General features: G+C 39.6%; 9 protein-coding genes across 14 annotated transcripts; 6 read left to right on the top strand and 3 right to left on the bottom strand.

Annotated features, from left to right (window-relative positions):
• Window positions 1–3119: 3119 nt before the first annotated feature.
• smim10l3 (small integral membrane protein 10 like 3) lies at window positions 3120–5739 on the bottom strand. Its single transcript, XM_026325075.2, has 2 exons — window positions 5361–5739; window positions 3120–4051 (listed from the first exon to the last, which is right to left on the bottom strand). Exons 1-2 carry the CDS (start codon window positions 5538–5540, stop codon window positions 4031–4033), a joined length of 201 nt encoding a protein of 66 aa, XP_026180860.1. The 5' UTR covers window positions 5541–5739; the 3' UTR covers window positions 3120–4030.
• A 1601-nt stretch (window positions 5740–7340) lies between these two features.
• LOC113140942 (ras-related C3 botulinum toxin substrate 1-like) lies at window positions 7341–11958 on the top strand. The gene is made up of 6 exons (XM_026325074.2): window positions 7341–7683; window positions 8552–8623; window positions 9166–9283; window positions 9562–9624; window positions 10061–10220; window positions 10318–11958. The coding sequence occupies exons 1-6, from the start codon at window positions 7649–7651 to the stop codon at window positions 10446–10448; spliced, it is 579 nt and encodes a 192-aa protein (XP_026180859.1). The 5' UTR covers window positions 7341–7648; the 3' UTR covers window positions 10449–11958.
• Window positions 11959–12212: 254 nt separating this feature from the next.
• Window positions 12213–14644, bottom strand: whr1 (winged helix repair factor 1). 2 transcript variants are annotated; one of them, XM_026325071.1, is made up of 7 exons: window positions 14522–14644; window positions 13968–14063; window positions 13732–13874; window positions 13408–13643; window positions 13061–13158; window positions 12761–12908; window positions 12213–12480 (listed from the first exon to the last, which is right to left on the bottom strand). In XM_026325071.1, exons 2-7 carry the CDS (start codon window positions 14059–14061, stop codon window positions 12435–12437), a joined length of 765 nt encoding a protein of 254 aa, XP_026180856.1. In that variant the 5' UTR covers window positions 14062–14063; window positions 14522–14644; the 3' UTR covers window positions 12213–12434. The 2 variants fall into 2 exon arrangements, with proteins under 2 accessions (XP_026180856.1, XP_026180857.1); XM_026325072.1 differs by having other exon boundaries at window positions 14558–14633.
• Window positions 14645–14646: 2 nt separating this feature from the next.
• Window positions 14647–21004, top strand: dxo (decapping exoribonuclease). Of its 2 annotated transcripts, XM_033325334.1 has the most exons (8): window positions 14647–14906; window positions 15408–15880; window positions 16023–16249; window positions 16824–17043; window positions 17152–17287; window positions 17574–17668; window positions 17772–17941; window positions 20920–21004. In XM_033325334.1, the coding sequence occupies exons 2-7, from the start codon at window positions 15414–15416 to the stop codon at window positions 17905–17907; spliced, it is 1281 nt and encodes a 426-aa protein (XP_033181225.1). In that variant the 5' UTR covers window positions 14647–14906; window positions 15408–15413; the 3' UTR covers window positions 17908–17941; window positions 20920–21004. The 2 variants fall into 2 exon arrangements, with proteins under 2 accessions (XP_033181225.1, XP_026180855.1); XM_026325070.2 differs by lacking the exon at window positions 20920–21004 and having other exon boundaries at window positions 17772–18118.
• On the bottom strand, window positions 18845–24447 carry slc25a17l (solute carrier family 25 member 17-like). The gene is made up of 9 exons (XM_026325069.1): window positions 24149–24447; window positions 23976–24036; window positions 23501–23567; window positions 22999–23153; window positions 21935–22051; window positions 21702–21847; window positions 21360–21455; window positions 20900–20982; window positions 18845–20795 (listed from the first exon to the last, which is right to left on the bottom strand). The coding sequence occupies exons 1-9, from the start codon at window positions 24221–24223 to the stop codon at window positions 20648–20650; spliced, it is 948 nt and encodes a 315-aa protein (XP_026180854.1). The 5' UTR covers window positions 24224–24447; the 3' UTR covers window positions 18845–20647.
• On the top strand, window positions 23056–27931 carry anks4b (ankyrin repeat and sterile alpha motif domain containing 4B). Of its 2 annotated transcripts, XM_026325068.1 has the most exons (3): window positions 23056–23184; window positions 25205–25367; window positions 26562–27931. In XM_026325068.1, the coding sequence occupies exons 2-3, from the start codon at window positions 25207–25209 to the stop codon at window positions 27694–27696; spliced, it is 1296 nt and encodes a 431-aa protein (XP_026180853.1). In that variant the 5' UTR covers window positions 23056–23184; window positions 25205–25206; the 3' UTR covers window positions 27697–27931. The 2 variants fall into 2 exon arrangements, with proteins under 2 accessions (XP_026180853.1, XP_026180852.1); XM_026325067.1 differs by lacking the exon at window positions 23056–23184 and having other exon boundaries at window positions 25027–25367.
• Window positions 27932–28804: 873 nt separating this feature from the next.
• Window positions 28805–34366, top strand: LOC113141413 (kelch-like protein diablo). 3 transcript variants are annotated; one of them, XM_026325817.1, is made up of 12 exons: window positions 28805–28942; window positions 29207–29497; window positions 29593–29727; window positions 29806–29997; window positions 30157–30300; window positions 30443–30629; window positions 31869–32015; window positions 32128–32256; window positions 32747–32923; window positions 33037–33183; window positions 33290–33455; window positions 33566–34366. In XM_026325817.1, exons 2-12 carry the CDS (start codon window positions 29228–29230, stop codon window positions 33717–33719), a joined length of 1848 nt encoding a protein of 615 aa, XP_026181602.1. In that variant the 5' UTR covers window positions 28805–28942; window positions 29207–29227; the 3' UTR covers window positions 33720–34366. The 3 variants fall into 3 exon arrangements, with proteins under 3 accessions (XP_026181602.1, XP_026181601.1, XP_026181603.1); XM_026325816.2 differs by having other exon boundaries at window positions 32747–32932; XM_026325818.1 differs by lacking the exon at window positions 29207–29497 and having other exon boundaries at window positions 28858–28942; window positions 32747–32932.
• A 172-nt stretch (window positions 34367–34538) lies between these two features.
• Window positions 34539–39720, top strand: uqcrc2a (ubiquinol-cytochrome c reductase core protein 2a). The gene is made up of 14 exons (XM_026325819.2): window positions 34539–34735; window positions 35887–35988; window positions 36135–36284; window positions 36589–36653; window positions 36779–36835; window positions 36959–37083; window positions 37493–37590; window positions 37762–37819; window positions 38077–38172; window positions 38261–38460; window positions 38593–38673; window positions 38785–38861; window positions 38989–39142; window positions 39436–39720. The coding sequence occupies exons 1-14, from the start codon at window positions 34703–34705 to the stop codon at window positions 39517–39519; spliced, it is 1380 nt and encodes a 459-aa protein (XP_026181604.1). The 5' UTR covers window positions 34539–34702; the 3' UTR covers window positions 39520–39720.
• A 758-nt stretch (window positions 39721–40478) lies between these two features.
• Window positions 40479–59415, top strand: mosmoa (modulator of smoothened a). Its single transcript, XM_026324783.1, has 3 exons — window positions 40479–41455; window positions 50451–50663; window positions 56372–59415. The coding sequence occupies exons 1-3, from the start codon at window positions 41350–41352 to the stop codon at window positions 56554–56556; spliced, it is 504 nt and encodes a 167-aa protein (XP_026180568.1). The 5' UTR covers window positions 40479–41349; the 3' UTR covers window positions 56557–59415.
• Window positions 59416–62220: the final 2805 nt, after the last annotated feature.

Here is a 62220-nt window from a genome sequence, read left to right as displayed (position 1 = left end):
TTATGACTGTTTATTAGGTCACAATAAAGTCAACTAAGTCAAAAGAAATGATTATCCTCTCAGATTTTTTTTTCACTGTTATCTAATAAAAACCTTATTATAACCTTATAAACCAAAAACCACTTATTCAACAAATGGATGCATCCATTTGCAAATTCCAGAAAAAGTTCACATTATAAAAACAGGAAAATGCCAGAGTAACACATCCTAAAATAGGCATGAATTTGAATGCTCTCTTGCTTGTATGACCTATATTCAGTCCCACAAAATGACTATAGCAAATATAACACCACAAATCTCTCTCCTTATCCTCCTCCACATTGCCTTCTCTCTCTCATTAGCTTCCTCTTCTTCTCCTCCCACCACTCCTTGGATTCAGTTTTAAGGTCAGCACAGAGCTCATCTCAGCACCTGATCTTATCCTTTTTAACACTTAGCATATGCCTTTTGTCACTGGTCAATATCATTTACATCAACTCAGGTCTACTTAAATAACCACAAACAGGCCATTACACACAGTAATGTCAGCTGGTGCCAAAGTGCCTCCACCAGAACCCCAAAGTAGGGGTGAAAGGGATCAGAATAAATCAGATTAGGGACTAATGCACCAAAGCTAAAATCATGTGGATTAATATTTGATTACTTTTAATATTACTAATCCATTCTCTAAGCGTGGACATGGTGTGCTAAGCATGTCATTTCTAAATGCTCATGACTGGTCATCAGTAACATGGACATCATGTCACAGTCAAAAGCAGGTTTGTGTGGTGCAGACTCCATATAGGACGTAACGTTTTTTACAATTTAGGCCCCATTTCCTGTTTGGTTGTCAAGAGCAAAGTTAATGTCAAACACATAAACTGTTTGGATTTTCAGAATGAAGTCTAACAGAGCCTTGAGCTAAAGCTTTAAATATGTGGTGTGAATAATTGTATTTTGATTGGGTCAACGTTACAGGGAAATTAAAAAAAAAGATTGTAGATTAAAGTTATTTTGGCCAAAATACATCAAAGAATGAATTTTTGCTTCTTTGCCATTAAGTTTAGCTCAGGAGTTACAGATTAAGGCTCAAACTTCTCTTCAGTGTGTCACATTGTATTGATATTGTGTGTCAATGCATATGTGTGTGTTTATCTTCCCCTTGAGGGGATTGCTATAAAGTCATAGCTTGACATTTACAAAAATACATGTACTTAGTTATTTCATGATTAATTTCATATCAATTAAATAAGTAGCTGGAGATTCACCAAGAAAGTGAGCCAGTGTATTTCCCAAAATGCCAAACTGTCCCTTGATTAAGGCAAAAGACAAAGTTTCGAAAAAAAAAAAAAAATGCTTACGTAGTAAAGCAAAACAGTTTTAGAAACTGAAAATTTATTCTCAAATAACATCAACCCTCACAGGTAAACTTGAAGTGGGTTGCACTTTAAATATACTGCATTGCAGCTTTAATTGAATCGCTGTCATTTCCATTTGCAGCATTATCACTCTTTCACACACAGTCAAATAAAACACATGTGAGCTGCTCCAGATGCCAAAGGCTAAAACTCTTTAATCTTTATTCCAAAACCCTTTTTTCCCTAAGGGTACAAATGGTGGTTGGCAAAAACAGGGTAAAGATAACCCGACTTATCCTTCATCTATAGATCGCTCTCTCTCTCTGCCAGTCCTCTATGATAACCCTATTAAAATATTTTCCCCTGGCAAATCCCTGAGAAATAAATCCTCTTTTTCCAAAAAAGGGGGGCGGGCAGGAAGGCTTGTCAGTCACATGGAGAAATACAGTTGCCTTGGCAACCCCTCATGGTTTTACACTGCAGCCTGGCATCAGTGTGACTGGTTAGGATAAGTTTGCTGGGGACATTCTGCGCTGAGCGAGGGTGTCAGCCGTTTGGAAATCTACTTAAAAGAAGTGCACATCGAAGAGAAGCGCCAAATGGGTCTGCTGGCTAAATTCATTGCAAATACTCACTCGCTCTACAAACACAAAAATGGATCACAGAATATTTTTAACTGATGTAGCTCAAATACATGTGAGAGTGAGAGCTTAATGTATGTTTCCTTATCAAAAGTAAATTTTAAGTCTTAAACAATAAACCACTATGAGAAAAACTGACATGACACAATTGGAGAAATGAAATGGGAGAATCAGCTATACAGCAACAGAAACTCCCACAGTGACAGATACAGTTCTTGTTATATTACAGCTTCATTACCTGTGTAATCCTTGTGTGTGTCTGCCAATATCCTCATGGTGCCAGTTTTGAACTGTGTATCTAGATCTGTGATAAGCTGCTTCCCCTGTGTGGACACATAAGGTACTACACCTCAATCATGCTTACCCAGCAGAGGAAGTCAGTCTGATGTATCTGAACAAGCTGGCATCTTCAGCTTCTCACTATCTGAGCATAGTAATCTCAAAATCATTCATAGGTCCAGCTGCAGTGGAAAAATGCATCAGTCAAAACAAATTTTTTTTTTTTTACCTTTTAGTGGGGAGTTTTTTTCCATACTAAACAGTTTCACCAATGACATTTATAAAACAGTAAACTTTGCCATTTTCCCCTTCTTTGAGATTGTGCAGTGTTTTAAGGAAATGAATAATGGCTGAAATCCACTTAGCTGCTTCACTTCCAGGGTCCTGCTATTGTTCATGCTGCTCTGTCACAACTTACTGAGACACTAAATATTAAACACTACGTTAATGTTACTACTCATTCTGCAGTGTTTCGTAACCAGGAGTCAAACTGTTGATAAATGTCTGGATTTTCTACTGAAGACCGGGCAAAGGTCTGTGTGGCAGCTCAGATGAGCAATTTATACTAAGATTGATTTGTTTCACTTGTGATGGAGTGGTGACCTGTCCAGGGTGTCCCTCTGCCTTTCACCCAAAGAGTGTTGAGATATGCTCCAATAGATACCTGTGACCCTAAATAGGATGAAGCAGGTATAGATAATGGATGGATTTCCTTCAATAAATGCAAAAAATGCAAACTTATGGAACTCCTATTAAACTTTATATTGTATATTTAATAATATTACTTCTAAAACATTTTTCTGCAGTACTACTTGTTAAGTACTTAATGGTCAAGGTCATAAAATACAAGAAAAGGCTGGGGCATAGTGCTTTAATTCATTTATTACTTCCCAAGTTCAACCATCCTTATCCTGGATTCTGTCACTTTAAAATCCCACATACACAGTTATCACAGAAATAAAAACTGTAGACAAATGACACTAAAAAAATAGTTTTGCAGGTAACATCTGTCACCTTTCCAGTGCCACTGATATGCAGGAAGACAATAGTGAGTATGACATCCTGTGCGTACCAACACAAAGGAGACATGTGGCAAAGGTAGCTGTACTGTTATCCTCTGCTGAAAGACTATATACCACTTTTACAGCTAACACCAATCTCACAGCGTCCCAGCCACAGAGGACAACAACATGCCTGTTTGTGTCATAACGTGTAGATATTTACTTTTTAAATTAAAGTGAAATTGTTCCAGTTTTTTCAGTGAGATGTTTACACTGGGAGCCTATTGAAGATACATGTAAAAACTACACAGAATAGCTACAAAGTTTCACAGCGACAATCATCTGCTTTCATGCTGCAGTCCTTGATTTCCAACAGGAAAAGGCAGTGTAAAAATCCACCCTTCATCCGACTCAATCGTCACACGGCTCAGGATGAGCGGTTCCTGAATCTCAGGTGGCAAATTAAAAAAGGTGATTGTGTAACATTTGTGTAACGTTTCCTTCTATCCTCACATCTCACTGCTCGCCTCGGCTCATTTTTGCAAACATCGCGCTGTCCTTCCACTGCAAAGGCACTGGGCTGTGACTAGGGGGTTGACCGCAACAACCAGCCATGTCACTTTGTTGCATTGTCACACCAGTTTGCAGAATTAAGTGTCCTCTTTGTCCACATCACTGTGCTGAGTCAGCCACTTTGTTTTAGAGGGCTGATACATGGCAGTGCTCACAATTTATTGTTTGTTTTAAATCCAAGTGCAGGGACAAAGACTCATCAGTGAATTTCAATGTGTACCTGCAAACAGATGAGGACACTGTTAAGCAACACAATACATACAATACATACCAAGAATCAGTTACCTTAAACTGAGGATACGAAATACAAACTAGATCAGTGATCTTAAGCTGTAAATCAGCAGTATAAAATCACGTTCATCTTGGAGGCTGCAGTTTGTGACTCTGCTGATAAGTAAATGCATTTAGCACTGTGCTGGGACAGGAAGGCACATTTTAAACAACATAGGTAAATAAAATTTCAGTTGATGCTGAAGTGTCAGCTGGTATGTCGGCAGTGACAGCAGTCTGTCTGAAGTGTCAGCTACAACAAGGAGGGTAAAAATAAGTTGACGTGTAGGACCTGAAACTGTCATTTTTACTGTAATTTAAATGTCAAATCAATTAAACATCTGATTAAAAGCGAATAACTAATAAGTGTCCATTTTCTGTCAAAACTGATGAAGAAAGCTGTGAAGATTTCCTACTTCTGTTCATTTTCTATGCTAATACACTGGGATTTGTGATGAAAGTGTCAGTTTATTAGCACTAGACTGACGTATCATCCAGGCCAATATTGGCCTTGTTGCAGATGCTCCATTATCAGTGTATCTGTCAGGCAATGAATAACAAGAAACTTCAGCATAGAAAAAGCTGTATTAGCTGTAAGGAACCATCACCATTATAGTTGTTATGTTTTCAACTGTATGCTCAGTATCTTCATCACACTTTAAAAATAAATCATTAAAAATATCTAAGACATGTATATTAAGATTTTTAAAGTTTTATGATATATTATCTGAATTTTTAAAGTCTGCCTGAGTCTAAAAACTGTTTCTAAATCCATATATTGATGAACTCACAAATCAACAAACCATAATAAAAAGAGAGAGAGTTCTTTCACATGGACAAAATATCACAAACAGCTGTGAGTTAAACACAATACAATTTCAAAGCAACACAAACTGCAACCACCAAAATGATCCCACACTTGCATCTCACTGAAAAATATTCAGTTCCAACTCAACATTGTCAATTTCACTGGGGTAGGATTTTGCAGGGCTACTTATTAGACTGCATTAGTTTCAGCTTCACCTATAATCTGACAGCTGTTTAAATAGAGTCCAAATTCATCTTTCACCTGTCTGGAGCGGTCTGTTCAACCATTAATATCTACCACAACATGTTTATAATGTGCATATTGATATGACTTCACATTACACAGTGAGACTCAACATAAAGGGCCTTTCCCATCAGCTGTTGGCTTGTTGACATTAGCACCTTAGCTGGGAGCTATAACGTTTTACTAAACCAGGTGTTTGGGTCTTTACCTGCAATCTGACATTAAACATCATCGAGGCGACGAGGTAGATATACGGAAATCGTATTCGCAGTCGCCATGCCAGATCAAAAAATATCAGTAAAGTCCTCGTCAAGCCTTTGGAAAACACCCCGTACGTCCGACCAGCGGAGCCCGAAAACCGGAGCACTAAATAAGTCAGACCCGCCATCGAAGCGCAGTCTGCCCCGGAGGTTTCACTGTTAGTGAAGCGAGCAGGCGAGAAAAGTGCTGACTGAGATGTGACTGCTCATATTTCTATCGCTGTCTAACTCCGAGCTCCATTTTCACATTTGCTGCTTGTGTTAGCAGAGCTGCTCCACCCGACACTGCTTTTACCGATCACAGGGACTGATATCGGTGTGACACACGGCTCAATGAGGGTTTTACGCCCGTAGTTCAGACTGTCAGGCTGGCAACCGCAGTGAAGCATGTAGGGGAATTTCAAAAAGGATGAATAAACTACATATTGCATTATGTGCACATTCTGCATCACAAGAACATCCAATTTTAAAATTTCTTTTTGCATAGTTTATTTATTTCTAAAATCCCACCTGAAATTATAGGCCTACTTATACTATTATCGTCAATCATGTGGCAGCTAAACTCTTCAAAACCAATTGCCCAAAAACATTTCACAGGGAAAGAATTACAATTTGTATTTTCCATTCATTCATCATCTGTACCTGCTTATTCCTATTTAGCATCAGAGGGATCTGCTGGAGCCTATGCCAGCTCTCTTTGGGTGAAAGGCAAGGGTACACCCTGGACTGGTCACTAGTCCATCACAGGGCCACATAGACACAAACAACCTCACACACTCACACTCACTCCTATGGGCAATTTGGAGTCACCAATCAACCTGACATACATGTGTTTGGACTGTGGGAGGAAACCACTCTGGAGAAAACATGCAAACTCCACACAGAAAGGCCCCTGCTGGTATTTTGACCCTGACAACATCACATCAGACTGGGAATGTTTACAGTCATATTTTAAGTATGACTTGGCTGTTAACTTGACACTTGCAATAAGAAAAATACTAATTTCAGTACCATCAGAGAAATTTAGCATATTCAAAGAATATACAAGGAATTTCATTGTGAGTAGGTAAAGAAAGACGTTTACATTCTTAACCATCCCCAGTAAAGTCAGGGAAGAGTCATACTGTAACACGACAACGAACACAATTAAGAAGTCCTGTAACACAAGGCATGGCCCCACAGAGCCGTGATCCTGATATCATAAACTCAATCTGGAATTGGATTCAGAGGGAGTAGACACTGAGACAGACTAAATCTGCAGAAAACTTCTGGCAATTTCTCCCAGATGTTTGAAACAACCTACCTGCTGGTTTCTGAACTGTAAGCTACAAGTGAAAGTCCATTTAGGGGATTTTTTTGCTGTTTTAAATACAAAGGGTGGTCGCATTTCACACTGATTTAACAGAGGTTTACCTTGTTGTGATTTGTATGAAACTTACTTATAGATCACTATGGGTCTGACTCAAAACAAAAATAGGCTACATGGCTCGTGTTCATTGTAATAATGACACCTCAGGGTCAATAAGCTGTGTAGCTTATTGATGCATTTTAATAATTTTTTGTGTTTTAGGATTTTTATTTGGAAATAAGAAAATGTAAAACATCACCAGGCTTTCATCACAAAGCATTAAAAACAGTATAGCACCTCTGAGGTAGAAAGCAGGGAATAAAACTCCTATTTAACTGACGTCACTTCTTCTGTCTGTGTCACACCCTGAATAATCCGTCTTATTGTTTATTTCCTATTATTTGTCGAGTTAGGATTATTTTTGAAACGACCAAGCTCCTGATATATGTTGCCTATTTACATTCTCCGAATTTAGAAAAAAGCAGTGTCTACTCAATTGATTCTTTTCAGGGGATTTCAGGGCGTCAAAGTTTCTGTGGGCGTATCAACCGCAGCGGACCGGATGCACCATCTGGTGGTTGCTAACTTCATTTTTTCACTTCGGGGTGGTGGCCGCTGTTTTGCTTCAGAGCTTCCCGATCGGTCCACGAAAGCATGGGAATGTCGGGAGGGAATTACTGAGTAAACTTGTGTTGAAGAGCTAAATAAGTTATTGCAAGTTTCCAGTAAGCCGCCCCACACCTCGGGAGCTGTGCTGTAAACCCCAAAGCCGTGAGAGAGACGCCTTTGGGACGTTTCACCGGCGAGCGACACCGGACAAAGGAAAAGAGACTTGAGCTAACGTTAGCTGCTCCCAGGCTAACTTAGCATTCCTCTAGCTGCGGCGCAATGCAGGCCATAAAGTGTGTCGTTGTCGGGGACGGGTAAGTTAACCTAATCGTTTGTGGCGTTAGTTGAATGATAAAGTATAACGTTAGCTGAAAACACTGTCATACGACCAGCTAGCATTAAAGCCTTTTGGTCCAGACAAAGTTAGCTAGTTACCGAGCTCATTAAACAGTTAACTTTAACTCTGTGGTTCTGGTACATGGATACTATCTTTTGGTAACAGGTCGTGTATGATTACATACACAGTCTAACTAATATAGTTAACCACTGCATAACAGAATAGTTTAGGTGGTTGTCTCGGTTAGGTTGTTTTCTTTTTTCGCTCAGCAGTTTCACCTATTTCCCTGGACCGGAGACTCAAAATCTTGAGTGTTACTTCACTGAGGAATTAGTCCTTGTTTTTGTCATTTCATTGCCCTAACCCGCACTGTATTGTGCTGTTAACGCTAAACATGCAGCATGTTTTTGCCTTACAAATGAATATGAAGATTTTATCTGCAGCGGCTGAAGACTGGGCTAAGATTGACTTTCTTGTGTAACAATATGTGGGAGGTAAACACTCATAACTTCTTGTTCAGGGTGTGGTGGATACCACAGCAGCAGAGTCACTGATGGGTCTGTGACTGTGTTTAGGTTATTATTTCAACTATTTGACCAGGTTGGGTTCATACTAAAGGGTACAGCAGATTCATATTTGGCAAAGTACACTATTTGTCATGTTGTATATCTTGCAAAAGCCAAACTCAGTCCACACCATACTAAGTCTGTTTTCCCAGAGTAAGGGAAGACCAGGTTGTATTTAAGTGTGTGTTTTTGTGTGTGTGTTAAGTGTGTGCGTCCTTCTTTTGGTGATGAAATAATAAAGACTAAAGAAGTCATCTATCATCTGTTTCTCTCTTCTAGAGCTGTGGGTAAGACCTGCCTGCTCATCAGCTATACCACCAATGCCTTTCCTGGAGAGTACATCCCCACAGTGTGAGTATCTGAAATATCAGTCCAGCATAAATTATTTATTTATTTATACAAGGCTAGGAGCCGATCAACATTAGTAGTCTGTCATTTGTCTCCACCCTTGAATAGTGCCTCTGAGGTAGAGCACAGGGAGATTACTGCATAATTAAGCTGCTATCAGTTGCTTGTCTTTTAGATGAAAATTTGGTTGCTTGCAGACCAGGATACATTTGCTGCTGTGGACTATGAGTGAAGAAAGTAGATGTTTTGAAGAGTTATGAGAAAAAACATCTAAATCTAAACTACCTATGGAAGCTGTGTTGGTCTGTGTCATAGTCAATAAACAACATTTTTGGATTTGGGCAGGGCCATATTAAATCGATAATGATTGATATTGAAGAGGGCTGGATAGACGGAAGGCCACGGCAGATCAATCAAGACCTTGTTTTCCACTTTAAAACTTTAGTGTCATTTTTATTTCCTGTCACATTTTATTCTATATTAATATTTTAGTAGTTTGTGTTAAAGAAGGGTTTGGCTCATTCTCACATCATCACTTCTTTCAGGTTTGACAACTACTCTGCCAATGTTATGGTGGATGGGAAGCCAGTGAACCTGGGCCTTTGGGATACAGCAGGACAAGAAGATTATGACAGACTCCGCCCACTTTCATACCCACAGACGGTACAATGAAAAAAGTCTAACAATGCTGTATTATATTTCACTTTTTATTGTCTTGTTGTTGTTTAGGATTTGCCTTTCAGCATATTTTGATGCTAACTGTGCCGTTACATAACATGTTTGGAAAGTTTGGGTACCTAGAATGAATAAGGAAGTTAGAGGGAAAGGAAAAACACCACACCTTTCTGTGAAATGACCACAGGGGATTTTTTTTTCATCTGGAACTTAACAGGAAATGATTGTTATGGATTCTGATGGCATTGTTTTCTTTTTCTTACCAGGATGTGTTTCTCATCTGTTTTTCGCTTGTTAGTCCTGCCTCGTTTGAAAACGTCCGTGCCAAGGTGAGTTGATGCTGTGCCAGTATGAGAATAAGGCTGTGAGGGAATTTGCATGTTTCAATTTTAAGACATGCACAGACAAGGGGTATCAGGGCTGAATTGATCAGCCTTTGTTTGGTTTGTACTGAAAATCCAAATGAATTAATAACACTGACTAATCATTTAACCTAATTCTTTACAGCCTTATTAATAAAACTTTCACATATTGTTAATGCTGACCATATTCAGCAAAGCATATATAATCTTTATGCATATTTTAACTATTTAGTTTGAGAATGAAATCCTTGTAATATGCAATGATCAAATGTCTTTATAAGTCAACAGTAGATCATGCTAAAGGCGGGGCTAAAAAGTACAGATTTAACAGAGCTACTTGGTAAGCAGTAACTAGGTTTTCAAAAATTACACCTGTGACTTATAACTCATAATTTTGCTGCAGTGGTACCCCGAGGTGAGACACCATTGTCCCAACACTCCCATCATCCTTGTGGGCACCAAGCTGGATCTGAGAGATGACAAGGACACCATGGAGAAGCTGAAGGAGAAGAAACTCTCTCCAATTACCTATCCCCAGGGGCTGGCAATGGCCAAAGAGATTGGTAACACTTGTCAAGTTTTTCTATGGAGATTTTTGCTGAATTATTCTAAATAATCAATATTTAAAAAAATACAAACCAGAAGCTCTTTCTGCCTCAGGCTCCGTCAAATACCTGGAGTGCTCAGCCCTGACTCAGCGTGGCCTTAAAACTGTGTTTGATGAGGCCATCCGGGCCGTCCTTTGCCCTCCACCTGTCAAGAAGAAGGGGAAGAAGTGCATTGTCCTCTAAGACTTCCTCCACTGGAACAGTTACAGGGGAACACATCTGCTAGTGGTGAGGTGGCTAAAGACACAGGAGAAAACACACCAGTATACCCACAAAAAATGTATTTCAGATTCTTTCCTTCCATAAGTGTAGCTACAAGAGTTATACCAACCATTTCCATGAAAAATTTGACATAGGGTCAGATATTGGAGAAGAGGTTAAACGATTATAGGCCCTAGTTTTTTCCTAACATATACTTTATAAACAAGACTATAAAATTCTTGAGGCCTTCTGCAATGGATTGGATAGTTTGTAAAATGGACCATGGAATGTTTTCAACTTGTTCTTCCATTGGTTGTCCAACTTTTTTTGTTTACAGTCTTAGTTGTTAGTTTTCAGTGGAAGACATATTGCCAAATAAATTCTGCACACATACTGTATTTTAGCTCAAACATAAATGTTTTCTCTATTGTCTGAAACCTTTAAAACTTCAAAATATAGCTGACAATTTGCTGTAATGTGTGGCTAGTTGTTCAGCTCTAATTATTTCAGTTTGTCTCTGTGAGAGCAGTCATCATCAAACTGTCCACAAAGAAGTTGAAGTAACCATCTATGAAGTTCTTTTTGCCTCAAATTTGTGTACCACAATCTTTTACCAGTAGTTTTCAGTCCTAGCACGATTCATGGTAATTGATTGTCAAGCAGTGAATGACACCTGAGATGTAATGAAAATTCAGAGTTGGAAAGGGTCTGATGCCACCAACAAAATCTCAATGATCCAGTATTTTATGTGTTTGACGCCAATTGGACCTGTCAAGTTTATGGTATTTTTTTTCTTTCCTTTTTTGCTAAATTTCCCTAGAAGTGTCTCACTGTATAGCTGCCCAGGTGTGCAAAGCTGAACATTGATTATATTTTGGATTAGAACTGTGTAGATGTTTTGGTGGTGGGAATCAGGGGCACCTTTAATGCTCTGTGGGCATTTATCGGAAATCTTTTGTGCAGCACATTTGATTTTTTAATAGCATCACTACTGGCTAAGCAATGTCACTAAGGAGCATTTATGTCTGCTAATAACAGTAACAAAGCTACTGTTGGTTATGGTGTAGTATACAGTGTACTCATCTTTTTGTTATAATCATGTGATTGACCATTTTGTACCTTTCTTCACAAAAGTTACACTTTACTCACTGTATTGTTCAACTAACACTATGAATATCCTTTGTTTATTACCTCTACAGTTAACGCTACCTTAATCTCCCTACAAGCCTAGCTTTTTGTAATTAATGCTGATAGCATGTCTGTGCAACATATACTGAAAACTTAAGATTCAAATGGCTACAGTTATATTTTTTTGCTTATTTACAAAATGTATTTGAACTACTAGATCAGGGGTTAAGTACATGTTGCTCATCTGTATTGTATTCTGATATCAAGCTGTGCTTTAATTCAAGCCAATGTTGTGACTCTTCAGTTTTATGGATAAAAGCTATTGTCACTTTTTGAAAAATCCAATAAATTCCAGGAAACAGACTCTATTCTGCCTCTTGGTTCAGCAGTGTAATCTCAGTTTACCCTTGATGCATCACAAAGGCTGCAATAATATGATTAGTAAAATAACCTAAAATTACTTCTGAAACTATTTTGGCTACTTGAGTCCTGATTACGGTACTGACAATACTGGTTACCAATAAATATAAACCAAAGAATAAAACAGCTGTCCCCTGTGTTATGTTTAAAATAGTTGGTGGTGTGCACACAAGTCCTAATTCTGACATAAAAGGCAAGTGAAGATTTCAAGTAATTTTTAATACATGACAAATGAAAACTTGTCCAGCATATGTCAACACAATTGACAATTCATAAACCCACAGGGTTTGATGACACATTTGGCACATAATCTGAATCCAAATTCAGTTAGTCCACATACAAGCACCTTTGTAACGGCTTATGCATTTATTTTTCAGTTTTTAGTCACTCACTGTCTTTGCCTGAATATCTGTCACTGGTTCAGGAATCAACAAACCGCAACAGTGTCCCAGAAGTTGTAGGTATGCTGGAAAGGAAACAGTTACTTTAGTAAATTATGGTGTAAAAATTGCTTGTGGAAATAGTTGTAAAATAGCAGAGATTTTAGACATTATAGTACTTCTAATCTTTTCTGTGTATTGATTTTGAGGATTTGACAATAACCACAAGCTCATATTTTAAACCAGAGAATCAGCATCTATCCTGTGGGATGTCTAAGCTAACAGAAGACCCCTCAGATCAGCTCTGATTCATTCCACAGAGAAATCTACTGAGAAACGAATGTCATGCAGCCTGTATACAATTACCTCTCTACTAGTTCTGCCCCAACAATGTCATGGATGTGGTATTTCATGTGGAATTTAACTTGTGAAGTTGTTCGCCGCTCTTCTAGCTCTGCTTTCAAGACTTCACCGTATTTGGACTTCTTCACCATGCCAAGCACCGCTTTACGACCTACCAAGAAAAGCAATAAGAGGGTTAGAAACAAACAAACAAACAGTCTTCCAATTAGCATGTTGCTGTCAAAAATCTTTTAATCTTCTACGCTGCACAGTGAGAGGATTACATGTGACATGATTAAGGTAAAGTATTGTTAAGACACCCACTTTGTATAAAGTATTTGGTGAATTTGCCAGAGTTGGGAATGGAAAGCCACCAGCTGCCTGCATCCCTCACAGTCAGGACCCCTGACTTCACCAGCTGCCTGGATGATCAGAAAATAAAATGAAATCTGTTATTAACCTCTTTCAAGCTAATCAATATTTAGTTGAACATATTTTATGTCCTGGGATGTTTTTGAGACTCCAGCAGAATTTGAATTACATTTGAAATTGTTTGAATTAATCGCAGTACTCTGACATACATTTGTACACAACTTTGTTTAAATCTGGATGTGAAATAACTTGTTTTCATACAGTGAAAAAAAAAAAATCATGAGATGTGTCTTTCATACGTTATCTCACTGTCTGCGAAGAGGAACTCCCTGAGCATCTTGTCTTTTCTGAAACTCAGATCTGTGCAAGAAGACAACACTTTCTCCAAGAACTTCTCCACTGTTGCTAGTGTCACTTTGCCTTCCTCTGCTGCCAGCACTTTGGCCTTATAGTCTGAAGCGAAAACAAGCCCAAAAGCTTCTGCATCAAACCCAAGCTGGAACATCAGCAGTTCTCCTTGTTCACGCAGCTTATTCTGTAAACCACGAGCAGGACAGTGGGTTTTATTTTCACATTTACACAGAATAACTTGTGACTCTTCTGACGCCAAAGAGCCATCTTACCACTTCCTTATCCACGAAAGTCTTGTCACTGTGTATGCTGTAGAGTTGGTGCTTAAGAACGATTTGAGGCAAGGAGTCATTGAAGAGCTTTCTGGGGAAGAGCGTCATGAGGTACTCCAAGGTGGACTTGATGTCGGTTGGTCCTTTGAGTGGAGATATGGGTGGGAAGTGAATTTGACATCAATTAATATGAAATCAACATATTTTGTCATAAGTTTTTTTGCAGCCAGGCTTACCCTCTCCATCACTGACAGATCCAAACCTCTCAGTGCCATTTTTTCTTTTCTTCACCATGAAAGAGTCTGAAATCAAAGACCGTTTTCTGTTCATACCTGCAACACAGATGATGCAGAATGAATCTCATCAGCTGGTCGCACAAACAGCTGTTCTTTGCACACTGAGTAAACAAACCCCCAGAACCTTTTTATACAGGTTATCAGATAAAAGATGCAGTTAGATATTATGCATATGTAAATTATATTTACATTGCAGTTAGTTCTGTTTATGCAAGAAGACGTTTTTTAGTCGGGACTCAAATAACGTTATCGTGGATACATTTAGCGAACAATTATGGGTACCCGAGAGAAATACTTGCTAGCTTAGGTTTTTATGAATCAGACGAAAAGGCAGACTATTATATCGACTAGAGAAATATATTTAGTTTAATCAAATATCTGCACCAAAAACCGATTTACTCCGCTTTGTTTTTGTTAGCCAAGCTAAGCTAAGGTTGCTAGCTAACGCAACAGCAGATACTTGACCAGTAGCTACAACTACTCGAAACCCTTACCTGATAGCTAATGATTGAAAATAAATGATCATTCACGTTAATTTGGTCTCAGCCAGAACCACAGGGTGTCCACGGATCCAACGAACAATTTATAAAGTCTTCTTTATTCACAGGAAGTGGATGAGAAACTGCTTCCGGAAATGGCGTTATGTTTGATGTTAGTCTGTGATGCTATTTAGCAACTCAGCTAGTCAAACAAACACACTTTCTGCATTATTTCTCACTTAATGCTACTTGTCGTTTTTGTTTCGGTCAAAAAAGACGCGGCGACATGTTATAGTCGTTTTTTTCACAGCTTTATTTGTGTGACTGATTTGTCATTGAGAGATATTCAACATTAGCTTTGCGCTAACCGTTAGCTGTTTTTTTTGTACCTGCTGATAAGGTAAGTTATTTTATTTTACGCTAGCTATATTTTATTAGAGCTAATGACATGAAACTACCAAAGCAAAGAAGGTACAGGTATTCATTATGTGTAAGCTTTCAGTTACATACAAATACTAATATTAACATGTAATATTGCATATAAGTTCATGTTTACACAGGTGCAGCCAAATATTTCTATACCAAACAATACAAACATGCGCATCTTTACTTTATGCATCTGTGCGTTCACATGCATACACAGTTATGCTCACATATTATAACATAATGGGTTTGGTTATGGTGAGAAACTTTATTCATCCTGTGCAGGTCAGTGTACATGTCACAGCAGCAGCAGTGTCCTAATAAAACATTTTCAGACTAGAATTCATTTAAGTTGGGGCTGAAATGTCTTGTGTGTTAGCAGTACCTCTGTAGTAACCATACAAGCCCTGATGAGGCAGAGCACATCAGAATAATCATCACTGTTATCACTTTGTTTCACTGCTGTTCTCCCCACCAGGCAGCAATGGACCGGCACAGATCCCACAATCCCAGCTCTAGCTCCCACCGCCAGCAGTCAGCATGCAAAAGAGTGCGAGATGATAGTGAAGGAAATCATTGTGAGAATAAATGCCTCAGACCAAACCTCTACCACCACCATCAGTCTGGGGCAACTCCTCTACAAAACCCACTCACCTCTCACGGTTTGAGCACGAGAAAGGAGCTTTACGAGAGAAGCTTTCCTCTGTACAAACAGCCTGTTGAAATAGGATGTTTTTCCCTCGACTCTGAGCGTAGATTCTTCAATGACAGCAGGCAGATGAGATTCTATGTAGAACCTGACAAAAATCCTAATTTTAATTTGAGAGATGGGTACAGAGACCGCTTTATAAAGAGAGATGACAGTGTGAAGGAAAAACTGGACCACATCCTACGGTGGATTGTAGACAATAAGTCAAAGCTTAACCCAGGGGCCACAGTGGCTTCATCACAGTAAGTCTCATTGTAAGATAAATGTTTTACTCTTTTTTTTTTTTTTTTTACATATTTGGAGACAGGTGGTAGTCTCTAATCCAGCCACCATTAACTGTGCCTGTTGGACATGTATTGTTTGAACAACCTTTGTCCGTCCCAGTGCATTAGATGTTGACTTTGTGACATGGCGGGGTCATCTGACCAAGCTGCTGACCACTCCCTATGAGACACGGGAGGGCTGGTTGCTGGCGGTTACCAGGTTTAGAAACACACTTTACATCAGTGAAGTGGAAACAGAAGCTTCTCGAAGGGAACGTGAGAACCGCACTGAGAGGCATGAGGAGATGATGTACTGGGGATACAAGTTTGAACAATACACATGTGCAGGTAGTTATGTTTGTACTGCAGAATATTATATATATATATTTTTTTTTTTTAATCTTTCCTTTTAAATCTCGTCTCACAGGTATGTTTCCCCTTAACATATTGCCTCACAATTAAATGTGACTAAATATAAAAACAAATGTATGGAAGTCAGGTTCTCCCAGGAAAAGACAACAATAGATAAAATGTTTCTAGTGACAGAAGTTAATCATTTAAACTGAAAAGTGAATATTTTGCCTTGATTATGACAGTATCATTGCTCTCAATGTTAAAATATGTTAAGTTTTTTTTTTTTTTTAGCTGAGTCTAAGATCTGATTTAGTGATTGTTTTTATTAAAATAAATATTTTAGTCATATGTTTCTTACGGTTTTGAGTTAAATTCCAAAACTTTGAATTATCTCATAATTTGTTCTTATAGTAGTTTTACTATATTTGTAACATTGCTTTCATGGCAGATACATGGCTTCTATATGGCTTTCCTATTAGTTAACATGACACAGAAATCCAAATCATCAGTGTATAAGTTGATAGCTGATGTTAAAATGATACCATTTCTCCTTTGTCCATGACTGTAGATAACGTCCACAGTTCACCTGACCCAGGAGGAGTAGTTAACACTAATGAAGCCTTCTGCACCGTGGTGCAGACACGGCTCGCAGATCACAGACTTCTGTTCTCTGGTGAGGTGGACTGTCGGGACAAGGATCCCGATGCTCCACCTCCTCCTGCCTCCTACGTTGAACTGAAGACCTCTGCAGAGATCTGCACACCCAAACAACGCAGCAACTTCCACAGGTAGAAGATAACACAGTAAAACATCTTACTTTTTCATAACATGCTGCCCGTCTCATTTATTTACTGGCAGCTGTTTAGATGGTGTTTTCTTATTTTTGTGCACCTCAGGTTTAAATTGCTGAAATGGTGGGCACAGTCTTTTCTTCCTGGAGTCCCTCGTGTTGTAGCAGGTTTTCGAGATCATGAGGGAGTGGTTGTTTCTGTGGAGACTTTTCACATCGCTAAGATTTCACACCTCATCAAGGTACAGTGGAATAGTTGGCAAAAACAGGTGATTAAAAATACAGAAAGGATGGGGAAACATCCACAGTTGGTTTGTTGGTGTGTCATTCCACCAAGTACAAAATGGATTGTCATCAATTTTTGACTTTGATTAACTGTGCCAGAGTATGAGTCCAGAGTTTCCTCACAGACCCACTAACATTTTACACTGCTAGTTTATTTTACTGATAAAATAAGTTTGCATAAGAAAATGTAAGATCACAACATCAAAACAAGATATTTATGCTTTTCTGTGTCTTCCTGAACAGAATGAATACAACTGCTGGAAGCCAACAGTCTGTATGAATTTTTGCTGTGATTTCCTGTCTTTTGTGAGGAAGGTGGCTACTGAAGACAATCCTAAGTGAGTTTAAACAATACAGACAACAGCATGGAGTTTTTCAATGTTAAACACATTATTTTAGCACTATGTTAATGTTACTGAATCATCCTTGCTTCCCTTCCAGTGTGGTGTATCTGTTTTCCTGGGAGCCCCATAGAGATGTGACCTACTCCATCCACAGGGACTCCACATATTCATTCCTGCCACACTGGTACATCAAGGAAATGACCAGCAGTGAAGACTCACACCACAAGTCCTGATTCACATCTAGGACATGGCCACCAGAGACATACGGTAGACCTCCAGTTTGAATGGTGGTGTTCATCACTAATCCATAATCTACTGGATGGATTTTTAGTTTTTGTTCATCATTTGTAACTAAACAATGTTTTTTTTTGTGACATGTTTTTAAAAGGCCATAGGAGTGAGTGTGTGTGGTTGTTTGTCTCTGTGGCCCTGTGATGGACTGGTGACCTGTCCAGGGTGTACCCTTGCCTTTCTCCCAAAGAGAACTGGGATAGGCTCCAGCAGATCCCCGTGACCCTGGTTAAGGATTTAGCGGGTATAGATAATGGATGGATGGATGTTTTTTTAAAAAAATACAATTAGACTACGGTGTATTGCTTTTCAAACTTTATTATTCCCTGGTTAATTTAAATCCCCATAACGATGATGCAGTATGTTCATTTAAGCAAAGATAAAAAAATTATGTCTGTTAAAAAATCTTTATGTAAATAAATGACTTCAAATAAATATTGCATCAGTAATTATAAAATATTTTCATGTAAACTGTTCAAGACAAAATTTTTTAGGGACATTAAGTTCTTTTGAGATATAAAACAGTTATGAAGAAGACAGTAATTAATAGCTACGGTGCAGTATAGATAGCGTTTCAAATGTCACTGCCTTTGCTGTTTTATAACTACAATTAACATATTTACCAGATTTGGACTTATCCCTAAGATCATTTTGTCCCCTCACATGAACAATACAATCTCGTTGTTCAGAGCTTTCTGTGTCTCACAAAACTGCTGTTCTTAGATTAGCCATTTTCTTTCTTGGTAGTGTCAACTTTATGCCTTATTGCACCTTTATTACTCCATTCTTCTTATAAACTTGCAGAGCTGTCAAAGTATATTGCTGACATGTGAAACTCAATTGTGGGCAGCTTTTAACTTTTACAAGATTACATAGAAGTAAGTGAAAACTACATTTTATTTCCCTAATATTCTGTAATAGATTAATGTGATATAAAAATTTTGCAGCAGGTCCACAAATAAGCACATACAGTATATGCTGCTTGAAACCAAATTCACATCACCAGAGAGCAAACATACAGGAGAGGAGCTCAAATCTGTTAAATTTGTCATTTCTAGTAATCGATACTTCCCACTAAGCCATACCACTGGCACTAATATCACAAACAGTGAAAAGACTCTGATCTTCTAAATGGCATCTTGTCCTTAGGGCAGTACATCTCGTAATGATTAAAATTCATAGGTTAACACCTTGAACAACCAGCCTCAGAGTAATAACAGGAGTTAATCAAATATCAAATGGTTTTAAAGTGAAAGGCAACAGAAATTCTCCATTCGTTCCCTGACTATTTTACACTACAATACGATAAGTGAAATTAACAATGGAAGACATTTGTGTGACAAACTGTTCATACTGACCGGTAGAATCATGAAGACCACACACAGATAACAGTGCATCATGGGTTTGTGTAAAAACATCAACAGTGATTACAGTGCTTTCTACATCAGTTCATAGTACAGATGTTGATGTGATGTAATTTGAAGGTACCTAGCACCTCCTGTAACATGACTTTTACTCTCAAACTCAGTGTAGGGGTAAGTACTCATTCCTGTTTATATTATAACTTAATACGTTAAAATAGTTCAAATCAAACGTTGCTGAGTTGGGAAAAAATGTGGATTTTACACACACAGGAATTTCATGAGGTTTCTATCTTGCAGAACATCAAACAAACATGGTTAAGTTCTTAGTTAAAATCTAAGCTAGAGTGAGGAATGGTCCAGTGGCTTAGATTTAAGTAGGTACCTTACTTGATTGTCACATACACCCAAACATATACAAATTGTTTGACTATTAGGAGTTTTATAATTTGGGGAAATACGCATATTTGTTTTTGCTGAGATTTTTAAAGTACAATCTTCTTAAATGTGGATATTTGCTAGTTTTATAGTTTTCTATAACAGTAAATTTAATGTTTGTGTGTTTTTGATTGTATGCCTTTGACAACTATTTTCTGACATTTTTATACTCCAACCAATCCACCAATCAAATAAAATTATTTTTGAAGAACTGTGATGTAGTGATAAACCCTGGGGGTTCTGGGCACCTGAGCAGTTGCCCACATTGCCCTGTTGATAGTCCAGTTTTTGTGGTAGCTTGATATAATGTAGAGACATAAGAGTGCTGGCAATTTTCGCATTCTCAGCAAGAACGCAAGTAAGCACATTTCCTGCATTCACTCTAATGTCAAGTTGGTCCTTCAGAACGTAATGTGACTTTTTAAAATTTTTTTTCTAAACTAATCTAAAAATCTCAGCTCATACATTTTTACATTTCCTGGTGAGATATAATTTCAGGTGTACGTGACATTGATGACAAAGGTCTTTTTGTGCATCCTCAGATTAATTTCATTTCCAAATTGTGTATTGTTCAAATTAAGAATGGTGCCACTTGTGCCCTGCAACTCAAGAGGATAAAGACTTATTTGAGTTGTGAAGCATTTGATTCTTTCCTTTACAAGGAAATTGGTGGAAACAGTCAGTCAGTGTGAAAGGATGCAAGTATAGCACCCAGCTCTGGTTATTGTGCAGAGTGACAGTAGCAATCTGTGGCCCTGAAGGTACCAATCCCATCTTGTATTATGCTGTTTAAGTAACTGAATTAATTCCAGACATTAAAAAAACCCTGATGATGGAGAGCATACTAACAGTAGCATACTACTGTATTTAAGTGGGCGTGGCTTCACTGCTTTAGTTTCTTGTTCAAGCGCATGACTTTGAAAGTAGCAGCAGTGATCTTCTCGTACACAACAAACATCAGGGCAGCTGTCAGTACAGTCTGCAGCAGCTTGGCTTCCAGGCCTTTGTACAAACCAAGAACACCATTCCTCCTGTAATAAAGATATGAAACGTATTAAAGACCAGCTCTCATTACATCTTCACTTGCGTGCTTACTGTGTCTGTGTACAGTGTGTTTGTGGTTATGGTCTCTCACCTGATTCTGTCCATTAGCAGGGAGGAAATGTTTGAGAGGCTTCCAATCACACCACTCTTGCCATCACCTCTGTGCTGGCCAAACTTGAGAGAAAACATACCACAGGTTACCTCATGTTAGTGAGATCTCATGTTTGTTTTTTTACTCAAAAAACTGATATTGTCATGGGATGTTGAAGATATTGTGATATTATGCAGTGGCTACAAATGTTTTCTACACACATTAGAACAGTAAAAATAAGGCTGAAAAATATTCTATATTTATGTTACTGTCAACAAATGGCAGTCATTCCCAGACACATTAGTTCCTACTGCAGACATAAAAACTGGTGATCAGACAATAAATGGATAGGACACAGTGGAATAGGGTGTATCAGGTTTTGGCTGCACAGGAAATTCTTTTGTTATTCATTACTGTTTGCTTATAACATTAGTTAGCTTGAAAAGGATGAGGTCTTTACCCTCAGGATGGCCTGAACTGTCTGAAGAGGATATGTCGCAGTCGTAGCAATGGCCTTAGCAATGGCTCCAATGAGAAAGATCTCTGCTGAGGATATCTGTGGTAGGAGATAGTGTTTCAAAAATTGGCAGATTACTATATTTTACTCAAAAATATGATCTTGAAATATGGGTTACCACTGTCAAAAATGACTGGCATGTTACCCAAACAAACACCACTAAACTCGCCAAATGAAAGTTGAATTTTCTTTCTGCTTACTGGACTGACTTATTTTTGAAAAAAGAAAAAGTTACTGAAAAATATAAAATGAATAAGTAATAATGCATCTCTTGTATACTCTTACCTTCCTCCCTCCCCTCCCTGCCTTCCTCTTCATGGCCTCATAAAACATGAACTGTACAGCAGGGTTGAGGACAAGGATGAGGGAGGGCAGAGTGCCGTTCCACAGAGTTCCTATTCCCTCATTAGCCATGATCTGCGAGAAAGCATCTAAAAACAGAAAGCATCATTTTACAACTGGGTGATAATTTTTAAAAAATGTATGAAATGTTTAATGCAGAGATACATCTCACACACCAAACATTCCCCTGTAGTGGGTCTGGTGCAGCCTTTCATTTCTGAACTTTGCCCCTTGCAGCTTCAGTCGAGTGTTAACTACCCACATGGGAGTAGTCATGATTACGTTCACAACCCCTGCATGAACAACAGATTGTTAATATTCTTTAATCACAGTATCCTGTAGAGGCTTCAACTTCTGGACATGGTTACAGAGCAGTTCTTTTATGAGTGAATCACTGGTTTGTACACATGATACACATCCCTGCTCATGGCTTCACATTAGATTAGATTAGATAACACTTCAGTAATACCCTGGCAGGGAGATTAAGATATTACGAAAAACTAAAGAACAGAAGATAACAATAAACGTAATAATAAAAATATGTTCACGTATGTAAGAAAATAGTAAAGCGAGTCAGTCCCATATCAGTGTCAGTTAATGTCAGTGTATATGAACAGAGTTGAGCAATAACAAATTGAGTGACAATTGTGGAGTCTGATGGCAGCAGGGACAAAGGATCAGCAGTAGCTCCTGCACACACTGCAGGGGCAGCAGCCTGTTGCTGCAGGTGCTACTCTGAGCCTGTCCTGTAGAGGGTGGGAGGTGATGTTCATAATGGCATTTTGAGCCTTATTTTCTCACACTCAGCCTCCTTCAGTGAGTCTAAAGAGCAGCCCAGAACAGACCTAGCCTGTTTTTATAAGTTTGATTGGTTTCTTTCTCTCTGTTGCCATGATGCCTCAACCCCAAAAGAGCTGCTGATATGTTGATGCCACCAGAGAGTCATGAAAAGGTTTGAGGAGTGTCCTGCACTCTCCAAAGGTTCCTAATGTACAGTCAAATCAAACACTGCAGCACTGGGTGGTTGGAACACAGAGATGTTTCTCACTTCTCTTCAGACATCTCTCACGTTGTTCTGCTCAGTCAATTTTCCATCTTCTTACTGTACTAGCTAATCCACAGGTGACCGTTACACACAAAGAAAAACAGCTAAACTGGACACCTTAAAGTCTATTGGTCACCTTTAGCATTTGACGGCTTCAGTCAGGTCATCAAGTAGTTTTGTTGTATGTGTGTTTACCTGCTGCAATCCCTATGAGCAGGTCTTTGCCCGGTCTGGACTTCCCTCGACCTGAAGCTGTCAGCTTCTTCAGACTGTTGAAGGTGTAGAAGTAGACAAAGTTGGAGCAGCAGAGGCTGGAGATGACTGGCAACCAGCCTCTGTACAGAGACTGACTGGGAGAAGTGGAGAAAAAGTATTTGAATAGTAAGCATGTGGCCACATCAGTTTAAATAGAGAGTAAGGTCTGCATTTGACAGTTATGTTCATTATTGCTTAATTATCCAGTTATTTTCTTCACTGATCCCTTGGTCTATGATCAATAAGAAAATATATTTTTTCTCTTTTAAACAGTTTGTTCTTTCTGACCAACAGTTTTGAGGTATTGAGTTTAAGGTGCTTACATTACGTTGCTTCACGTAACTGATCAAATAAAAGGACTGATCATAAGAACACAAAAAGCCATAAGTTGGTATAAATTACACATTGGGTCTGTAATAATAAGGCATAAAACTATACTTACAAGCCTTCTTCTTTTGCAATCTCAGCCAGGATGATGGGGGTGGAATTAGATTTTCGTTTCTCATCCACTTAAAGACAAACACAAAAGTGGCATAAGTGATATGAACTAGGTGAATGTTAAAGGTCCACTGCACCAAAATCAGTGTAGTTAATGACATAAAGAAGGAAGCCATTAAATATTCACATCTGAAAATCTGCAAGCCAATAAATGTGACGTAATGCTTAATAAACTAAAAAATGTTTTTTAATAACTTGATTGATGGACTAATGAAGACCAGACTAAAGAGCTGAGTACTGGGCTGCTTTTTAAAGGTGTCCTAAAGTGCAGGGAGCTTGAGATATAAGGACTAAACTAAAGTCAGGATATTCTTCATCTTCTTTGACCATGTCCCTCCTCTTATGAAAGTAAATTAGTGAACTGCTCCTTTACGTCCTAAAACGTGTTTAGAGTTGCTGCTTCTAAGCTGATAGCTCACCCTGCAGTCTGCTTTTGGCCGTGTCTAGAGGAAAGAAGACGGTCATAGCTGTCGCACTCCCCTGAAAGACAAACCAGGACCGACAGTGAAAACTAAAAACACAAAACATGGCCACAGCGACATACTAAACATAAACTTATGGCATGGTGTAAACGTAGGATATCTCTGCTCACCACTGCACCTGCCACAGCATGAACCAGCGTCTCGTAAGACAGAAGGCCGACAGCCGAGCCACCTTTCCCGGACATCTCTTCGCCTACTCCCTTTCAGACCACACACACTGGGGGTTAACCTCGGAGCGAGCCAAGGGAAGCTAGCTAGTGATGGGTCTGATTTTAATAGCCGTGGAAATGGTTGGGGAGTGAAATGAGGATTCACGACAACAACGCCATTATGTCTACAAGGCCAACGGCGACAAGAAAGAGAAAGCGATGCAGAGAGAAAACTAGTTTAACTAGAGGACAGAGTTTCCTCCCAGTCTCCATTCATTGGTCGAGCCCGGAGGACTACTTCTTCTTCTTTCGATTGTTTTGTTTGCTCTTCTTCTTCTGCGGACGTTTAAAAGGCTATAAAGATGCATTACAGCTACTGAGTGGACGGAAGGGTGAGCAGAAATGAAAAGCATGAATATAACCTTTATGATAAAATAATAATTTTGAAACACAGGGGAGCATAAAATCTACATTAATTAGTTCAAATGAGGATGACATTTTTATAGTTTTGTTTCACTGGCTGACTTAATAAAAAGTTTATTAACATTTAAATTCATCATATGTACATGGACAACTGATTAGACCCAGGAATGTATTTTTGCCTTGTTGCTCTTAATCTGCATGTACTGGAGAGTAAATAAATGTAAAACTTTTAATAAACTACACAAAACTCTGAGACATGAATTGACTATAGAATTTAGTGGAATAAAAAGCATACATGTAATATTTTCCTCTGAAACATGGTGGAGGAAAAGTACTATAAAGTTGCATAAAGTGCCTCAAAGTGCCTTCTGTCTCACTGAGACTCCACTTTTTATAATTCAGCTTTAAGCAACTGATGACAGTGAAGTGGACTTTGCTTGCTGTTTTATGGCTCTGAGCTGCTGATATGTTGACGCCCAGTTATCATTTTGTTTGCCCGGGTCTGCAGCCGTGTCATTCTGTGCCTCTGACAGAAGTGGGGAGCGAAGTGAAAGAAAGTGGCAGATTTGTTTGGACATATTCTGTTCTTTTAAGAGATGTCTAGGTACCACAAAGCAGCAGTTGATGGCTACTTGGACCTTTTGAAGGAAGCCACAAGGAAGGACCTGAACACTCCAGATGAGGATGGCATGACTCCCACCTTACTGGCTGCTTTCCATGGACATGTTGATGCTCTTCAGCTCATATGCAGCCGAGAGTAAGCATGACACACTCCTCTCCATACTCTGTGTTCACCTAACATAGGTGGTTCAAAGTCTGTAAACAACCTGTGGTCACAGCAAGCTTTTTCTTCATAATTACTAATTTAATATCCTGTAGTTTGTTTAAATGTTTTGTAGTCCCTTAGAAAGCATGCCAAGCCTAACAGCCAGAGCAGTTTGACTGTAGCCTATTGATACATTCACTTTTTGATCTGAATTAATATGTAGTACTCCATGTCTAATGCCTGAAAACTAAAATTAACCAAGATCTGCAGAATAACTATAAATATTAGAGGTCAGTGGTCCCATTACTGTCCAATTAATTTATGCAAATAAGATAATGTTTTGTAATTTCATATACTCTGCCTCAGTTTAGAGGACTTGACAATAGAAGTTGCCCACTACAATATAATGAGCTACAATTAGTATAATGAGGTAAAACTTTATTTCACTGTTTAGACTCCTCTCTCCCAGGAGCTGAGCCAAACATTTAATTGACCAAAATCATCTTGTCAAACAAAAGAGCCTTTTATCTATCCCCACTACCCACCTCCATCCCTCATTCAGTATAACAAAAGAGATGCTGCAATCTAGCACAACCTTTTCAGTGAAAATGTTTCCATTCTGTGGATCAGAGAAAAATATGCGGAAAATACTTAGCAGGACATAATGTACGTCATCTACATGGCCAGAGTTAACAGAAGCAATTCTGCCTCAGTCATTACCAACATGGGCTGGGATTTTATGACCAGTTGTTGCAGAACTACAGCAATCAAGACTTTTATGGTGGTTACAATAAGGCACAGCATAGGTGTACTTTAAATCTTAATAGCTTACCAATTATCTATAGCCATGTTAGGTATTATTTTGATGTGTGTTCTGAGTATTGCTGCTATTTTAAAGACTATGTTACTCCTTGCAGTTCAGCACACAAAATATTAAACTGAAAAACAAGAAAAAAACTTTTATAGATCAGGTTAGAGCTTGTTTGCTGAGTGAAGTGATAGACCATTCATGAAAATTTACTTTCATTTTTATGTATGTAGTTTATACGTAATCTTTTTTGCTGGTTGTGGATAAATTGTGTTGTAATTGGGATAGATCTATTTTGTAGGACTTTTCACAAATCTTTATGAATTGAAAAAGTTGTTTATCATTACTTTAAATCATTTTATTTATTTCCTCTTTAGAGGGGACCCAAACAAAAGTGACATCTGGGGAAACACACCGCTGCATCATGCTGCAGCTAATGGCCACATGCATATCCTCAGCTTTCTCGTCAACTTCGGAGTTAACCTTTTTGCACTGGACAATGAATTTCACACAGCCATGGATGTTGCTGCTTCTCGTGACCGCATGGACTGTGTGCGCTTCCTGGATGTGGCTGCCTCACAGCAGATCAACCAAAATCCAAAGAAAGTTGCCTTTCTAAAGAAGGAAGCCATCAAAGAAGCAGAGAAACGGGTGAAACTCTGTGAGAAGGTGAAGAAGAAACACCAGAGCAAGATGGATAAAATGTACCGTGGAGCAGGGAATACGGGATCTGTTTCAGAGGCGAGCATGGCATCATCACTCTCAAACAGTGGAACACTGAGTGGTGTCAATGACCAGTTCTCCAAGCTTATTGCTGCTGATAAATCTGGCTCCCTTACAGCCAGAGTTAAAGGCACACTCCAAAAAAAGCTTGGCAAGAAAGATAAAGGTACAGTGCAGAAACTGGGGGGAGATGGAAATGTTATTTTTCTAAAACAGGAGAATGGATCATCAGAGAAGCCGGAGTTTCTGGATGTCTTCAATGAGCAGGATGAGGACATGTTAGATGAAGAAGGAATGGCACCATTTGAAGATGAGGATAATGGAGAACCAGGCCAAGTTAAACAATCCATCTTTAACCGGCCTGGTCTTGGGGGTCTCACTTTCATGAAGAAGATGGGTCTGGAGTCAGAGGATGTCCCCAGGGGGACCAATGAAAGTCTTGGCTACCTCATTCAAAATGAGCTGTTTGAGCCAGAAGAAGATGCTGTTGGCGCTGAGGGGAATGGGGACGCTGACCTGCCTTGGGAACAGGAGGATCTGGGTCTGGATGATGATGAGGATGAGGAAACCACTCCTTTGGATGCATTTCTATCTGCCATCTCCTTGCCAGAGTTTGCCCTTGCATTCAGCAGAGAGCACCTGGATCTGGAAGCACTCATGCTTTGCTCTGATGAAGACCTAAAAGGGATCCGCATCCAGCTGGGACCTAGGAAGAAGATCCTGGAAGCTGTTTCCCGCAGAAAGAATGCTCTGGAGACTCCTGGCATCATGAAGGACAGCTGTTTGTGATAAAAAAAAAAATATAAATTGATTCATAAAATTAAAATAAGTGTGTATCTTTTATAGAGTGAGACAATAATTTCATTTTCTGTAGAATAACCAACAAACTTTTTCCACAAAGACAACTCCCACGTTTCAAAGCACTTTACAGTATGTTTATGCACTATGTTATAACTCATCACAAACAGCATGATGGGAGAGACAGGACCTACAGTACCAACTATATCCTCCAGGTACAAACTTGATGCATGTTTCTCTCCATAAATGAGATACCAGAATTGGTGGCTGATGTGGTCGTGCTGTTGAATGTTTTTATAATTATTTTGACTGTTTACAATGAATGAATGTCAAATAAACAAACCAATGGTGGGTACATAAAACTGGTTCTTACAAGGAAAATCATTACATGTTTTAATAATAAATGGCCTTGGTAACTTCTACACTTCGATTTTCCAGACTCATAGCCCAAATGTCATGTTTTGCCTATAGAACAGTATAAGTGATCTGTTTTACTGTAATTTACAATTAGGAAAAGCAATAAATCTTGACTTTTGAGAATATGTTTGGCAAAAAATTACTGAAATGACTGTCCTGTCAGAATAGACTTTTTGTATAAAAGTGATTAATCTACTAATAATTTTAACTCAAATGTTTTTAAGCAACTAAAGTAAACCAAATATAGCAAGTAGCCTATTGTATATTTGGGGTAGAAGTATAAAGTACCAGAAGATTAAAATATTTGAGTAAATTGTAGATAAATGATAGTTTGACCTTGTACCTAAGTATCGTAGGCATTAAAATCACTGAAAGCTCATTTAGTCGCAGTTTATTAGCCTAAAATTAAATCAACTTCATACTGGACAATTCTGCCCTTCCTCCGAAAGCCAAGACTGAGAGATTCAGGAAGTATTTTGTGTCCACGGCCTAAAACACACACATACACATTTACACACACAGGCACACCACATACACAGGCAGGAAGGCAGCCAAGCAGGCAGGCACGCAGCCCCGCCCCCGCCCTAAAGCGTCGCTTTTGGGATTAATGAAGTAAACAAAAAGCGGTAAGGGAGCTAAAGCGAAGCAGGAAGTACTCGTGGGGATATTATCTTGACCTGGGCGGAGCTTCCGGTGAGAGGCGTTAATTACTGATTAATCTGACGGAACAAACATAGCAGTGGGAGAGTCACGATTATGTTTAAGAGGTGATATGTTTCACTGTTAGCTCCACTGGGCGATTCGTACCCCTTTCTAAATCGTAAGTATTCTCCTGAAACGGCCAAGTGATTCGAGGCGGCAGAAAACCGCTGGTTTGCGCGTCAACCTGCTACACCTGTGCTAAATGCTAATTAGTTCATAATCCCAGACTCTCTCTGCGCCTTGTTGTCGATTGTAGCAGGTTTACTGTCAAACTGGGGCGTGTAGGAGCTTATTTATTGAAAACTACTGACTACATTGGCTAATATGTCAGTCGTTGTTTGATGTCAAAATCAAAGTGCCCTGGCTCTGTTTCGCCTCACAGACCACCCTATAACAGTGAGTGATGCCTGAGACTATTGCCGTTCACGCCGGTCTGCCGCTGCTGTCCACTACGGACGGCACCGTGATGCTCCAGAATGATAGTCCCGCTGCTGCCGCTTTGCAGGGGACCGAGGACTTCCTGTTTGTGGAGTCCAGACACCCCAACACTGTCCTGCAGGGCCTCAACAGCCTGAGGCTCAACAACGCCTTCTGTGATGTGACCCTGTGCTGTGGGGGACAGGAGTTCCCCTGCCATCGCATTGTGCTGGCCTCTTTCAGCTCTTACTTCCAGGTGCTGGCAGCACCCCTCACCAGTCCAGATGCAGGTTCATGGGCTTCAAAATCGCAGCCATGACTTGTGTGTTTCTCCTCCTCCTGTCTCTCCAGGCAATGTTTTCCACTGACCTGATAGAGTCCAAGCAGGAGCGGGTTGCCATCAATGGGGTTGAACCTCAGATGATTGGCATGCTGGTGAGCTATGCCTACACCTCAGAGGTCTACATTTCTAAAGCAAATGTACAGGTGAAGTATCCACTCTGAGCTTTCTTCTTTTCTGTCTAAACAACACGTCTGCTGGCAACTAATTCTACTTTGGTCTAGGCCCTGCTGGCAGCAGCTAATCTGCTGGATGTGATGGCTGTTAGAGAGGCCTGCTGCCGTTTCATGGAGCGTCAGATGGATGAGATGAACTGTGTAGGAATTCACTGCTTTGCTGAGGCCCATTCCTGTAAGGTGCTGGAGAAACGCAGCATGGACTACATTCTTAAACACTTCAGCGTTGTTTGTCAGCAGGTGAGAGGCTGATGGATCAGTATTTATATCTGTACTCTTATGTTTGTTTGCAACATTTTGTGATTCATGACTGGGGAAAAATAGAATATACTCATCAGTAGTCAAACCAAGTTTTTTTTCTGTGAATCCTGTTGTAATTCTTCTTTTTTTTCTCCACAGGAAGAGTTCCTGTCTCTATGTGTGGACAAATTGACAGAAATCCTTTCCAGTGACCATCTCAATGTGCCCAGAGAGGAGATGGTGTTTAATGCTGCCTTGTTGTGGTTGAATAAATGCCCCTCTCGCAAACAGAGCTTTGAAAAGGTTATATTCAGCTAACAAGAACATAGTAGAAATAAATTTTACATCAGACTTGGTATCAGCAGATAATCTAATAGATCATAGAAAATTTACCTGGACACCCATATTTTAGGTTACACATCTCTCTTTCATTTGTTTGTCAAAGGTCCTTGAGCATATACGGCTGCCTTTTATTAGCCCCTACTACCTCCACGATGCCATCGAGTCTTTGGATGTGGTGAAGGAGAGCCAGGCCTGCCAAAGGATTATTTCTGAGGCCAAGGACTACCTGCTGCTAAAGGACCGTCATGGAGAGCTCTACAGCTCAAGGGCAAGGCCTCGCAGGTCCACAGGTACACTTTCACATCTGCACATCAGGGCCCATATTCACAAAGCTTCCTAAGCCTAAAAGTTGCTCCTAGTGATGAAATTCTTTGAATTATGTTTTCTTCCCCTTTACTAAGATTTAGTCCTAAAGTTAAGATAAAAATGATTCATGAAACATTTTTGCCATAAAAACAACTCCTAAGGTAAAAATTAAAGAGTGGAGAGGAGGACTTTTATGAGGCTTAAGAGTTTCTTTAGCAGACGACAAAATGGCTGAAAGAAGAAATATTCTCTAAAAACTGAACGATCGTGTGTTAATTAAATGCTACAGATTGGATTGTGCTGAGATAATGTTTGTGGTCAAACTTATTAGAGAAGCGCTCACAGCTCTCACCCAACGTAGTAATGCCATAACGCCAGAAATGAAAGTGATCACAACACTGAGGTATTTGGCAACTGGAAAAATGCAACAGTGCAGTAGTGATGACTTGTCTGTCACAACCTTCCATCAGCAGAGTGATTGCGCAAACTATTGAAACGCTTTCACATTCTCATACAGTGACACAGAAATCTTCTGGTTTGCCAGTCTCTTCTGTCCCGTTTTGGTTCCTTCCATCTCTCTCTTGGATTGTTGGCTACATGCCATCCAAAAGTGCAAATTAAACAGACTGTCCTGCAATCATGTAAATTGGTAAAACGTGAGCCATTTTGCTCCCATCAATAGCGAATTGATTACAAGTAACAAAATCAGTATGGTAAATAAATGTAAGCACTTAAATATAGTAACTACTGCGTGGAAAGTGGTAGGCACATTTTCAACATTTGACTGTTTTAATTAAGATATTTAGCCAACAGGAGCTTTGCATAAAGTAAAGTATTAATACAAACATTTTATGATTTCACTGTCCATTCTGTTATCATTTATTCTATTTTCACAAAGAGCACATTTTAAGACCTTTACCGGTAGTTTTTGATCAACCAATCACAGTCCTTAAAATGCTGCATCATCTCTAGAAACGGGGTCAACCACACCTCCTCACTAAGATAAAGGTTTTTGTACTTTCCTTACTCAGAGTTGCTCTGAGATGTTTTCTAAATCGCTTTTAGTCTAGGACTCCCAGTAAGAAGCTTTGTGAACATGGACTCAGTGGACTCAGGTGTATTTTCCTTTTTTTTTTTTTTTTTTTTTTTTGATTAACATCTGTCCAAAGACCAATGTGTTTGACTCACTCCTATGTTCAACTCCTTTGTTGCCATGGAAACAGGCACAATTGAAGTGATAGTGACAGTTGGCGGAGAGGATGACAAAGTGGTGCTGCGTAGCGTTGAGTGCTTCGATCCTGTGTCGTTGAATTGGAAAAATCTGGCCTGCCTGCCCTTTGCTGTGAGCAAGCATGGTCTCGTTGTCTCAGGTCAGGAAACATCATGATTAAGACTGGATCCCTGAAATTAGCAACTAAGCTTAGATGTGAGCGACATAAGTGATTTTTTTGCTTCCATCCTCTCCCACTTTTCTCTGTGTAGACTCGCATCTCTACTTAGCAGGAGGAGAGTTTCCTGACGGCTCAGCCAGCAGGGAGGTGTGGCGCTATGATCCCCGCTTCGACTCCTGGATGGAGATGTCTCCTATGAATGTAGCTCGATCTGAGTTAGGTAAGACTATACCATTATGGCATTGGATTCTGTTGGTATTTTGCCAGCCTTGTTGCAGAAATAGCACAGCCAGAACAACCCATTCTCTCTGTCACTGCAATCTTACATCACCATAAAACACCTGATGTCTTTGATTTCCACATCTGAGCATTTACAGTACTTTCTGTACTTTCTTTGTCCTATAGTTATTTCTCATTATTGGTTGCTTCTTTTTTTTACTGTAGGAAGTGAAGCTGCTGCAGCATATTAGCTGTTTTCCAAGCCCTTATGCATAGATTTTTCCAGAAATGTTAAGGGTCTTTAAGGCGCTGGTGCACTTTTTTTTTTTCTTCTTCTGGATCTTCATTTTTCTTCATTGTGACATTGTGCAAACTGGGACATTTCGGATAGGACACTGACATTAACAGAACTGGTTAGATCTATCTATCATGTTGGTTGTAAAAAGTTGTTATATTTAGAGAACTTATTAATGGTCATCTTCTCCTCTCAGGCCTGGCTGTCCTCGATGGTTTTATATATGCAGTAGGAGGGTGGGAGGGAAACTGTCGTCTGGACTTGGTGGAGCGCTACAACCCCATCACCAATATCTGGGAGTTCACCAAGTCTGTCAAGATGGCCGTCACAAGTCCTGCTGTGGTAGCCCTGGATGGCCTGCTTTATGTGACTGGTATGAAACGTAGGTTATACACAACCAAGATAGGCTATAGGATGTGTTTTATTGAAATATGCGATTACTAACAGTTTTACATTTTGTGTATCCACGTGTGTCTGTCCTGGTAGGTGGTGCAGTTCTAGAGGATGGAGACGGCACAGAGCTGGCTCAGGTGTATAACCCTAAAATCGAATTATGGAAAGACGTTTCCCCAATGCATATCCCTCGCTCTGGATCAGCTGCTTGTACACTAAAAGGAAGGCTCTATGTAATAGGTATTAGAGTTTTTAACACTCGGCTCCAAGTCTTGTTTTGGTTCTTGGTGATCTGCAATCAACAAATACAGCTCTTTCTGTTGTAATATCTTTTTTTTTCTTGCAGGTGGATGGCATGCCTCGACAGAGAATACAGACAAGGTGGAGTGTTACAATCCTAAGACCAACTGTTGGACCATGTGCGCTCCCATGAAAGAACGACGATACCGGCCTGGTGTTGCAGTGGTGGATGGAAAGATTTATGTTCTGGGAGGAGAAGAAGGCTGGGACAGGTGAGGGGCCATCCAGAAAAATTGGCTGTACATGTACAATAATACTGGCAGTAATACTTTTTTGGGGGGAATCTCATTGCTTTTTTATTTTACTATCCATGTACATGCAGATATCATGACACTATTGAGAGGTACTGTGACGAGACAGACACCTGGGAGATTATAGGGGAGATGCCCACCAGTCGCAGCTGGCTCAGTTGTGTGCCTCTCCAACTGCAGAGGGCCATCCATAGAAGCTGTACTGGGGTGTCAGATGAGAGCTGAAGGACGTCATGGAGGAATCTCGCCTGATTATTGTTGTGACCCTCACTAGGGACTGTGCACTTCAGAGCTGTCGATTACAGTGAGCTGAGAAGTGATATCTGGATTTGGAAAGAGCTGTTGGTGTAAAAAGAAGCCTGGTTTAGTAGTTACAGCTTGTGGAATAAGACTCTCACTTGAGTTCCTGATGACAAAAGAAAATGTTGTTGACCCACAATGGTATTAATTGAAAGATTATAAATCATCAGTCAGGTTTTTGTCTGTATGATGTGAACCAGTTGAAGGTATTGTTTTTATGTCTGAGCACCTCAAATCTGTGAAGAATGTCCCACCGAACATAGTGTATTTTTGTAATTATGCTGTATTTATTGGGGTGTGACTAGTTGTTAGATGGTTTATAAAAAAAGACATTTCAGTTTATCAAAAGATGCTCCATGTGCCAAAGAACTGATATTTTAAAGATGTGTATAAAGTATGTGAGCAGTTTTGTTTTTTGGTTTTTTTTGTTTTTTTTTGTAATTACGCTTTGTATGGATTGTCTTGGCAACCTGTAATATGTTAAGTATATTTTTGTATTGTACTGTGTAATTTATTTTTGTGTTGAATGGTATGGGGTTCAAATAAATATATTGAATTACTTACTACAAAAAATAGTAATACTGTTTTGTATACTAATTATGTTTGTTCAATATCGTCCCTCCAAAGTAAATTCTTTATAATATATATTTAACTAGTAAAGAATTAGCCACATAGCCAGGGCGATCACCACTCCAGTCCAGGAGGTGGCGGTAATGCGCATACCATTGCCATCCGCTATTTATCAACAACAATAATATCAATAATGATTAGTAATAATAGAAGATATAGAACAAGGTTCATCTTGAGCATTCATGTATCGGCTGCACGCTGCAGTGCATTGTGGGTAAGGCGTCATCCCGCCGCCATCCTTGTGTACCGCCAGAAGGAGAGAGTCGTTAACTGTGGTCATGAGAGGAGTTCGCTCTCTAAACAGTCTCACAGTGAGTCCCGTCTTTTCTCGGTTTCACTTGAGCTTTGCCTTGTTCCACGCATTTAGCTGCACCTAGCCCCGTGGCTAGTTAGCTTACTAGGTGGTCAACCACTGAGGTCTATCCAGCCTCAGTCATGTAACGCAAGTTTTCGGTTTTTTAAAGGCTCTACCTGGGTCAATCACATGTAAAGACACAAATATCCTGCCCATTCCACTTAGCTCAGCCGCCTGTCGTAGCTTCTTGTTCTTTGCTCAACTGGATCCAGCCTGAAGGTCACCCCCAAACCCGTGGGTGTCAGACTCCTTGACTGGGGTGTCTGGTAGACCAAAGACCCTGATCATAGCTACCTCATTGTTTACCTCGAGTTTTGTAGATAGGACACATGCACGGTCAGATCACCACAGTACTTTATGTCACTCCCTGCTGTTGAGCAATAATCATGTAGCTAATCCACTGGATAATATTTTACATGCAGCTGAATTGCATTTTGCGTTTTGTTAAAGTGTTAACTGTCTAACATGATCAACTATAGAGCTGCTGAAGTTGTTTGCATTTGCATTTTGTTCGTATCATAGAAAGATATTTTTTATTCTAACGGTTGGCATGTCCCATTATTTTTGACATTTGACTATTTTCTTCATTCCTTGATGAATTATAAAATGTCAGAAAAAGCAGAAATGTCTGTACCAGTTTCTTAGTCCTTGAAGATGTCTTCAGAGAAAAGCATTAACTTTTTTAGTTATCTATTATCAAAATACTTACTGTTTTTCTCTTGATTGACTAATAATTCCAACTCTTCTCAAGAGCTTTAAAATAACTAATCTTTTTCAGACCCCTCGTCTACGTGTTTATAGGTTTTAACCAGCTCAGTTGAAAGAAAGGCCTGTCAGTCTTGTGCAGTAAACAAATGTTTCATATTAAGTCTGTCTGCTTCTGTGGAGCACTTGCACCTGAGCCTGAAGAAAAAAGCAAAGCCTTCTCAACCCTGCTTTTTAACTGGAACCTAATGTTTACACAGCTGTACTACTTTCACATGAACAGCTTGTCATGTGGATAGCTGAAGCAGTTCAGTACGTTTTTATTCTTGATGCCTTTTGCTCTCAGAGGAGATGGTGATGAAGTAGTCCCTGTCTTTAATCTGGTGTCATCACTTCCCACAGAAACGTTGCTATGCTGCTGCCAGAAGGAGTGAAGCTCTGAGTGAGCCCCTCTCAGGCCGGAAACCCACCACAGCGGCACCTCCCCGTCCACAAAATGTCCAGGTGGGTGCTGCTGTCATCTATGCGAGTAGCTGTTCCAGGCTGTAAAGCTGCTTTAATATAGAATACAGACAAAGCTGAGGCAGAAAAGCCAGTAAAATTGAAAAAAACTGACAAGCTTCCAGTTACATTTTTCTTTGCTGCTTCAGGTATCCAAGCTCCCAAATGGTCTAGTGATAGCATCACTGGAGAACTACTCCCCCTTGTCCAGCGTGGGTGTGTTTGTGAAAGCTGGGAGTCGCTATGAGTCTGCGGAAAACCAGGGTGTCTCTCATGTGCTACGACTGGCAGCAAACCTGGTAATTTGTGAATGTGTAATGTCTTTAGGGAATCTGTGAGCCGTTTCTGCAGTACCTAAATTAAATATGTTTATGAGTGTCTTCAGTTAACTTTATGGGTACACTCACAGAGATGTACTGTAGCAAAGATGCCATCTGACAAACTAAAACAGGTGATTGTTTTTTATTCAAAACAATTAATTAGATAAATTAAAGAATGCAGTTTTAATATGTTGCAGTTTTTCAAAGTGTCATATCAAGCTTTGTCAGTTTACAATTCTTATACATGCAATTATTTAATCCAAATTTTTCTCTCCTCTTCTAGACTACTAAAGGTGCATCTGCCTTCAAGATCTGTCGCGGTATAGAAGCTCTGGGCGGCAGCCTGAGGTTAGTGAGGGTACTCTGTGCACATGCACACACAGTTCCTGCCTATGTTGCTCTAAATAACCAAGAAAATAGTTGTGTCACCACACCCCACCACACTGAACCAAGTGGTTTTTGTTTATCTGCAGTGTAACATCATCAAAGGAAACCATGGTCTACACTGCAGACTGTTTGAGAGATCACCTGTGAGTACGGTCATGTCAAGCATATTAATGCTTTTACTTAATCCTGTCTTTTATGTGTATTTTAAAGCAAATCCACTAAAACACTGTTAATGTTTCAGTATGTCTTACCACTCTTGTGTCCAGAGATTCATTATTGGAGTTTTTGGTCAACGTGGTCACAGCTCAGGAGTTTCGGCCGTGGGAGGTAGACGAACTGACGTCCAGGGTGAAGATTGACAAGGCTTTGGCTCAGCAGTGTCCTCAGATAGGTTTGCATAAGCAGCAACTGTTCAGATCCTTAAGTGGGTGCATCACATCATGTAGCATCACGACAGGCTGAAAAATACATTACATGGTGTGTAAGGCCAAAGCAAACAGCAACAAAAAGTTGATGTTGGCATTTTTTGGCCTGCCTACTGGGTTCTTTTTGGTTGTCATGTAGAAATAGAGCAATACTGGACCTACCTGACAAGTGTGTAGCTGTAGAGTGGCCTCTTGATTTTCACTGAGATCACTGTTAACTGAAGTGATTTGATATGATGTTTGTATTAGCAGTTATACTTGATAGAGATTTAACAATGTCATTAAGGCCTGTTTTGAGTTAAGCCTCTTTGAACTCTTAGCTACCCAGATGCTTTTAGCTAAAATTCATGTTTTTCTTTCCATTTTCATCTGCAGGTGTAATTGAGAAATTGCATGAAGCAGCATACAAATCCGCTCTGTCCAACTCTCTGTACTGCCCTGAGTACATGATTGGCCGTATCTCAACTAAACAGGTATTCATCTTCGTTTTGTTGTGTTTCTTTATGCAGAGACATAATTTATTGTGTAGACTTGGAGGGAAGTAATTGTCTGGTTTATGAAGGATAACAACTTGTACTCATTTCAAGACCAGTATTTTTAGACTTTGCATAGCTCTTACACATGCCCTCCTTATCCCCCTGTAGCTGCAGTCATTTGTTGATGACAATTTCACCAGTGGCAGAATGGCTCTTGTAGGACTAGGTGAGTGTCTCTTAGTGCTGTCTAACTTGGTCTTTCTCGACTGCTCGTCTTTCTCTCTACTCTGTACTTATCACGGCTTTCACTGAACTGAACTGTCAAATTTGGCCTCTAAGTCCATCTAAAGCCTCTAAGATTTTGGCTGAAAACAAACTCTGCAGGTTTTGTCATGCCTGAAAGATGACACATTTTCTTCTATGGAATTTCTACACTGTGAATGTGGTTATATGTAAATAATGTTATAAGATTTCTGCATCCAGGTGTGAATCACTCTGCCCTGAGAGAGGTGGGCGAGGGTCTTCTGAGCGTCCGCAGTGGGGCTGGAGCACCTGTGATTAAATCTGTGTACCGTGGAGGTAAAAACCTGTGTTCAATTGGGACATTACACTCTTAAGATGTACCACTGTATTGTTTTTCATGACATTGTTATGTGTTCATGCGCAGGGGAGCTGCGGGTACAGAACAGTGATGACCTGGTCCATGCATTGATTGCCAGTGAGGGTGGTGTAACAGGTAGTACAGAGGCTAATGCTTTCACTGTGCTGCAAAGGATCCTGGGAGCTGGGCCACATGTAAAGAGGGGTTCAAACATCACTAGCAAACTGAGTCAGGGTATAGCCAAAGCTACAGCGCAGCCATTTGATGTGAGTTAAAATCAATAAGTAAAGAAAATGTTATTTAGAATTTGTTTTTTATTCTGAAGTACTGTATTGCATTAGTTTTAAATACAGAGAGTGTGGTCTCCTAATGTCAGATGACCTCTGGCTATTTTTAAGGCCACAGCCTTCAACGCCTCATATTCCGACTCTGGCCTGTTTGGTGTCTATACCATTGCACAAGCTGACTCTGCAGGAGAGGTGACTGCCAAATTACCTCCTTCTGAAATAAATGGAACCTCATATAAAATGTGCAAAGACGCCAAAATCTGAATTTCACTGAAATCGTGCTTGCTATTATCCTCTATGTAGGTGATCAACGCTGCCCTTGCCCAAGTCAGAGGTGTGGCAGAGGGAAATGTGTCTGAGGCTGACATCACCAGAGCAAAGTGAGTTTTCCAGGTTGAAGCAGTTTAATAGTAAACAGAGATGTTACATGTGCAGTTCTCTCTGAACTGTTGTGCAGACAGACAGTTTAGAAGAAAATTCAATGTTCTGTGTTTGACCTCTGCATAGGAACCAGGTGAAAGCAGAGTACCTGATGTCAATAGAGAGCTCTGAGGGCCTGATGGAGGAGATCGGTGCTCAGGCTCTGAACACTTCAGGGTACCAGCTCCCTGACTCTGTTCTTCAGACTATTGATGCCGTCACTCACAGTGATGTGGTCAAGGTTAGTGTTTTCACTGTAGATATGTGGATGGAGCAGTCTTTTATCATTGACTTCGAACTTCACTGCAATAATATCACAATTACACAATACACATCTGCATGCACATTTAGATTTTGTTTGTGCAGTTGTATAGTTATTCTATTGACATTAATTAGTATTGTGTTCTGTTATCAATAATCAATAGGGCTCCAAGTAATTTCGCAATTGATTGATTACCTTGATGAAATGACAAATCAGTGAATTAAAGAGTTTTTATTAAAGATTTCAAAAACTCTGTGTCCTTTCCACTACAGGCTGCGAAAAAATTTGTGGAAGGTAAAAAGACCATGGCAGCTAGTGGACACCTTGTTAATACACCGTTTGTGGATGAAGTATGAAGATAAATTATAGGAATCATCATCAAAAAGAAAGAGGAAATCAAAGCAATAGCTTCCTGCAACCACTTATTTGGTGTAACCAGTCATTTGTAGTGTCAGGGGGAGTCAGAGAATCATAATGCAACTTTTCTTCGTTGTGTGCGTGTGTGTTGTTTGCCAGTTTAAATGTATATGTAAATTAAAGTAATGACAGTAACAAGAGCTGGTTGTTGTTTGAATTTGTATGTCAGAATACATCCAGGGCTAAGGTAATTTTTAGTTTGGATCAGAATGGTCTGATGGGTAAAAAGACTGATGAGCAGGCAGTTTTTTGTTTTTTTTTACATTGTTCCATTCATTAACCATTAGGGGGACCCTAAAGCACAAACATGACTTGCAGGTTTTAAAGTTTCCTTCATCAATATTAAATTAAAGTTTAAGAAACCCTGTTTTTGTTTGTGCAGAAAGTGCAGTGGGTGCAGGTGTAAGTGGTGCAAAAAGTATGTATGGTTTATATTTTGATTTATCTTAATCAAGTAAAAGTAAGAAGATCACAAAAGTGGCTTGCTATCAAAAGTGTTGCTGTTAAATATGTAAGGGGTATAATATAGCACAAATATCCTTAGATATTCTGTCAGCTACCTATATAATGAATGACTCACTAATGTCAGCTCATTGTTTAGGAATATGTTTAATGTGAGTACTCCAATCTTAAAATAATAAGGTCTGAAAATTGAAACACTGGGTCCCCGCAGTGTGAAATTTTGGGAAACAGGTTTCACAAAACAACAAACAAATCGGGTTTTGTTGTTCGAATTTCTAATTCGTTTTGTTTTCTGTTGTTTTTTTTTTTTTTTGCACCTCCCCTTGGTCATTTAAAGGCCACAAGCAGGACAACGCGACCCCCGTTTCGAGCATAGTATCGCGAGAAAAGCGCGATCCCCCCCGAGCTATGTGTGTGTGACGCTGCGTGGGGGTGTTCGCCTGATGTCATTTGGCAGAAAGGGAGGCTGAGCTAACGGTGGGCTTACGGGGAGACAGCACAACAATAACGTTGCACCGTCCAGACTGGAACATAAACCGTGGTTTTTGGACTGAAAAACGCAGCGTTGAAACCCGAGACCAGTCTTCTCACCGCGCTCAGCAGCACAAGCTGGAGAGGAGCAGGAGGAGGCGAAGCTGGTTGGGGATCGGACTGGAAGTACCAGATGCTTTTCCAGCGGAGAAGGCGAACGGGCTCGAATAAGCAAGAGAGGGTGATGGGTTCTCGCTTTCCTGACGGGTAACCTTAGACCTTCGCTTAAAAACGCGGATACCGCGAAGTGGAGGCAACTTGCTTTGCTTCTTCTGCACCTCCGTTTGTGTGACATTGTGTGTGAAATGGTATCGCAGCCGCGGTCTCGGCCGTCGAGCAGCCCCTGGGCCGCAGCTCGGCATACCGAGCCCGAATCTTGGAAGTAGCTAGCTAGCTATCTGCTAGCCGCTGCTGTGCCCGATGCTGCTGTTGCGGCTGCTGCTCCTAAACGGATCCGAAAGACAGCACAGACCGTTCAGGGCCTCGGCGCCGAGTGAGCTACGCTTCTATCGTACTGAACTACAACCAGCATTTGAGATGTGATGCTTATGTGCGTTGTATTTGAACATTTTGTAGCTGGAGGCTCTCGCTTGCTTGACGCGAAGGAGCTAACGTTGCTGCAAAATGCACAACAGAACCACAACAGCAGGCAACTGCTGAAGGGGGCGAGGTTAGACTGTTAACAGCCCACCCCGTGTCTCTGGACACTCGGGGACACATTTGGACAACGACCACCACATTTCCCGGCGTCATTCGCCGCTTCATCAGCTGGCGAGATGGATAAACTAACCATCATTTCAGGGTGCCTGTTTCTGGCAGCAGATATCTTTGCAATAGCCAGCATTGCAAACCCAGACTGGATCAACACTGGTGAATCAGCAGGTAAATGAATCAGAGACATCCAAAACTGCTCTTATGGTTTGTGTGTTTTACCACGAAGTCTGTCCCATCACAGCAGGAGCCTCAAATAATCACCACAACAAAGATACGTCCCATTGTGTGTGCAGGTTTTTATCTGCAGCAACATCTTTTGTCTTCCACAGTGCATATTTATGATGCTTCACAGATATGTCCAGACCATAATATCAAGAACAGTCATTCTATTTCATAATTAACAGGTACTGTGGATTTATTCTGCTTCTAGACCTGCAAAAGATGCTTATTTTGATGACTTTAGTTTAAGTGTTTCGAAATTTAAATGTTTAAAAAAAAAAACAAAACGATGAATCTCTTTACAATTTATCAGATCCCAAAGTGACGTCTTAAACTGCTTGTTTTGTCTGGTCAGCAGTCCAAAACACAAGATATTTAATTTACAGTGATGTAAATGAATGATGAAATTAGGAAATCATCACATTTGCTAGAGTATAATGAGCCCTTTGCTTAAAATTATAGCTGAAAGGTGAGTTGATTAATTAATTAGTACTGATAATGAGGAAATGAATTCTCACAATTTTAGCAATTAATCACTAAAATAATTAATCAAGAGATACCAAAGATGGTACTAGTGTGAGGGGTTTTAAAATGTTGGTCAAATCTATTTTAGGATTTCACAATGTGTGAAATTTTACAATGTTCAGACATTTCATGGACTAAACTAATGATCTAAAATACTGTATTTTACATTTGAATCAAGTATAGAAATATGTATTCTTTGTAGCCTTTTTTCTGTCAGCTGAATAATTGATTAAGAGATTTATCTTTTCAGTGCTAAAGGTGGTCCGGTGTTATGCGACTATGTTGACATTTGAAGTGAACTCCATTTTTTGAATCTCATTAGCGATCACATGAGGAGCCAAATCTAAAAGGTGTTTATTTATGGTGTCCCTGCTGGTCTTGCTCAGGAGCACGTGCTATGGGACCTCTGTTTTATTTGTGTCACTCATGAAAACACATTCAGGCTATTGATAGACAGCTGCTCCTCTTTGTTCCCTGTGCATCCGGCAGCTTAGTAATTGGGTCAGGGAGGGTTCATCGTCTACCAGTACTCATTCAGATAGCATTAGCACAATAGACTAAGCAATCTACACAAAACTGATAATAGCTTCTGAAGAAAATGAGGAAATATTTTACCACATATAGAGCATGACTGTGCCATGGATGTTTTTCTTAGTTATACTGGTGACAATGCTCTGGACATTGCAATCAGTTCATTTGGAATTAGTGCACTGCAATCAGAAATTAAGGACCTGCCCACAGAGATTGAACGTTCTGTACATTCAGGTACAGAAAGTTGAACCTTTGCTATATTTAAGCAACAGTGTTGTGGTGCGTGTGGGTGGTGTTACAGAGTGGGTGTTTTACATCAGCCAGCTTCCACCTTGCAGTCAGTTTCTGTTTCCCCTCGCAACTCTCCTTCATCATTCTGTGATTTGCCTTGGGTGGTTTTATGAGACACAAAGGTGATAGACCAGTGACATTCATCTCTTTCACACCTTTTTCTTTTCTTTTTTTTTTTTTAAATCGATTTGAGAATGGGCCAGACGCTTTTAGAAAATTTAATTGTAAACTAAATTGGTTTTTAACAAGGTCTGTGTTATGTGGTGATCCTGCTCTAGAAAAGCAGTTATGTTCAAGAGTAACATTTTAGTTTAAATTATCAGCTTGGACAGTATGTTATTGTTTTTGTCTTGGTATAGGTTAGGCAGCAAGTAGGGCACAAGATTAAAAAAATAGCAGAATAGAAAAATTAAAAACAAGCTGTTCACAATAAAAAAAATATACTAGAAATGACAATATTACACTTTGGTATATTTCAGCTATAGGTTGTTTAACCTATAGCTGATGAGGTCAGCTGGGGGTCTATTGGTTTAACAGTGCTGCCTGTACAGTCTGACAGCAGCAGGGAAGGAAGGACCTGGAGTAGCGCTCTGTCACACACTTGGGATGGAGCAGTCTGTCACTGACAGAGCTGCACAGTGCTGCCAGAGTCTCATGCATTGGGTGAGAGTCATTCTCCGGCAGGGATGTTAACTTGGCCAACATCCTTCTGTCTCCCACCGCCTGCACTGGGTCTGGGGACTTCCCAGTATAAAACTGGCCTTCTTGATCAGTTTGTCCAGTCTCTTCCTGTCCGCAGTCAAGATGCTGCTGCTCTAGTAGACCACTCCATAAAAATGGCTGATGCCACCACTGTCAAAAAAAAAGCTTTCAGGAGTGTCCCCTGCACTCCAAAAGACCCCAGTGTCCTCAGCAGCTTTTCTAGATAATTTGGTCAATGGGAAATTAAATCCAGATGTCACTTTAAAAAATATATATTAATCTGGTGTTTATTTTGTATAGCTGTACTCAAACTAGAAATTCACCATTGAAATCTTGAATCCTCTTTGAATCATATTGTTTTTGTTTATATTGCAAACATACTTTGCAGTTAATTTCAACTTGTGACCTTGGCCCCGCTTTGTCAGGACAATTGTCTTGACTTTTAAGATAAGCTCTGTTATGATTTTAAAGACATGCATATTGGATTGCCAATCATTAGGACTCTTTTACAGCCGACATGCTGGTTTAACCTAATAAGAGCCACATTTGAATCAGTGTTTGTAAGTGTGATTAAGTTATTTCAGAGTTAAACTATTTACCATGAACTGATTACATTATTGTTTGACTAGAGTGGTGTATCATTTGAGGTTATTATTAAGAGCCTCTGGTCATTTCCTGCACTATATTATCCCAAATCCGCTGACCTCTGATTCCCAGCCCTGTTTTCTTATCAGAGGGGCTTAGTACTTGACAACCTGCTCTTGTAGGAGTGCAGCATATCATCTTTGACATGTTTCCCAGGGCAGTTAACATTGATTAAAGGCTGACTTCGTTCAAGGAGTGTGTGGCTTTTCAGGTTGTATTTTGGTCAAGTAATTTTATGGAAACTGTTTTTGTGACCTCATCAAGAAAAGCTAAACAACCTGTGCAGTCAATTAGCAGTGATGTTTTTTTTTTCTAATTGTCCACATAATGGAAACAAACATTTAGCTCAAGGTTTTGACAGATAAAAATGCAAACCCATGTATATACAGGGTTTACTTGATGAAGTAGCCCTACTGTCACTCAACACAAAAGACAGAATGTGGGTCCATTGTTCTTGTGTCAGTGTGATATCCTCAGGCAATAACAGCCAAAGTTGATTTCCTGTGCTGAGCTTCAAGACAAAGCCATTGTTAAGGCAGTGTCAGACACAAAGTGTGATTCTTGGCAGCTTCAATGATGACGGCCTTCTGTCACCCCACTGGATGTCATTCTCTATAGCCTATACACCCTCACTCACTTAAAAATGCTAAAACACATCTAGTTGGCTTTCCTCACACCGCTGCTTCCAAGGCCAATGATGACTGCTTTTCATGTATAGTGGCATCTTTCTATAAAGATTTTCTAGAAATGCAAATCATTTCTCATTTAAAATCAAGGACTTGAACTAATTGTTCTAGTATAGTATTACCCTGAGATTACTTTCCAAAGTAACTTTATTATGAGTTGCTGAATGAAGCAGAAATCAAAGACTGCTGTTAATGGTGATCACAAGGTGACAATCGTGACAGGAATGTGCTTCACTCTTTGTCTTTTCAAACAAGCGGTTTCTTAAGACATAAAATTAATTTTGTATTTTATCATCCCCATTTTATGGACTTTAATCACCATGCCACAATGGGAGATTTTTGTTGCCCCTAAATGCATTCTAATTACCTAGCTGTTGTGTAATAACAAACAGACAACTTTATTTTATTTGCCATATGTTGTTTTCCACCAAATACTGAGCTGCATCAAATCCACTATACCTAAAAATCCTCAGTAGTTGAAGATGTTTTCTGTACTAGCTGTAGTTCAGTAGAGCCATCTGTGTTGGACAAAATCCCAAGAACACATTTCATTGTACGGAAAACCAAGAAGAAAAGTAACGTCGATCAGAATTATAGTAAACAATCACTGGTGCTTAGAAACTGTTGCTGTAGTTACAGCCTGAGTCTGATTTTCATCTAAAATAGATGAAACGAGAACTTTCAATTGTGTTATTATAGATATCCCCTTTCACAGGACAAGGACTCACTGTCATTGATACAAATCAACCAGGTCCAGCCAATGTTGCCAGGCTGCAGTTCTGATCTGAAGTTCAGTCCGGTCTGTGCTATCAAACAGGAAAAGTCAGACAACACAGCCACAGTTTCACAACTGAACATGTAGACGTAGTCTGGTCTGACAATGATTGAACAGCTCCATCTTAATCGTATAGAGAATAGCGTCGTAAACTGGTTGCAAGATTTGGTTCACATCCGATTGAAGGCTGTGTTTGTGTTTCTTATGTTACTATATTCAAACATTAGATGTACTTGTGTTAATGGGTGCACTTACAGTAGGTACTTGTGTCAAAGTACATGATTCCTGTTATTTGGAGGTGTTGGTGCTCGTCTCATTCTGCATGAGTTTCTCTAGTATGTTTTGTAAGTTTGTTTGGACAATTCACACCTGCACTATTTACCCTTACAATGTAAGTGGGGGCTGTAAAAGTGTCCAACAGCAGCAGCAGCAGAGGAAGCAGCTGTTGGCTTCCTTAGCTTGCCTACTTGCCACCCACCACAGTTCAGAGGCTTGTTTCACTGCCTCCAGAGCTTTACAAACAGCAGCATTCCCTCTGCTCCCTTAATGACAGCATCATCATGCTGGAGCTGAGCAGACACGTCCCTCATTTCCTCTCATTTGCAGAGACATGGTGAGAGGAGTATTTTGATCATAGTAAGGAACTGACTGCAGTGCAACTGGGGATGAAGGGGGCGTGAAAGTGAGCTCAAAGCTGGGGAATTGGCCCTTTTTTTTCCTTTAAATGAGGGACAGAAACCATCCAAGAGTTGTTTGTAAACTGAACATAATGCATTTTGGTGGTTTCTGTTTCTAGCAGCCTCCAGGTTTGGTCGTACTTGCTCTGTTTTCCATTTACTTTGATTGAATCCTGAATGACTGATAAGTTAGTTTCCTGTTTCATTGCAGTGTCAATCTTCATGTGGTGGAGTTACACGTCAGAATTCACCTTTGTGCGGCTTCACATCATATGAATGTGTACTGTTTTGCAAGAGGTGGCCTACATTGGTGCACTGTTTGGGAAATCAAGGTCATTATTTTACCAGCATGCCATCACCTTGTTAAAAGACAGTATGACTCTGCCAGACTAAACTGCAGCATTACTCTCACACACTGTCTGTGATCTCTGCACTCACTATTTATTTATCACCCACAGCTAAATGCTTTTCAGTGTTTTTTATATATATATATATATATATATTTGCTTTTGAACAGAAGGCTAATCAGGCCTTAACTTTAAAGAAAGGTGCACCCTTCATACCCTGCTCTGGCCTGTCTCATCTCTTCCCTCATTGAATGCAATTAGTTCACATTTTGAGAGGTGCAGAAGTGTTTGACAGTTTGACTTTTGACTAGTAGCTGGTCTCCTAGTCTCAGTAAAGTAGTCCAACATATAATATCCTCTTAAACTATGAATTTTCATTCGTCCACTTTGTCTTTTTTGTATGGAGTAAACAAATTAGATTTACTGCATTAATCTTTGAGCTTTAGAGGGATTGTAGGTGGATTTTATTACCTTTGGACAGCTAAGGTAACCAGCTGTTGCCTTCATATTTCACAGATGTGAGAGTGGTATTGATCTTTTCTCAGTCAGATAGCAAATAAACCTACGTTCTAAAATGTCAATCTGTTCCTTTAATTTAAGCGAGTCCATGTTTGTAGGAATGTGTGTTTGTCAATTAACAATGTCAATTCAAGTGGATTCTCTCATGTTGGAGTGAAAAATATGCATCAGGAACACACAGTTGTTGTTGGACTCAGAGATTTGAACTAGAACTGTTTCTGTGTGCCTGTTTGTTGAGTTGTTTACCTTCAGCCATCTGTGTGGCTTAGCGTGCCTGCCTGCTGTCGGACAGGAATTCCACAGAGAGCTAGTGAAACTGCAGGAGGCCAGAGGATCCAGGGGAAACAGTCATAAACCAGTACCATTAACTGCACCTATCAAACTTTTGCCTGATGTTCTCCTGAAAGTCTCAGCACCAGTCATTGCTTTTTTCACACATTCTTTAATTTGTCTAAGGTCACTTTGTGGCTCCCTGTGTGAGCCACTCATGTGCCAAGTTTTGTCCTTCATTTTTTGGTAACAAATGAGAATGTGCCAGTGGTAGATGATAAAGTAAAATTAAAGATAGAAACCTTTTATTTTAGTTTTTCTACAATAAAACATGCTCTAATTTCCCTAATATGGTGTGTGTGAGGTTTAAAAGCAGGTTTGCAGTTCCATGTATTGCTACCTTGTAACATCTTTAGACATTCATTTCTTTTGAAAAACTAGCATTGTTTGTGTGTGTAGGGAAGGGTTGAGTTGGTGTTTAGCTGTTTCTGTAAATGCAGTCCCTTCACTGAATGTTACAAAGGGGACAGGATTTCCTCTGGACTGCCTGCACAACCCACCACGCCTCAGGGCAACAAGAACACTTCTTTTACACTGCTAGATTTCAAGTACGTTAGTCACAGTAGGGGTTTTAACAGCATCATATATTTATTGAGTAAAAAGATACAATGGGTAGTAATTGATAGGTAAAAAAATGTTTGGATTTAGGTGCCAGACAGAAGTTTGACCTTCTGAAATTCCAGCTTGCATACTTACACACTTCCTCCCACCTGCTAAGCCACTGTTGAACTTTTGTGATGTCGCCCACACAAGCTTGCCGTTTTAGTGAAAGGGTTATATTGTGGTCAGTGGAATGAGTATTTATCCCTCGTTAAATCTTTTATTTTTTTTTTCCAGATTATGCCTCAAACATGTAGATGAAATTATGTCTTTAGATTATTCTGAGATGGGCAGTGTTTATTTTAAGGTTCACTGTGGAGGTTTTGACCTTGAGTATGGAGCTGTTTTTCTGTGTGTTTTGTACATCTTGTACGTCTCATGTATATGAGGGTGACTTTGGAATTATGCTTCATGAAAATACGTTAAAGCGTCTGCAGACTTTTGCAGAGAATATTATCATGGGTAACTGTGGGTCATAGATATTTGCAGAGGAGCTGTTCTGCACCCCTCCCATATGCAAACATGAGGCAAGTGATGAGTAGGTTCAGCTTTCTGTCAGGACTCGAAAAAAGAAACATACATAATAGAACAAAAAACATACAAGCTCAAAGGTAACCTGAACACAGATGTTTCCTAGCCATTCACATGTACTCTCAAATAGTAGTACAATTCCAGCTTAATTGATTCACAGTCTTTCCAATGGTTTCCCAGTATTCCACAGGTGGCGTTAATGTGCCAGGTTAGGTTTCTATGTAGAAACAAAAATTCAATTACACTTCTGTTGTCTCACGGCAAAGTAAAAGTGTCCCATTATTTCGCTACATATAGAAAGTGTCAAAGGGTGTAGGACACCTGTGCTGCCATCCAAAAAGCTCACTACACATAAACGCCACCCACTCATTTTTCAAACAAAGCCCTCTTATCTCCTGCAGTCTATTGCTTTAAGTCCACCCTTCTTTGCCAGAGACCTGTGATCAGCAGAGTCCTGAGTGATGTGACGCCATTGTGCTTACTCAGTCAGAAAGTCCCCTTGAGGACATGCTCTAATTGAGCAGTGTCCCTCCAGAGTGGCTGTACCACTGGTGCCTGTTCCTGCTGTGAGTACTGGCCTTACCACTCAGGCTCTGGCAGAGCTCTGATCATGACTCAGTCCAGTCTGGTGATGGATGAGCACAGAAGAACATTAAGTCCTGTCATGTTTTGCGAAAACAGATGTGCAAATTTAGACCTTCAAAGATTAGTTGGCAGACAGCACATTAGGAGGAAAATGGAGGAAGAATTGGTGGTTGTTGCAGAGTATGGATGGCTTCAACATACAATATATTTACAGATATTGATCCTGTAAAGCTGCTAATAATTTATTTGATATTATTACAAATTCTTACTGAATTGTCTTTGACTGTGATACCTGTGTGGGATTGATTCAATAATTGGCAGTGTGAAGTGTTTCAAAAAAAAAAAAAAAAATTGGCCAGAGGCATAATTGGGCCCACCAGTGTGAAGAAAGCAATTCCCCAACTCTCAAGCCCTGCATTGGTGACAAATTAAAGGAGCCTCATGCTGTCTTTTTTTCCATTCTTCTTCCTTCCCCTGTCCCTTGTTCACTTTGCCACTGATTGAGGCAGTAATTCATCACCTCTTCACTGTTTGTCACCAGTATAAGACCTTCAGTTTGTTTTGCTCCACTAGTTCTTTCCACTTGCAGTCTTGTGCTTCTCACTCTTTAAGATTGTGTGTTTGTGAGGTCTGGACTTCACAACATGTATGAATAGTTGAGGTACATTTTAGAGAACATTTTTCATGCCTGGTATATTCAGATGATTATTATTTTTTAATCATGCCTTGCATTAGCTGTGTTGCATTAAGTGTTATCGATCAGTGGTTTCCATCCCCTGGGTCATGGACCGCTGTAGGACCAACTAGCATTACCACAGAGCTATGAATAATCAATATGATTTAGCAAAAGAAACAGTGTAAAGGCTTAACTTTTTAAGCTGTTGTAGTTGTAATTATCATGAACTGGCTGTGCTCTCTGATCTCTACTTCGCTACACCGCATGTGCTCATATTCTGTTATAGATAGAAATAAAAACATTTAAAGTTTTTGAGAAAATTTAATGAGATACCAAGGTTCTTAAAAAAAAAAAAAAAAAAAGGGGTAAATAAATACCTAACGTGTGTGGTCAAACACCCAAATGTTAGAGCCAAAGATCTGTTTCAGTCATATTGTCCCCATCTCTTTGGTTTTTGAAATCATTTGGAAATGATCTGCAGGGCAAAAATGGACACCTTATTATTAGTTGCTCTCTCTCCATAGGTGCCCTTACAGTTGGTCTAGTCCGGCAATGTCAGACCATCCACGGACGAGACCGGACCTGTATCCCGCCACGGCTTCCCCCAGAGTGGGTCACCACACTTTTCTTCATCATCATGGGCATCATCTCCCTCACAGTCACTTGTGGACTCCTCGTGGCATCACACTGGCGCAGAGAAGCCACCAAGTACGCCCGCTGGATCGCTTTCACCGGCAGTAAGTGAATGAGATGATGACATTCACACTGAATGAAAGTTTTGCTTTACTGAACTTGCTATCAGCATATTTCCCCTAGAGCTTTCACACTTTCTCCTCTGTCTCATTACATCTGTAATGTCATAACCTTTAGAAATTTATCCTTGCTGCATATGTATATTCAGGCACATAGTCCCTTCAGGCAGGAAATAATAAAAGAAGAGATGAGGTTGAATTGGTGTGAAAAATTGGTTTTAGCCCAGTTATACAGGCAGTTATAATTTGCATGTGTAGATGATGTGTGTGATGTCAAAAACGTTTGGAGCCCTGCACTCACACTGTGTATGTTTGTGTTTCCTTGACGCGAGGACCTGTGCGTGGGTGTGTGTGAGTTTTGTTGCATTTGCACATTTATAAGTGTTCTTTTTTTGTATGTATGTGTGTATATATATATATATATATATATATATATATTGTTTTTTTTTTTTTTTCCATGCTTGATGACTCCTCTTGCTCCCTGAAGCTGATTTATTGAGTAATGCAGCTCATCTGGTAACCGAGTGGGTGGCTTATGTGCCACAACATTTCTCTTGTGTTTTCGCTCCCTCTTTGCCTTGAACACTAGTCTCTTTTTTTCCCCCCATACACAATTGCTGCGTAGATGCATTTCCAGCACTCGATAATAACTCAGCAGCCATCTCGTCCGTTGTGGCTGGGCTGGCTTTTCATAAAGCCATGTGGGAGGGTGTACTTTGATTGGTTGGTTAATATACAGCCTCAAGTGCACCCGTACAGATGGAGCAGTGGCATGTGATGACACAATGCATTGCACTGTATTATTGTTTGAAAGCTGGGTGCATCTTTCAACACACTGTGACTTCTTTGTTTGAAAAAGGAGAAAGTCGATTTTAAACAAGCACTATTTTTTTCCTGTCAGTTCAAAAGAGCAGATTCATAACTTGGTTTTGTAAATCTACTTAATTGCTTGGAAATGAGTGAATAACCACAGAGTCCCAGACCCATCCAAAAGCCGTCTGTCCGGTAAGCACAAATCTGTGTCATAAGCTAAATTAGAAAGGCGTAGTGTCATTGTTTAACAATCGCACTCATAGGAAAGTAAGGAAGTTGCCATGGCAACTGTGAGCAATTGTCACCCCTGTCCCCTGCTAAGCTTCTGTTGGCCATATTAGACAAAAGTATATTATTAGTACAGATTTTTTTTTTCTTTTAAAAGGGTTTAAAGCATGATGATGATGATTATCACTTCAAATGTGAGAACACGCCTAGAGTGGCAGAAAAGGCTTTTAGCTATGACGGAGAAGAAACCACAGTAGTTACAAGAGAGGGGAAGTGACAACAGGGCATCACTTTTTTCTGGTTTAGCAACCGCATTATCTGGTGCTTTAGTGAGCTAGGGTGTTGCTGGAATCCTCTTGGACCTCAACAGCTTGTAACAAGTTAAGGAAAGTGATAAAAAGGAAAAAAAGTGGCCAAGCCGTTGTTGGTGAACTTAAGCTGTGACGGCAACACTCCTCTGCATTGCGGGGTAAAGGGTGATGCGGTAAGTGCAGAAATGGGTGGAGGTTTACAAAAGTTTGAGTCAAGAAGGTGAGCTGAGTGAATAATTAGGTTTGTAGAGGTCAAGGGCTGCTGATGGTGTTAATGAGTAAGAAGTGGTTGCCAAAGAGAGGCACTAATGGAGAGAGTGGGAGGAAGAATAAAGTGACGGTGGTAGCAAAGAGCTGGGGGGTAGTTCATTCGGGGCAAGCAGGTGATGAAGGTTGGGAGGAGGTGGGTAGTGTAACTGGCTCCAGGCCACTGCCACCTGAATAGGCAGCTTTGTATTACGAGCACAGATCCGCCTCTGTGTCTCTAAATACACACAGCAGTAGTGTTGCCCCAAGGTGTGAGGGTCAGAGCAGCCATAATAAACAAAGCTCATTACATACCTTCACAATACATTAAGAGTAACTGCACTTAATAAGTGTAATAATTACCACTCTGGCTTTTGCTGAGTTTATGTGCATTCACTTAGTGTGAAACTGTTTTTTCAGCACAAACCCAGCTTTAATCCAGGCTTCTCATTTTGGCAGTTTAAGAAAGTATAAAGCTGACAGGTTGTTTTCACAGTTTGTATGTAGTCTGCTTAAATAAAAAAAATGCTATGTGAAAGTCCCATGTCAGGACTTTGAAGATATAAACCAACGTATGCTACTATTAAAAAAAACAAACAAACAAAAAAAAAACACACCGTCTTTTCACCACCGACTAGATAGACAGAGGTACACTACAAAATAAAAATACTAATTATTTTCTTTAAGATGACTTGCAGGTTATTCACCTTTATTGTTCATTGTCTCTTCATCAGTCTACACTCATTCCATCTGTTACAGCAGTCCTTTAATGTTTCAGTGTAAATGAGCAAACTACAGCTGCTCAAACACAGAAGAGATTTAAAAACGATGCTAAGAGAGAAATTAGTTAGAGTAGGAGAAAGATTATTTTTTAAATCATGCTTTAATTGTTTAGTCCATGACAGGGGGCAGGACAGGTTTTTGCTTAAAGCTGACATAAACAATTAATTGTTTGTCAAAATACAGTAGGAACTATGCATTTGTTAGTTTATCAGACAACATGCTGTAGTTTCACCAGCAGCAGGTGAACAAGGCTTCAGATGTCATTGGCTGAGGCACTTAGGAGAAGCAGTGGACCATGAGGTGCACTTCAATTAAATTGCTAGCTGAAGCCTGCAGGAATAATGCTGAGCCCCAGATTTCTGGCTCTACTTCAGCTTACCATTCACAATATTCTTTTGCAACTATACCCCCCTCCATAGATAAACATGTGGACAGAGCAATGAGCAGGCAAAGAGACGGACATAAATATTGCCGTATGTCTGTCTCTTCTGCAGGTTTTACCGCTGTTCATGTATACTCAGTGACAGACTGGAGATGTTAGTCAGTGTCAGCACAACATGCATCCAACTGGCTATTTAAAGACTGCTTCTAGACATACTGCCATCCTGATTTTATACATCATTTACTCTTTTACATGTCAGATTTAATTTTTTTGAGAGTAGCACAAGAGCCTGACAGACACCATGATAGCAACCAATTCATTATTTAATCAGGTCACGAATGTCGCACTCCAGTTTAGGCTTATTCAAATGAAATGTAGGAGCTGGCAGTTTTTTAAGTATATCTATTATTTAGACATATGGTTTAAACTACGGCTACGACATTGAATTTTTTTATAATAATCTTAAAACATTTTCACTTGACATGTGAATTAGTCAGAAACAGATAATGCTGTTTATTTCTTTATCAGTGTCACCCATCACTCTCCCCAATATTATGTCTTTCAGTTCCATTATCCAGATTGTTGTACTAATGTAGACCCTTTTAGCCACATGGCATTGTTGTTACAGGTAAGCAAGCATCTCTGCAAATTGGCAAGTAAGAGTGAAAAGTAAAAAGCTAAAAATGGCTCCCTGAGATATCACCTAATGGGTTACACACTGTTTAGGTAACCAAATTAATTCAGCACAGCCTCTGTCAGCTGTCATTCCTTGTCTTAGAGTACTTTTAATTATGCATAAAACCAAGGTAGATGACATTTAGAATTTATATAGCGCACACTAGTCACACTGCTGTTTTATGAATACATGTTTACCATCTGCATAATTCTGATACATACTGCAGAAAAGCTGGGGTAATGCAGAAAAACAGTGAGTGTACTTTAAACTGAGAGAGTTATTTTTAATTGGATGAATCTATTCTATAAGGTCTGTGCATCCCTGGTACAGAAAAGCCACACAGTTTGATTTGCTGTTTAATGTCACTGAGCATTATATAAGTGAACTCAGCTGGACTAAAGCCTTGAGAAAGAACATCTTCAGAGGAAACAGAAGAAAAGAGAGTCACTCTAATTGGTGACGGCTTTGCTATCCAATCACAGTTGCCAATAACGCTCCGTAATGACTTCACCCCTGACCTCTGCTTTGCTAACAGACCTGACACATGCTAAACAGAACATCACCACAATTTCACCGTTTTTCAGAGAAGTGTCTATTATGAAAGTAATAGCTCTCATTCTGTGGTCATTGCATCAAGTAATTGATCCCACTGGGTTTAACGCCATTATTATAGCTCACCAATCTGTGTTTATGTGCACACAAGAAGTGAAGTTGTGCAGGAAATTGGAGTTTGTATGCACTCTCAATGTGGTTACTGTATATCCTTGTATACAAGCAATATGTTCTCTGACTTTGACTTTATTTTGGAACAGTGCCTTTCTTATTTTGACTGCATTAGCAGACAAGGTTCTGCTGACAAGCTCAAAGAGCACAGCTTATTTTTACAGTGTGAAAGTGACTGAATTTTTACAAATAGTCAAACCCTTATTGAAACACATTCGGGCTTCTAATAGTTAGCTTATGATAGTCTATTTTATTTGAACCTTTAATTGGATATTTTTGTCCAAGGATACACTGCTGACTCTAAAAACATTTCCCACACTGCTCCCACAGCGATGCTTTAATTTGCAATCGAAAATCAGGTTGAGCAAATTTCTCCCCTGGAGAAATGTAGCTGAGTAAATTCTGTTTTGGTAAATCCTCTGTTTTGATTACATAAACCATCTTTTCTTTTTTAAGTTTAAGAAATTAGATTATGGTCTTTTGTGTTTTTAGAGAAGAAACCACATTTGTTAAGAGAGGGGTAAGTGACAGTAAAGCAACACTTTTTTTTTTTTTTTTTTCCTGCTACCATTAGGGAGCATTACACACAAAAGGTTAAGATCAAACTAGATGGTTGAGGTTCATTCTGGGTAATGTATGCACCAGGTTTTGATGAGGAATGGAAATTTAAAAAGTAAATGACTCTTGTTCTGCTGCATTGCTATTTTTTCCCAAACATAAATTGAACGTAATTTAAATTTACCATCATTTCATTATGTCTCTTATGTAACATCACCATCTGTGTGGCTTCCTCCATAGCACCTTGTTTGTTTATTACTTTGTTTTGTCTCATGTTCAGCAATACAGTGAGATCTTGGTGTGACATTTTGGATTTTCACCATTTCTGTCTCATCAATTGATGATTATTGCAAAATTTTATACAATAAATTGTGCAAGTGCTCGTTTTATCTCTTTTATGAGGATGTGGCTGTAAAATGAGCAACGAATGTCATTTTTGCAATTTGGCACCTAAAAGATATACTGCCAGATCTGTGTTTGGCTAGGCAACTTGTATTTTTTATCTCTGTATTTGTCAGAATGAAGTATAATCTATGACATGTAGCCTGTTTTAAATATATTGTTGAATAAACGCCATTTAACAGAACATTTTGTGTCACAGTGGCATCAGCTCTTGCATCTTCATAAAGACAGTCACGCTGCATAGTCAGCTTTGTGTAACTTCTTAAAATCCATTTGAAAGGCCCTATTGTATCTCACTAATGAAGTTGTTAAATTGAATTCATTTGTGCAACCTGTTTCCTGCACATGTTGAGTGAGTTCATGGGTAAATTTATGCATCTGATGTGGAGAACAAAACCAGAAACACAGGCTGAAGTCAGATGTTTGTTTTTTTTTTTTTGTTTTTTTTTTTGTACCATCCCTAAATTTCCATGTAGGATTTAGACACATAGAAACTGAAATTGTGTGTCTGTACAGAATCACAGGAATCGTTTTTTCAGTAAATTAACGGTTTCTGTCTCCTTTCTTCCAGTGATCCTGTTCTGCATGGCGGCACTGATCTTCCCCATAGGCTTCTACATCAATGAGGTGGGAGGCCAGCCGTACAAGCTGCCCAACAACACAGTGGTGGGCTCCTCGTACGTGCTGTTTGTCCTCTCTATCTTCTTCACCATAGTGGGACTGCTGTTTGCAGGCAAAGTTTGCCTCCCAGGCTGAGGACTAGACCGTGATTGCCTCTGAACTGTAACAAGAGGCTCTGAAAGTTTTATGGGATTTACAAAAACACACAAAAGACTGAAAATCTAAACAACAAACTCTTCCCAGAAGCCTGAAACAGGAAGTGTCTTAAGTGTCAAGGGACCGCACTGCCATGGAGTACCTAACTACTAAAAGATGAAAATGCATAATCGAACAAAACACTAAAGGGGGACATGGGCACAAATGGGTAGAGGAGCGTAAGAGAAGGCAGTTCAGGCTGCTGCTGCAGCCTGCCACTGTTGATTTAAAACATGGCCTTCTCCCTGTTGTTCTGTTGGAAAGGGTGCTTAATGTGCCGCTGTTATGGCAACTGTGGCCACAATGCTGGCACGCCTTTCTTGAGGACCACTACAGCCACTCAACTTGATTTCCGGCTGCCCGCTTTGTTGCCCTCAGCACACATCTGCGCCGTCACGACCGCTCCCGTTGCTATTTTTGGATTCTCTTGGCTATTTCAGTTGTGTGTTTTTCTGTTGTTGTACATTTTGTGTTCTTTTTTTTTTCTTGCACTCCCCACTGCCCTTCCATTGGAGTAGTTTGACTGTAATTGAGGTTCACTGACCTGTTCCCTTGAATGATTTTACAGGGGTGGGCGGGGGGGGGGGATTTCTGCCAGCTTGGCTTTAGAGCAGGGTTTATTCTCACTTGTCGCATCACACAGCCCCAGATGGGTGGTTGTGGAGAGCAGCTGTGAGTCCAGCTGTCTGGGCCAACACATGAGCTGCTGTGGATGAGAGGAAGATGCAGGTGTGCTGCCTCAACCAGCTCAGGCTCAGGAGCAGGTAGTAACAAGGGGTGTCCTCCATGGGCAGAAAAATGGAAGGTCGGGTACCATAAAGGAGAATGCCACTCAATCTAAGACCTTGCATAATGTTATTTATATGGACAGCAATAATATATCATTGAGTGTAGACAGCTGTTTTGTTAAGCTTACATGACACTGATGCACATCTTTTTCCAATAACTAGAAGACTGTGAATAAGACTGAGAATAATCATCTGAACATAAACCTGTTGTATTTGTAGTAATAAGTACAGCCACAAGCACAGTGACAGTATTTTTCAAAGGTGTACATCTTCTCAGTGTTACATTTTGGAGGTGTTATGATGAGCTCATACATCACTAAATATTGCAGACAGTACTCACTTTAACAAATAGAAGATGAAGTTACCTAAGATGTGAAAATAACGTGAATGCTGAAAATTGGTGGTATTCTCCTTTAATGTTGGACAGGAAAGAGGCGAGCCAGGAGCATTTTTTGTCTTGTTTTGTAAAACAGTGAAGGCACTGGGACTGCAGGTCAGGTCCATGCATGGGGCTGTGCCTCAGTGTGCTGCTCTTGAGGTCCGTGAATGCAACACACACATGCACACATTTGTTAGACATGTTTAACACATTCATACTGCAAATGACAGTTATTTTCAGTGCCAAACAACATTTTCTTGGTTGTTTTGAGTATCAATTTTGATTTGATTTTATCCAGCCAACAGTGGAAAACCTGAGATATTCAATGTATTCTCATATATGGCAAGAAAAAGCTTGAGATCCTCACATTTATGGAAGCTGGAATCAGAAAATGTGTTATTTTTATTTGAAGTTGCTTAAATGAGTGTAATTATCAAAATAGTTGTAGATTATCTTCTTGTTAAGTGCTCTAATAAGTCTTCCAAAAAATCCCAAACATTTTTAAAACTCAAAATAACGTCTACAAGAAGAGTAATTTCTAATAAGCTGTGTTTCTAAATTTTAATCTGTACACGACACAGGCACATAACCTTCACTTAAAACCTGTCAGACAGCTCCCATCCTGTAAGGCACATCAAATATTTTTTCCATATTTCTAATTGACACAAACTTATTTGATTTGGGGGACACAATGGTGCTTAGTGTTTTACAAAAAATAATTTGGGAGCTTTGTGTATTGTGAACAGGAACTATAATGTTGCCATGTTTACATTGGCCGTTTGGAAACATTAAAAGCATCCTCCATTAGCTATTATCAGTTAATGTATGCAATGTGCCAGTGGACGTACAGACAAATTTCTCAATATTTTTTTCAGCTTTCTAAGCATCTTTATGACCATTTATTCATGATAGAGAAATAATCTATAACGTACTTCATATCTTCATAAATATCAAAATAGTGAAAGTTTATTTTTTGTCAGCTAATTGTTTCAGCTTCCATATCTATGCACATGAAAAACAACTCACACAGATTGTACATTGCTTGTCCATTTTAACACTGAAAACAATTAAGAGAGCATACAATCTACTGACATGGATGTCTCATGAAAAGTGTGTGTGTGTGTGTGTGTGTGTGTGTGTGTGTGTGTGAGAGCGAGTGCGTGCGTGCGTGCGTGCGTGCGTGCGTGTGTGTGTTAAACCAATCACGGAGCTCAGTCCCTAAGTCTTAGTTTTGTTTTGTAGTTCTGTTCCTGCTCAGCTTTTCTTACTCTCAGTCTGATGATGTATATTGCTAAACTATACACTCTGCAGTGCCCTGTCTTGGTTGGTTCAGTATTGTGCCATGACCTGTTATTGTTTAATAATGTACAGACACAAAAGGCAGAATTTCTGTATTAGGAAGCACTGTGCATTCAACAGTATAGATAACAGAAATAGAAGCACCACAAATGTATAAAAAAAGAGAACTTCTTACCTCATCGTTTTTGTTTCTGCAATTATTTTCTAATGGTGGCAGTGTGTGCCCTCTAATTTGTCTCTTGCCTCGATCGGATGTCTACACATAAAGCCTATGGTCATAGGGAATTATTTATCACTGAATAAAGAGAGAAAAATGGGTGTGTTTGACTCTGACACAGTCTGTATGATTTATGGTTCTTATTGAAGGGGATGTGATGTATGAATGTAATCAGGAGTTAATTTAATCAGAGAAGTTCTCCTTAAGCTGTTAACTTTAATATCAACCTTCTATTTTTACAGGATGTGGCCTGAAAGTCCTTGTACTCCTACTTCATTAAGTCTGAAATTCAAGGGCAGCCACCAAGGATGCATCAGCAAGAACTACCTGTTTTTTCAGAGCGCCTGTGTTTAGATCTGGACAGCTTCTTGTTAAGAACAAACCCTCCTGTGTGTAGGTGTTAATAAGTATCAAGCTATAATTTTTCTTGATATTATATATTGAAGAATGTTTTTGTTTTTTGTTTTGTTTTTTCTCTATTTTTAGGTATTGTTCATTTTTTTTTCTTCTGCTTTAAATCTGCACAGTCATTGTTTCCCTTTCAGAATACCTTTAATCTTTGGTTTCAAACTGGTGAACATGCGTCACCTCTGCAGTTTTGAGCTAATCAGCACAGCTTTTACCCCATGCACCATTATTAGGACAAGTTGGAGGTACAGTCACAATTTTGTGACTTTTTGAGCTAAAAGCTTTTTCAGAGAACATGCACTAGTTGCACTGTTTGCTGTTTGCACTTTGTGCAAATCTAAGCTAATTGATTGTTGCCTGTAATTGTAGCTTCATATTTAATCTGCAGACATGAAAGTGTTACACATTTTTTTCTTCTGTATCTTACTAAAGATGCACAAAACGCATTTCCCACAATAGTAAACTATTCCTTAAAGGCTCATAAAAACCTGCCCTACAGGAGAAAACATGAACATCTCTGAAGTTCTTGATTGTTTTTCTGCAACAGCTGCACTCAAATTGATGGTTTCTCATAAATAATATTTACAATTAGGTTTAATTAATCCCCTTCCTTCCGTCACCTACAAAGCACCAGAATAATATAACCTGAACACCATTGAAACTCTCAATTATTTGTTCACAGCACAAACCCACCACAAATGGGTCTTTTTATACATGTTTTTCAGTTGGGCAAGTCAGTTTCATGATTTATTTGTCATTTTGTCAGTGTTGGCATGCAGCTGAAGATAAGACGGTGCTACTCAGCTCAGGACTGCACCTCCATTAGCCTCAGAGTGACCTGCAGCTTGGAGGTGAGCATGAGTGGTGTTTCTATTGAGGATTTTAGATGGTCACAGTATTTCGGATCAGCCAATGTTCCATTTTCTGAAGACAGCTCTAGGACTTTAGCAGAACTACAGAAAAAATGCACCAATCATTTGACCTTAACCATCATAAAAAGGCTCCTTACATCCCTAGCAGCCTTGGAATTTACCGACTAATGTTATTCTGTCACAATCTCAGTAAGGCTTTAATGCATTTAGTCATCTTATTGATATACAGAAATATATTGAGGAGAGAGGTAAAATTTGCCAGCGCTCACAGATGAGGCTGTTATATTGGATTAATTTGGATGTTCCTGATCAGCAGCAGATGCTTAATAGTGAGTTATTAGAGGGCAGATCAGGACTGACAGATCCCAGAACCGTTCTCTCAGACCTGTTTGAAGTGAGACCATTACTCTGGCCCAAACTGCTCAGTGATCAGTAATGAAGCAGTCCATTGAAGGATGCTATGTAAGCACTGCTCTGCCTTTAAATGTAAGCTATAAAGTAGAATGTGTATGTGTATATATACACACAGGGGGAATATTAGATATAAAATTAGGGGTAATAACTGGTCAAAGAAGAATTAAGAAAGCTTTTATGAGGGTTGTCTTAATAATCAGAAGTAGCCAGTGGCGCCAAGTGATGAAATGAAATATGAAAGATAGTTGCAAAACGACTGATAAGATGAGCTGAGTTCCCCTTTGAAAATCTCACTTACTGCTGGATGTTCAGCATGTTTAATGGGACATCATCAAGCAACGATCCCTTTCTAATTTGGTGGAAATGTCTCTCAATTAACAATTTTGCTATCTGCTGAACCGCAAGTGGTGTTTGAGAGCAGATTCGAGCCATATCTGTTTCACATTTCATGCAGTTTTATCTCACACAGTGCACTCAAATGCAGTACACTGTGTATAAATATCACGCTTTTACTGAGACTAAAAGGTTTCTCTGCAGGAGAAGATGAGATTTAGTGGACAACTAGTTCTATTCACACAACACAGGAATGAAGATCTGCCCTGAGCACAGTGCATCATGTGGCATTTCCAGCCAAGATCTTTAACATGTGATTAGTAATGAATCATTTTACAGTAAAGCTGTTATCAACTGTATGCTGTCAATTTACTTTTCACATTTCTGTCTGCTGATACTAGATTTGAAGAAAGACTCAAACATGTATGATACAAAATGCTTTACCGTGTGCAGAATTCACTGCTGTTTGCTGCAGCTCACACTGATAGGTGCCTTAAAGTGGCATAAGTTGTGTGGGTGGAAGAAGCAGTGAAAAAATTCTCAGCGGATATGTTGCCACAGCATATACTCCTATATTTTATACACCTCATTTGCAAATGTGTATACCATGCTACTTCCATGAATGTTGTGTTCAGGGGTTACAGTGCAGTGGCCTGCTGCCCACTGAGATAGATTATTATGTCAATACACTGCCAAGCACACTTATGGCTGCCATCTGTTCATGACAGGCCGCTCCAGCTCACAGTACTCCACCTGAGGAGAAGATCAACATGATGACAATATCATTATCTGTTTTCTGAAAGCTGCCTTATAAATTCTACATTAATCTACAGTACAGTTAATAACAGGTTGGTGTCTCTTGAAAATTAGATGAGGTGTCTTAAAGAGTGGGCA

This window comes from Mastacembelus armatus, chromosome 8, assembly GCF_900324485.2.
Source record: "Mastacembelus armatus chromosome 8, fMasArm1.2, whole genome shotgun sequence".
Taxonomy (NCBI): domain Eukaryota; kingdom Metazoa; phylum Chordata; class Actinopteri; order Synbranchiformes; family Mastacembelidae; genus Mastacembelus; species Mastacembelus armatus.
This window is presented reverse-complemented; position numbering and strand designations above follow the sequence as displayed.

What these genes read in the sequence shown, in the direction of transcription:
- uqcrc2a (XM_026325819.2), top strand. Translation starts at nt 34,703, where the DNA reads ATGAGAGGAGTTCGCTCTCTAAACAGTCTCACA. An exon ending in AATGGCTCTTGTAGGACTAG is followed by an intron (nt 37,820 to 38,076) that starts GTGAGTGTCTCT and finishes TTCTGCATCCAG; the next exon opens with GTGTGAATCACTCTGCCCTG. An exon ending in AAGCTGACTCTGCAGGAGAG is followed by an intron (nt 38,674 to 38,784) that starts GTGACTGCCAAA and finishes TCCTCTATGTAG; the next exon opens with GTGATCAACGCTGCCCTTGC.
- smim10l3 (XM_026325075.2), bottom strand. Translation starts at nt 5,540, where the DNA reads ATGGCGGGTCTGACTTATTTAGTGCTCCGGTTTTCGGGCTCCGCTGGT. An exon ending in TGTTTAATGTCAGATTGCAG is followed by an intron (nt 4,052 to 5,360) that starts GTAAAGACCCAA and finishes ATCTGTTTGCAG; the next exon opens with GTACACATTGAAATTCACTG.
- dxo (XM_033325334.1), top strand. Translation starts at nt 15,414, where the DNA reads ATGGACCGGCACAGATCCCACAATCCCAGCTCTAGCTCCCACCGCCAG. An exon ending in GCCACAGTGGCTTCATCACA is followed by an intron (nt 15,881 to 16,022) that starts GTAAGTCTCATT and finishes TGTCCGTCCCAG; the next exon opens with TGCATTAGATGTTGACTTTG. An exon ending in AGATTTCACACCTCATCAAG is followed by an intron (nt 17,288 to 17,573) that starts GTACAGTGGAAT and finishes CTTCCTGAACAG; the next exon opens with AATGAATACAACTGCTGGAA.
- slc25a17l (XM_026325069.1), bottom strand. Translation starts at nt 24,223, where the DNA reads ATGTCCGGGAAAGGTGGCTCGGCTGTCGGCCTTCTGTCTTACGAGACG. An exon ending in ATTGCAAAAGAAGAAGGCTT is followed by an intron (nt 23,154 to 23,500) that starts GTAAGTATAGTT and finishes CACTTCTCCCAG; the next exon opens with TCAGTCTCTGTACAGAGGCT. An exon ending in CTGCTAATGGACAGAATCAG is followed by an intron (nt 20,796 to 20,899) that starts GTGAGAGACCAT and finishes TCTTTATTACAG; the next exon opens with GAGGAATGGTGTTCTTGGTT.
- anks4b (XM_026325068.1), top strand. Translation starts at nt 25,207, where the DNA reads ATGTCTAGGTACCACAAAGCAGCAGTTGATGGCTACTTGGACCTTTTG. An exon ending in CAGCTCATATGCAGCCGAGA is followed by an intron (nt 25,368 to 26,561) that starts GTAAGCATGACA and finishes TTTCCTCTTTAG; the next exon opens with AGGGGACCCAAACAAAAGTG.
- LOC113141413 (XM_026325816.2), top strand. Translation starts at nt 29,228, where the DNA reads ATGCCTGAGACTATTGCCGTTCACGCCGGTCTGCCGCTGCTGTCCACT. An exon ending in TCAGCGTTGTTTGTCAGCAG is followed by an intron (nt 29,998 to 30,156) that starts GTGAGAGGCTGA and finishes TTTTCTCCACAG; the next exon opens with GAAGAGTTCCTGTCTCTATG. An exon ending in GGAGAAGAAGGCTGGGACAG is followed by an intron (nt 33,456 to 33,565) that starts GTGAGGGGCCAT and finishes ATGTACATGCAG; the next exon opens with ATATCATGACACTATTGAGA.
- LOC113140942 (XM_026325074.2), top strand. Translation starts at nt 7,649, where the DNA reads ATGCAGGCCATAAAGTGTGTCGTTGTCGGGGACGG. An exon ending in TTGAAAACGTCCGTGCCAAG is followed by an intron (nt 9,625 to 10,060) that starts GTGAGTTGATGC and finishes ATTTTGCTGCAG; the next exon opens with TGGTACCCCGAGGTGAGACA. An exon ending in GGCAATGGCCAAAGAGATTG is followed by an intron (nt 10,221 to 10,317) that starts GTAACACTTGTC and finishes TTTCTGCCTCAG; the next exon opens with GCTCCGTCAAATACCTGGAG.
- mosmoa (XM_026324783.1), top strand. Translation starts at nt 41,350, where the DNA reads ATGGATAAACTAACCATCATTTCAGGGTGCCTGTTTCTGGCAGCAGAT. An exon ending in CAACACTGGTGAATCAGCAG is followed by an intron (nt 41,456 to 50,450) that starts GTAAATGAATCA and finishes CTCTCTCCATAG; the next exon opens with GTGCCCTTACAGTTGGTCTA. An exon ending in CTGGATCGCTTTCACCGGCA is followed by an intron (nt 50,664 to 56,371) that starts GTAAGTGAATGA and finishes CCTTTCTTCCAG; the next exon opens with TGATCCTGTTCTGCATGGCG.
- whr1 (XM_026325071.1), bottom strand. Translation starts at nt 14,061, where the DNA reads ATGAACAGAAAACGGTCTTTGATTTCAGACTCTTTCATGGTGAAGAAA. An exon ending in TTCGCAGACAGTGAGATAAC is followed by an intron (nt 13,159 to 13,407) that starts GTATGAAAGACA and finishes CTGATCATCCAG; the next exon opens with GCAGCTGGTGAAGTCAGGGG. An exon ending in CACCAAATACTTTATACAAA is followed by an intron (nt 12,909 to 13,060) that starts GTGGGTGTCTTA and finishes TTTTCTTGGTAG; the next exon opens with GTCGTAAAGCGGTGCTTGGC.